A 72,089-nucleotide genomic window follows, 5' to 3' on the forward strand; every position below is an offset into this window, starting at 1 on the left:
TTACCTAGGAGCTATATCCTGAGTTATTTGAACAGAATGATGGATTAATGGATGTGAAGATGGAAATACAAATGGAAGAAATATCTGGAATGTGATGTGTGTCAAGATAATTGTAGTAGATATGTTATAAAAATATGCAAATCCAATAAATTAACCCAATAAAATTAAAGACAAAAATAAATATATAGAGAAATCCAAGTGATTATAAGAAGACAGTATTAGTCAGCTCATAAGGAGTCTAGTCACACAAGCTTTAAACAGATCACAATCTATGGAACATACATATATATATATATAGACATATACATATATATATACACTGTATTTATACACAGATGAAAAGGACACAAAATAAAGATGGCACAAACCACCCACCTTCCCCTGGCACACATACACGCTTCTTTATACTAGTTCAGAATGCCCCAATTCAACATCCCAGCTTGTAAAATACACAGATATATGGGTAAAAAGCAAGGGGGTTTTAGATATATTATTCTACTTACTAAGGTCTTAATTCAGGCTGAAATTTATTTTCTTACTCATTCTTTCAACAACAAAACTTCAGTTTTTCCTCTTCATCATTGCCAATGCTATTTTATACTGTTTGTTCTAAGAGTGTTAGTCCATCCTTAATTCAGATAAACGGACTAATTAAGCAAAGCTGTTCAGCTGCATTCCTCTGCTCCTGTTGTTCCTGTAAGGGGAAGAGCTCAACCCCACTCTGAGAGAAATGCTCACACTTCTGTGGCTGTTGGGAAAAATGGAAAAATTTCCTTGAACATTTTCCTATGAATATTTCTCTTTTGAAAAAAAAAAATCATATGAATTATATTCAATTTAAAGAACAAAAACCAGCATAAGATTCTGCCTTTTATTCAGTACTTTCAAAAGTTCTCTGATTCCAAACAAAGCAAAATTAGGCAAAAAAGCCCTATAAGAAATGGTTTGTGTTTTCTTTAGAAACATGATAAATTAATCCTGGTTTCATTCATAATACCTCTTATATTTCAGCATTAGTCTAGGGTAGGGATTTAGCCACTCTGAGATATAAATACAGATCTTTAAACTCACACAATCTAAAGAAATGCCCAAATTAGATTTTCAAAGAAAAATTATATCTCTGAGATATTTTCAATAATTTGTCATTTTAATTCTTTAGTATTCAAAGAGATTTCTATATGCATGAGTGTTGGTTTTAAAAAGTGATTACAGGACTAATGGCAGCCTCAGCAGTAAGTCAAAGGGACATGATAATGGATGATTTGGCATTTGCAGTGCTGCCTCTGCAATAACCTGCCAAGCTCTGGGTCCCTGGGGACGAGAGAGAGATGTGCAGATGGATGGAAGCTCAGGAGCTGCTCGGGGTATTGGATCATCCAGCGTAGAGGCAGAGTCTGAAGGAGTTCAGTCTGGAGAAACAGAGGCTTAGGAGTGAATTTAATTACTGTCTTCCACTTCATCAGGTAGGGGGAGGTGAGATAGGACATGAGCAAACTCTTCTTTGAAGCAGAAAGGGAAATTCTGGTTGTATATACAAAAAGATAATGTTCACAATGGATCATTTAAAGAGGCACCCAGAGAAGCTTCTGAGAAAACTGTTTTAGCATTGACGTTACTTCCACACTACTACTCCAGAAATCTGGCCTAGGTGAAGCCCAGAGGTCCCTTCCAATCTAAACTATTTCATGATTGTATGACAAAATAATTTTAATAGACATAGCCTTTGACAACATAAATTATACAAATTCCCTTAAGGAAATAAATTATACTACCAGAAGTGCTCTATAATTGGTGCACTTCACTTTATTTTTAGATCTTTTCCTGTGTATAAAGACCAAAAAAGCAGTCAGACTAATAAAACAAATGAAAACATTGTCATACTGACAGTTGCCTCCTGTAGTTCCAGTCCAAATCCCTAGTCAGTGGTCAGCATGAGGATAGCACAAGTGCAAATCTTAACTATTTCTTATTAAGCGTAGAAATCAAATCCAGTATTAAGGAAAGCACATTAACAGCCACAGAATATTTCAGGCTATTTGTCATTCCCCACTGGACTTTGAGCTGTTGGATTTCTGGCTAATACATACGCAAAGCTCACTGTCATAAGAACTTCATGGATTTGCAAGAAATTGTTCATTTGTTGTCAATTCCAAGATTTCATTCTTCAGACATATTCTGCCTATCGTACTTTGTTGGGTTTTTTTTCTGTCATACATGATGTGCCTAAAACAAATAGTCTTCTGGTGATATTTTCTTTTAATCTTGTTCTTTGCCAAGGCAAAATGAAAATTTTAGAACCGTTTTTTTAGCCACCATAGCCATCATCAAGTCTATAGTTTGAGGAGTTAGTTCTAGGCAACTCACAAAATCATTCTAGAAGTAATTGATTCAATCATATACGTAAATTACTAAGCTCTTTAAAATGTAGGAGATAAAGGATCAGGATGCATATTCCAAGTTGACATTAAATTACTTCCCATATAATTTAGTAATCTAAAATACAGAACTATCTGTTCATCTATTCATTAGACAGACCACAAAAATATAATTATCTGTCAACAAACTTCAGCTCAATTAGGTTTGAGCAAAAAGGGACTGAAGATTACAGTCACCAGTTTCTATACCTTTGACTGTGTTTGACATGTCTTTGATAAATTTTAAACACAACATGGATTCCATGACCTTAAGTAATGTTTGGTTTCTGCTCCATTTTGTAGCTTTGCTGCACTGCAGATAAAGCCAGTTATTGGTACAGTTTGTAAATATAGCCTGTGATAAAAGTTTAGAAATAGTCTGAATGTTGGAGTTAGATAACAATTATTAACACTTTTCATATTAAAATATATTTTGACTTTATAGATGATGAGATGGAGCAGCTCACAGAAAGTAAGCAAAGATCTTTTTCACCCTAATACTAGGGTATTAAATAGGCTAATACTAGCCTATTTATGGTTTATTCTCTTGTGATTATTTAGCTTACTCGATTGGAGTGTTATTTATCATTATCTTTTCTTTCCTGCTATTTGTGTTTTTAGTCTTCTCTGTTTAGTCCAGCTACATTTAATACTGCTTTCATGTGTTCACGTCCATCCTTCCGTGGAGCTGGGCACCAATATGTTACACATGCTTAGGAAGAGCCCGATCCACCGAGCCCCTGACCTTTCTAATATAGTATTAGCCAGCTGTCCTTCCCCCAATGGTCTTAAGGGTCTTTTCCACCCTACCTGATTCTGAGATAAGCAAGAAGCTGGGATGATGGCCCTCTTGGCTGCCCAATGTCCTCTGCTCAGTGAGGACTTTCATGGCTCTTTAATCTTTCTCACTTGAGTCTTAATTAACCATCTCCTCCTTCCTTCCCTCTTTACCCACAGGCAGATTTCTTACCTTCAAAAGTTCAGTTCCTTCTATTGCCATTCCCAAACTGCTCTGGAATTTGCAAATGCTAATTTCTACTCTGTTCTGCAGAGCAGCCGAGGTCCCTGGTGTCTCAGCTACCATCCAGCACTGCACTGTTCAGCCAGCAGCTTGCCAGCAGCAATATTTTGATTTTGTGCATAATGATGTAGAATTGAGGGGAGACTTCTCCCTCTGATAGAAATTAACCTATAGAAGACCCTCAAGTACCTTTTAAATTCAGCAAGTCTTCAGGCTGAGAGATTATGCATATATTATATGCTTGATTTACATATAATTTAAGTACGTGGATAATTTTACCGTTATCAACAAACCTTGTTTAGAGATGAGGAAACTGAGCCATAGCAATTGTCCACAATTCTGATATTCACTATCATGACATACTGCACAAAGACTAAGCAGACAGAGGTTTAAAGGCTATGAGCACTTACTGGCCTCTCCTGCCTTTCTAGTGTCAAAGTGTCTCTGCTGGGCACATAAAAAAAGACATTTAAGTTCAAATTCAAAAGCAGAGTTTCTCTCCCAAAAAGAAAAAAATAGTAAGATAGACTATGTGAAGAAAAGAGCAAAGTGAAGGCCAAAGGTGGAAATATGACCCTCAGATTAAGAAATAGGCTTTTGTTCAAACTTGAAGTATAAGCCAGAATAAATGCCTAGTATTCATTAAAGACCATCCCATACCTCTCTTTTGAGAAGAGTGTCAAGTGCAACTATAACAGCATGCCACGAACTCTTAAAATGTGAAAAAATAAACAACAGATTCTGAGTCCACATTTGGGCTCCTTTCAAATCCTGCTTCTCTGGTTTGTGTATGTTGGATTTCTTCTGATTTGTCAGAAAATAGCTTGGGAGGGTCACTTGAAGGCTCAGAGAATTGGTGTCTGTGCAGAGAAGGCTTAGAGTATTGGTGGCATCTAGAGAAATCCTTGGCATCCTTCCTTCGCCTCTTTGTGAACACACATTAATTTTCTTTGGTGCTGTCCGTGCCCATACGCTATTTTATTTCCTTTGTCTTCCTCTCAGAAAAGGGTGTCTCTATTTCATGAAGATCTGCTTTCTGCTCCAGGGAGAGATCTCCCAGCGTACTGTCCCTTCTCACACAGCATGCAGAGTAACATGTCTGATTTTTCCCTTAAGGGTAGAGGCAGAGTAGGAAAGCTGTGGAAGATTATGCCAGGAAACAATGTCTAGACTTCACACTCCTCTGTTTTCGGTCTGTGCAGGCTGCTTCCATCTATGAGTAAATCACAGTCATCCTTAACGTACTTCTGTGTCTTGCTTACATATGGAGCTTCTTCATTCTTTAAATTCACTTCTCATCCACACAGGCCAAGTGACCTATTTGTTGTGTTTAACAACCATGATTGAGAAGTGATAATTTCCCTTGATTATCTGCAGATGTGACTCATTGGATATTAGGGCACTTTGTAAGCACATTCGTCATGGTATTGACTTCCTTCTAGAACTGAGACTGTTTAGTCAGACTCAGCATTTGCAAAGACATAAGAAAACATGTTTACTAGAAATGGAACAGTTCTTATGTTGTTCTTAAGTCTTAGACAAGTCTAATAAAATATAGGCACAAGTTAACACAATTAGCAGGCTGGAAACACCTGCAGTTCCCTAAAGGCCAGGTGCTGTGGCTGTGGGCTGGCTGGGCTGCTTGCCTGGTGAACTCAGAGCTGACAGTGTTAGTGGTGCTTTCACTCACTTTCATGTCCAAAATGCACAGGAGAACAAGGGCCCAAGGAAACCACTCTCTCCCTTTTCCCTTCACTAGAAGATAAAGGTAGGGATTTGGAAGAAATTGCCCATAGAGAAGAGGCATTGATGTAGAAGAATAAGGACTGTCCATGCTCTCCTTCACCTCACCTATACCTTATAATTACATGGTAAAATACTCAATTACTCAGACTCAGAAGTTAATGTTGAATGTATCACTTACATTCCTGGGTGATCTTTTTCAATATGTATTATACTTTAGTCTTTAACTGTAAAATCATCTACTGCTTCAGTTCTACAGTACAGATATTCAGTCTCCCACCAGTCTTGACCTTGTATTAGTGGTCTTAATATGTCTTTATTCATAGGGCCTTTTGGCTTTATGAATCCCTGATCTTTAACATGTTACATTTTTATGAACGACAATTCTGGAAATGAAAATACCTGTAGATATGTATCATTTATCCATATTACCCAGGAACTTTCAAACACATCCAAAAATAAATTCTTGAACACCAGGAGGGGATTTTTTGCAAAATTTTTGGAGAATCACAGAACAGCCTGAGTTGGAAGGGACATCAGAAAATTGTCTGATTCAGCCTTTCATGAGAAAGGGAGCCCAGGTAAGATTGTCTAGCATCCTGTTCATTTGCACCTTGAAAACTTCCAGTGATGGGAACTCTACCACGTGGGGAGGTTGCTCCCATAATTGATTGTACTCACTATGAAAGATTTCTTATATGGAAACCTCCCCTGGAACAACTGGTATCCCTTGCCCCTTGTCTGTGTGGCTCCTTGAGAAGGGAGAACCTCTGCCCTCTCTGTAGCCATGCTGCAAAACCTGAAATTCTGTGGTAAAGCTCTTCCCTGAATCTTCTGTTTTCCAGGGAGAAAAGACCTAATTCCTTCAGTCTTTCCTCACAGGGCACATTTTCCAGCCCTTTGATCATCAAATGTATCACTTCAGAATTATAGTCACCATGCAAGCGAAACACAACCAATTTTGAGTCGAGGCTTGCTTGCTGTTGCTGCATAACAAGTATGACATAAACCTGTTTTGTATAAAGCTGGACTTCTATATAATGTATTTTTCTTCTGGTAACATTTTTCTAAACACAGCTATTAGTAGAGGAAATATTCTAGATTACAGATTAAGATACAAGGTATATGACTGATTGTTGCTTGTTGTGAGATCAACAGATATTGCCAGAACATAAAATATAATTAATATTATAAATCGCCCAATAGAACAGTCATGTAACAGACCTCAAGGAGAGACAAGTAGGAAATGACAACATTTGTACATTGAAATACATACAAAAAGAGTTACTGGTTTGTTTTTATAAAAATATTTGGGGCCATTTTATAGATAATAAAACAATAAACTTTGCTTGCAGTGTCATGACTTTCTTTTATATGAAATTCTTCCCTTTGACATCAACAACCATACACTCAAATTACACGAGCTTCTACTTCGTAAAAAGTGATTCTTCATTTGTACTTTTCCATGAGATAACAAATGCAGATTGCAACCAAAATGCATCTCCTGTTTCCATATTAAAACTGAGCACAGTCCTTCAGCTTTGGTGGAAGATACCAAGACTTTGCCTGAGAGTGTTTTGGGACTGGAACTTCATGGAGGCCACAGTTATCATCAAGGTCATTCTAAATAATGAATAATAGGCTTTCCTTCTAGATTTTGCAAATTACTGATTAATAAAGTGTCTAATTCATACTCACTGAGTTTTTATCAATTAAGGTCTGAAAAGATCATTTGTGGAATAGCCTGCAGGTTGTGAAAGTTTGGTACAGCTTTTTAGTATGTCAGATTCTCTAGACTTATAATTTTCTATGGCTTAATACATTCTTATATTTTGTATATGACAATAAATTACATATTTTAATATATAATTGTAAGCATGTGTTGCAAGGCCCATCAATATTAAAACATATAATTCACTTATCTATTACATTATATAATGCATTTTTATATTGCATTATATGTTACAATTTATTCTGGGAAATATTACTTCAGTTTTCATCTGCAGAATTTAAATTATTGGCTGAGTCCTACAGTTTCCTGCTAATTACTTTAACTTCATTTGACTCTAATAATATCATGATAGAAATGAAAGGGATTTAGGAACAGAGTTGACAATTTTTTTCAGCCTTATGGGATGGTGAAACATTTCTCCAAGTCAGGGAAAATAATGCAAGGAGATTACTGCTATGTCAGCTCTCCGGGTAACAATTTCAGTATTCTGGATGAACTTCCCAGCTGAATATTCCTTAAGAAGATACTACCACCAGCTCCTCAGAAAGTTCCAGGCCCCCCAGGCTGCAAGCACTTGTTTTACCAAATAACAATTCTGTCTCCAGTTTCTACCTGAGACACAAGAGTCCTTGAGCCAATTACCCATCCCAAGGTCTAGTAATAATCCCTCAAACCAACATAGTCCTCTTTAAAATCTGAATCTTCTCATTTACTGATGATCTTGGGTTCAGAGATGACTGATGTAAACAAGCAGATGAACAACTCTTTGGATGGAGTTTTAATTTTTTTTTTTATATAGGAACAAGAAAGTAAAGATCATTTAGAAATGGTCCCCTTTCCAAAATACAATGATCTTTCTGTTCACATCTGATTCCTTTTTAGAAGCCCAGAAAAGCCAGGACCCACTCCTTTATCAGGTTGCTGTAAGCACAGCTTAATTCTCTGCTGAACTTTTTTCTGGCTGAGAACCAAGCCCTCTTTATTATTTTTATTCTCTCTCAGCAAATTCTTCCTCTGGAAGATATACTCCTTTCTTTGTTAGCATCTACTTTCTTTGTCCATATCTTGTTCTATTGCACTAAGGCCTCTTCCAAGGGGAAAAATAATTTTTTTTCTGATTTATGCCAACTCCTGACAATTCAGGTACTTTGTTTGTCATTATGCAATTGTTAATATTTTTTTCCTGTAGTAGGAGTACTGTTTCACTATGACTGAGGCAGTGTCACTAAATGGGGCTTTTTTGGGTCTTGGGACTGAAGGAGAACTCAGAGAGAAGGGGGAAATAGAAATGTAAACAGATATTACTGCAAATCAAGTGGCAACAGTAGACTGCTCTAGGGACCAAGACAACAGTAATCTGTGAGATGCTTTGCCTGGCTCTGTATTCAAGTTCAGGATAGGAATATCCTTCCTAAGAACTGCTCTTCTTTTTCCCCAAATCCAATCTCTAGGCAAGGGAATGCAAAAAAGTTTTTCTAGTATAGTCAGTTCCCAGCTAATAGAACAGGCCACAGCACAAGAACTAGCTCTGGAGAATGAAGTTGTCATTTCTAATCACTTTTTGCTGCATGCAGACCCATGGACTTTTGGTGAAGAGCTGTCATCACCTCAGAGCACAATCTTTTAAAACCAAGTTCAGAAATGTGCTCATTTAACACTGTGTAAAGAAAATAATGTGGTGTGAATTCTCACAGCCCAACTTAAAAGAATATATGTAAAATTAAGTGCTTCTTAGTTGTGGAGTAACTCCTTATAGAGTTTCTAGGGCAGAAACTACACTCTAAATAGGAGGCAAGCCGCTGACATTGCTAGTTGTTCAGTTTTTAATAGGCTTCAATGTTCAAGTGTGTTCCTGAAGATTTGTAGCAATAAACTACCAAATAAATTGTTTAAGGAAAAAAGGAGCACTGCCCTTTATCTGCATTACAAATACACTTTAAGAGATGCTGCAGTCAGCAAAGGGCTCATAGGTGCACCCTGACACTGAACAAATAGGATCAAGTATTATTATTATCTGCATTAATAACAAAATTCTTCATCTTCTGTTTCAGCTGCTGAGTCCATTAGTCAGAATGATAATGTCAAGAATGCTTTACTGTGATGTTTTTGGAAGAAAGCCCAGCTTAAGAGATTAGAGCTTTCTACAAGCCTTGGCCACACAATTTCTCCCTGAAATGAAATTCTCTCCATTAATATATCTTCTTATCTCCTGACCTTCTTATACTAACAAGAAACCACTTCAGTGGTTTCTGATATCCTGAAGAGCACTCCAGTGACTGTGTTGTGGTCTGTCCTCTGCAAGCAAGGCAGAGAGAGTTACCTTCCTAATTTTCTCCTGGTTCTCAATGAAAGTTTAGTCCAAATGAACATATTTTCAGAAATTTTCGATTTAAAGAAAATCTATCAGTGTTCCTGCCAAATACTACCAAACAAATGAAGTAATCCAGAAAATTAAAATACGTCATATTTTTGGGGGTCAGTAGAGGGATAACAGATACCTGTGGTGAGCAGGTAGAATGAGTCTCTGAACATCGAAAATGAGGAAGAGCTTCTTTACTGTGAGTGCAGCTGAGCACAGGAACAGGCTGCCCAGAGTGATTGTGGAGTCTCCTTCCCTGGAGATGTTAAAAAGTTGTCTGGACACAATTCCGAGCAAAATTCCCCCTTCTTGAGCAGGGAGAATGGACTAGTGGTCCCTTCCAATCTTACCTATTCTGTGACTCAGGTCTACATCCATGTCTGCTACTTTCCTTGGGGCATTTCCATTGCATTACATGTCTTGAATTTCCTTCTTACACAGAGTAAATGACATAATTAGCAAACACAAACATTAAGGAAACAGAAAGCACCCACTCATTTTTCCAAGGAGTAATACAAAGACTACATATTAGTTTCAGGATACAACTGCCTAGGGAAGACATTTTTTTTACCTTATACAACTGTGAACCTCTCGTGGCTGTATAGCATGATGTCAAAATCCTCTGAGTGGCTTTGATCTATGAATTCTAATCCTACCAGCAAACAGATCTCATTTCATTCTCTTTTCTTGTTAAAGACACATCTGCTGATGCCAAAATGGCTGTGACAGCCAAGGGGCAGAGGCAGCGAGTCCCTGTCTAAATTATTACCCTTTTTTACCATTAGAGTATTTCAAAAATGCCAGAAAACACTGGAAACAAATAAAGTTTGTGACATTGTCTTAATCTGGTCTGAGACAGTCTTTTCTTACCAGGTATTTGGTATATAGTTAATGTCCACTTCAAGCTGTCTTATAAGGATAAACATTTTGAATGAAAGAGAAGAACACAGAATTACAATAAAGAGACCAGGCAAAATATAAAATTAGATGGTTTTTATTTATGAACAGGAAATACAAATCTTCTGAATTGCTCAAATGCTGCTGTTCAGCAAGGAGAAATTTCCATGAGTTCACATTTAGTTGACATTTGCATGCTTCACTGAGTCTAATTAGTGTAAATGAAAATTGCTGTTGAAATAGCAACAGTAAGGTTAAAAGAGGACAAATTTCAACATAATAACATGTTGGTGTGGGGCTGTCCATATACTCTGTCAAGATGAGGAGTATTCTCTAAGTGCACCAAGTGGCTGTTGTGACAGACACGGCATCAAAGAGGCTGAGCAGTAACAGGAGTAGGAAATTTCCACAGAATTGGCAGGTCAGATTTAGTCACAAGACCTCAAAAAGTGAGTGTTGCTGGACAGAAAGCATGGATAGTGAAGCTGGGAATAAAATAATTCCACATACAGTCTTTCAGTTAAACCCCTGTCGACTCATTAGTAAGGATTAAATCAAATACTCTCTGATGGGTTTTCCTGACTGCTCTCCAAGTGCCCTAAGACTCAGCTCTGCAATAAAATACCCGTGTCACAGCATTTGGCAGTTCAAATCCTGAGTTTGGTTTTATGTCTCTTGTTAATTAATTTGAACAATTTTCTAGAAAATGAGGGCTTTTGATATGTTTTACATTTCCAATTTACCTTTTAGAACAGGCTTTCTGTGGAGCATCATAGAATCATAGAATATCCTGATTTGGAAGTGACCCACAAATATCATCAAGTCCAGCTCCTGGCCCTGTACAGGACAACCTTGAAGCTTGATGCAACTTTCCTTTTTTACAAGAGAGAATATGGACAGAATGGTTGCATGTGCTGTGTGGCACTGATGTCTCCTGGGTACTCCTGTCACACAAAGCATACAAGTGACTTACTTTCAGCCTGCTTCTCCACCTTAGGCCAGCACTGAGCCATCGTGGGCTTTCTCCTTTTGGCACCCGTGGCAGCTCAGCTGTCCATGTTTAGCACTGCAATGCTCTGGGCAGACCTGCATCAAGGCACGAGAAGTACAGCATTTTATTTGTTACACACAGGCTCCAAAACAACTGGAGGTGGAGCCCTTTTTTTACCTTAAATGCATTTGTGAAAGTTGTTAAATATCCTGTAAATTTCCTAACAACAAAGAATGTACCTGGCTGTAAACATGGCCCCATCTGTCTCTTACAACTGAGTCACACAATATAGAGTTCTCTTCTAAGTAGATTTGTATCTTACATATAATTATGAAGTGCAGCTCTGGAGAGAGACAGATAGTGAACAGATCTTTTGCATCTGTGCAACATTGAAAACAGCAGGGCCTTGGGTTTATGAGTCTATGATTTATGATGAATAATGAACTGCCTATGAATGAAAATCAGACTACATATGAATCCTGGGCCTATTGAAACCAATGCATGTTTTTGTACTGGCATCAGTTACTTAACTTTGCATCTTTTCTCACATTTCAAACAAAATGCAGTCTTTCAGCTCAGTTTAAGAAGTGGTGGGAAAAGAACTGAATAAATTATCATTTTGGAGCTTTCTTTACCTGTTTTTTTTTTTTTTGTTAAAACCAGTTAAGTGGAACCTATTAAATTCAGGATGGTATAAACAATGATGAAAACATTACCAATGAGGTTTCCTGTTTAGGATTAGGATCAAAACTCCAAAACCCTTGGTGTTTGCCCTCCTGTCTCAAAAGGTTTAGCATTTGTGATGATTTGCACTGATTTTTGTTTAAAAAAGGAAAACAGAAAATGGAGTAGATATGCTTTAGTCATACCTAGGATATGGCCTCAGCAGTATCTAGCAGCTGCTGAATTGTTGAAGCAAAAACTCTGCAGTGGGTGTGATTCGTTTGCATGTCAAGTGGCCTGTCCCAAAACTTTGCATCTTGTTATGTAGCTTACTAGGGACAATCCTGGGTGGAACTCGGCAACAAGGAAAAATGTTTTAACATATTCATTTACTAAAAGATGTACAAGAATCCTAATTCTTACTTAATGATAGAAAGTCCAGTTTTTCATAACTGTATCTCTTACTCTCACATTTTCAGTTTAAGAGTTCATTACTGTTATGAGGAAAGCCATAATAGCGAATCAGGATGGGCTAAGGCTAACGTGACCTACATGCAAAGAGTACTTTTGTTGCAAAATCAATGACCCTTTTTAACCTATAACCTGGCTTGGCATTGCCAACACATATTTCACCTCAATGCTAGTCTTAACCTTGCTCTCCCATGGTTGCACCAACATGCTGCAGCTTTCCCTCACATCAGATTTCTGTTGCTGCTGGTTCACAGGTAAGACCTCAAAGTTGTGCTCTGCTGTTATGTTTTTGAAGCAGCTGAAAAACAAAGTGCACACTTGGACAAGGAACATGATTTGCTCTAGAGATACATTTTATGGTGTTATTTCTTGTTTTTGTTTTTATTAAGCTGTGTTAATAGCAGTGAGAGCAGGACTCCAAATAGCTTTTTAAAACTGTGTTAAACTACCTGGACTTGTAAGGAAAACAGGCTGATCTCTTGTGCAGTGGAAAACAGGCTGATCCCCTGTGCAGTGAATGGAGCATCAGGAACCAGCGAGCTGTCCTGTCCAGCTAGGTCACCAGACTGCAGAAGGAAGATCATGCTCTGATTCTGTTGGGAAAGGATTCTAATATTTAAGTCCTTTCTCAAGTTCAATATTCAAGGTGAATTGTGAGAAACATTTGAGAATCTAAGACATGGCAAACTGGGTTGAAATCTACAGCAGAACCCTAGAGTATGGTGAGGCTGGGGAAAGCTGTTGCATGCAGCAGCAAGGCTTTTAGAAGAAAAAATTCTTCCCTTTTTAATGAATAACATGTTCTCAGGCAGTACCCCTGTTACTTAAAAATTATTTCGATTGAGTTGCTGTTTGTTCATGGTTTTGATTTGGTCGCAGATGTTTTATGTTGAATGCTGTCATTAATTGAACTGGAACTAAGTAAAAACTGGGGAATTTTGGAATCATTGGAAAAGTAGTAATCTTTAAAAATTATCTTAGAAAAGAAAGAACAAACAGTATGGTAGGCTGTACTGCTATGAATCCCAAAAGGCAGTTCCCAGTCAGTGAATAGCTCTTTAAAGAAATTGGTAGATTCAGGAAGACCAATCTAGACCATGAGAGTCTTTGTCCATATTTCCAAAATTGTTTTCCCAAACAAAGGAATTGAAAATCTTTTAATGAACATAACTTTAAAAAGCAAATGGTAGTCCACAAAATGGGTAAATTATCTCTTTGGGATCTCAAACATACAATCTTGGAGTACACAGACTCCCAAGGTCAGCGCTGCTGAAATTATTAGACTTCCTCATAGACACTCAAAGAGTTTGTCTGGGGATGATGAAACCACAATTTTGCTGTTCAAAGAGCCAATGATGAAATTATAATAAAAATTCATGCATGAGCATCAGAAGGAAATATCTGTGTTGTTGTAATTATGTCAAGACATGATCTATTCACAGTCCTGGACAATTGGTTGTAGGAGGCCATGTTTGAGTCTGGGGTGTAGATAAGATGATCTCCAGAGGTCCCTTCCAACACCCACCACTCTATGATTCTCTAAAATTATTATACATATTAAAAGATAATTAAAAATTTTAAAATTCAAGTAGTTTTAATGGCTGTGATGAAATTACTGTGAAAAGAGCAGTAATCAAAACAAGTAAAATATTGCCTTTCTGTTTTTGCTTGATCAATGACTGTGTTGTTTCAGTATTTATGTCAGCATAACCCTACTGAAATCAGCTTTTTCTGACACCCTGAGGAATTCTACATCCAGCCATTTCCTTGTCTGGCAGTTTGCTACAAATTGAATCTCCTGTGATGTAAAAGTAGGTTCGTCCTTCATTCAGTGTTGATGTTTTCAAGAGGAAAAGATAGAATTATTCTATCATCAACCATTTTTCTTTATGGATGTTCAAAGAAAATCCATCTTTAGTCAACAAAAAACTTGCATATGTGTCTGCCAGGAAGGCATGTGACTTCTACATGGGTTCTTGAGTTCTGGGTGATAAAACATGCCAGATCTTCTCACTGTCTGGGACTCTAGTTCACATTTCTGTACAGGTATGTATTCTAAGCTGGAATCACCTTCTCCCTATATCAGTCAGAAAGGTTGCATGACACAGTTACAAGATATGGGAATTCTGCTAACCTGCAGAATTCTGCAAGGTTACCTGCTGTAACCTTCAGGTCTTAGGTAAAACCAACCCTTAGGTGAAACAACACTGTAGCAACTGTCAGTATGTGACATGTTGTTGACCTGTCCCAGTTAGCCCACGATGAGATGACAATAGCCCAGTCTCGAAGACAGCAGAGTGCAAGGAGGATTCGCAATAGGCATCATGGACAAAACTGTGTCAGGTTTGGCTCCTCCACCCCACACGATCCTCCAATGTTATCCCAGCAGACTTTGTACCCTCAGGCAGTTTCTGAAGGCATGCAACACACCCAGGTCATGTCACGTTATCAAACTATGCCCCTGATGGTTACAACACAGCACTTGTATAACTTCAGACTTGTTGAACTCATCAGAAAGTGTAATGCTCAGGAGAGGTACAAATCCAAGCACTGTGTGGTGTGGACATGAGCAAACTGTTCACATTTACCCTGCTTTATGTATGTGTGTATGCTTTATGCCAGTATGTAGCTGGCTCTGCTCGATTTTGCAGTCTGTATTCAACCATTGGCTCTTTGGCCTCCAGGCTTCTTGGTCCTGGTGGGAACAAGAAACATTTCTGCTGGGGCAGAGGGAGGGTTCAATTTTGTTAAACCATGGAATTATAGAATATTTTGAATTGGAAGGGTCCTGAAAGGATCATCAAATCCAACTCCTGGCACTGCACGGAATCACCCCAAAAGTCACACCACGTGTCTGAGACTATTGTTCTCTGTCAGGCCTGGTGCTGTGACTCCTTCCCTGGGAAGCTTGTTCCAGTGCCCAACCACCCTCTGGGTGAAGAACCTTTTCCTGATACCCAACCTAAACCTCCCCTGACACAATTTCAAGCCAATCCTTTGGATCCTTTCACTGGTCACTACAGAGAAGAGATCAGTGTCTGCCCCTGCTCTTCCCCTCACAAGGATGTCGTAACTGCAATGAAGTTTCCCCTCAGTCCCCTCTTCTCCAGGCTGAACAAACTAAGTGACCTCAGCTACTCCTAAGCACTAGACAATGGTGTAGTTTCATCACCTGAAAACTTAATATGTAACAAGCAAGACATTCCTGGGTGAAACTTAAATGCCTTTGATATGTATCAGGCCAAATTTGATGATCTAATAGTTCCTTGTGACCTTAACTTGGGTGAGATATGCTGCATAGGGAGGTGTCTCACTAGGGGGCACAGGATAGGCAATTACAGCCCACAGAAAAGTGGCCTGAATTGTTTCCTTTAGCAATTTTTTGGCATGATGCATTACCATCTTCTCGGATAATAAGTGACAGAGAAAGCTTTTTCTTGCCTAAGAAAAGAAATGACACAATTTACGAGGAAAAATAAAAGTACTATGAGAGCACTGTGTTAAATAAGGTAACAGGAACATAAGATCACGTCAAATATTCCTGTAAAATCTACTGGCATGCAGCAATGGTTGTAATGTAGGTGTTACCTTAGGTGTATTATATTGGTATGTGTTGCAAAAGAAACAGGGAAACTGTGATCATAGCAAACAGGAGATTGTTCCACTTTACAGCATGCAAATGAAAAAGTCTCTTCTAAAATCAAATAAACCTGACTCAATCATCAGGATGTCATCAGTTGCACTTGATGAATGGCCACTTACACCACACAGGATACAATTTTGGCACAGTACCACACTGGCAGAGTACCAATCCTGCCGTGCTCGTGAGGCAGGCGCGTGTGACTCAGCAGAGACATCCGTCGGTGTTGAGTGACTGTAGGCTCCTCTTCTACCAAAACCATTTGTAGTGAGACCTTTTGTGCTGTGAATGGGAGGTGGGCACAATGTCTGCACATCTCTAAAGGGCAATCTTCCAAAAATACTCATGATGTGGTTGCTGGTGGTCATTTGAGCTCTATTTCTCTTTTGAAAGGGCAAGTACTAATAATAAACAAGACAAATAATTGAGCAAAAGGAGGAGTTAAATGGACAAATAAATAGTGGAAACCAGTTATACATACCTTTAATAGCACAATGCACTGCACTAGCATACTGCTGGTCATGAAAAGGCATCATGTAATTATTTGATGTAACATGCATTGACCAGTAATAGACAAACCCATTAAAAAATACAGGAGGAAGATTTTAAGGTATCAAATTCTAGTTTTAAAAGAATTCAGTCCCAATCTACATACCAGTAAGTGCAGTGTAGTTATTACAGGGCTTGCCTAGATGGTAAAGAAGAAGGATTTTATGTTTGAAGAATTTTAAGCTAATTGACTTGGACCTAAAAGAGCAGCCAAAATATAAATTAGTTGATCTCTTTAACAGCCTATCTCTCTAAGATTGTAGGTTCCATGGAGAAATGAAATCACTGCGAATTGAATCAGCATCACTGTGGTTTATATATTAATCCCTCTTCCAAGTATAGCATTTTTATGGTGCCATCATTATTTAATAATGTAAAGCTTAATGATTTAAAGTTAATTTCACAACACAGTGCCAAAACAGACAGATATATTAATATTCAAAAATAGTATCTATTACATTTATCAGAACCTGGCGCCATTTAGAAAACCCCTCCTAGAAGATGTTATCTTTGACACTCGGGTTTACATTATCCAAACCACTTTCCCCTTCCTTAAGAATATACAGAAAGTTAAAAATATGTGGCTGAACTTGAATCAATTTTAGTGATTGGCACTCTTCCTTCCTAAAACCCAGTGTTGCACCATGGCAGCTTCAATTGTAATGAAAGTGTTCCATCGGTTAATACTTATAATAGCTTAGTGCCAAGGTGATAAAGAGGCTTGAAAGCAACAATACCTGGGAAAGCAACTCACCTTTCTGTAAATAATCACTCAAAGCCAGTCTTACATTTCTACACATCACCAGGTACAAGGAAGCGACGTCAAAAAAAGGATTTGACCATAAATGGGATATCTGGCTCACAGTGCTGGGTGGATGCTGCATTCCAGTAAACTCTCCAAGGATCTGGCAAAAACCACCAGCAAGACCACAGGATGTATTTTATCTCAGTCTTTCCTTTCATAAGCTGGGCAACTTCAGAGAAAAATGGAGAGGTCTCTGCTGACCATCTGTTACCTTATGGAAGAGAGTGCATTGATCAGGTCATTCAGAACCTGCTCCAAGAGAACAGGAAGAGATGGAATGACCTAAAGAATTTAAATTAAGTAGCTTCTGTCTCACAACAGCATTACCAAAGGTCTAGCAGGACTTGGTGACAACACTCTAAGACCCTCTGGGAACCAGTACCATCACATTGCAGCTAGTGAGTGGTGATGGGTGAGATCTTCTCTCAGTGCTCCACTGCTCAGAGGTCCACTGCTCTCTCAGTGGAGTACATGGGATGGGAGAGCAGACACATGGACATCCAGCCATACACCTGATCCAAGAGAGGAATAAAACATGGGTCTAGCCGCAATGCTTTAGAAACAGGCTTGATTTTCTTTTGGTCTAGAGGGCTGATCTTAGGGAGGTCCTCTTCAAAGATACAAAAAAAATATCTTCAAAAGCCATGATAGGGCTAGAATCTGGCAAAAAAGTAGCAGATTTTTATACTTTTAAGCATTGGAAGCCTTATCAAATGAAATTCAGCAACTTCTCAGAGAGGACAGAGCTATCTGGCTGGCTGAGCTAGATGTTTTCTCCTACATGCTATTAAAAATGCTCTTTTAGTCACTTGTCCATATCGGTGTGCCACTACATCTGTTCTCTGCAGGTGGGCCACCGTTGAGATGAAGTTAACTTCTTTAACTTTTTAACAGCTGAAATAGTAGAAGCTGATAGCAGTTGATAATACAGGTGTCCCCCAAGCTCCCAATGATTTTTTCTGGAGAAACAGAAGAGCCAGGTAAGATACACAGAACAGATCATACAAAACCTATATCCAATCCCACTTACTCTGACAGGAACCTAATTCAAAAATGCAACTGCCTGTGCTTCCTCCTTAAAATGAACATTTCTGGCTCATGGAAAGAGCTTTGACTCTTGATTATAACACAAATATGAACTATGGACTTTCAAATAAAGAAATGCTCTTCTTCTGGAAAAGGTGCAATGAAAAATATTTCAGAACAAATCCAGCCATCTCTACGCAGTCTCCTCTGTATGCATGGGAAAACTGTCTGCCTCTGTCCCCAGAAAAACTCCCTGCAGACACTGCTAGTCTCCCTGTGGGGCTCCCAGGCCATGTGCCCACCTCCAGCTGTCCCAGTGCCTCCACTGAGTCTGCCCAGCTCTGGTGAGGGCAGGCATAGCTTCCCATCCCATCTCCAGGGACCAGGGTGTCAGGGACCAAGTAGGGCCAGTTGGCAACCTTTGTCCTTGCTGTCGGTCCAGCTGCTGTGACAGCGAGCCTGGTTCACACCAGGCACACAACTGAAGCAGCCACATGGCACACAGTGCCATGTCCAGCTGTGCTCCCTTGGGCCTAACAAGACAACCCAACTCAGCTGAATTATGTTGTACCCAGGCCTTGGCCTCATTTCCTTTTTGATATTCCATAACCCGTTCCAGAGTGATAAGGTCACCCCTGAGCCTCCTCTTTTCCAGGCTAAACACCCTCAGTTCCCTCAGCTTCTCCTCATCAGACCTGTGCTCTGGACCCTTCACCAGCTTTGTTGCCCTTCTCTAGACTCACTACAGCAGCTCAATGTCCTTCCTGAACTGCTGGGTCCAGAACAGGTCACAGAACTAGAGGTGCTGAATACAGGGGGAGAGTCACTGTCCTGCTCTTGCTGGCCGTGATATTCCTGATCCAAGCCATGTGCCACTGGCCTTCTTGGCCACCTGGGCACACTCTGGCTCATGTTCAGCTGCTGTCAAAGAGCACTCCTAGGTCCTTTTCCACTGGGCAGCTTTCCAGCCTGTAGCACTGCCTGGAGTTGATGTGAGCCAAGGGCAGGACCCGGCATTTGGTCTTGTTGAATTTCTTGCCATTGGTCTTGGCCCATTGATCCAGCCTACTCAGATTCCTCTGCAGACAATGACTGGAGAGAGGGTGACTGGAATCACCAATAGTGGTGAGCCTCTTTCCACTGCCCTGCCAGAAATGCTTGTGTGAGAGGATGAAATTACATTATTATCAAGGAAGACTGCTGTGTGTGTACCCTCAGGCATAGCTGCATCACCAAAAAGCCTGGAGCAGCTATGCTGCTGGGTGACCTAAGACATGTCAGCACTGTCTTTTGGGTATCCCTGTGCTCCTCAAGCAATCTCCTGATAGCACATCCCTCATAGCCCTTGAGACCCTGCCCACACTGCCAGTGCAGGACTGGCTCTGCAGCTTGCTCAAACCTGTCAGCTGCACTAGGCTGCTGCAAAACCCAGCAGCACTCCCCTGCCAAGGAGTGTAATCTACCCACCTTGAAAGACCTTCCCTTCATATGAGTCCTTTGTTGACTCAGCTGGTCACTGAGCCTTGCACAGTCCAGCTGTGACGTTTTCGGTGCATTCATGGTTAGTTTCGGTGCATTCAGTTTCGGTGCAACTCTATTCATGGTTATCAGAATAGAGTCAGCAAAGCTCCAGGTCCAGATTTTCGTACAACTGATTTTGCTGCCTTGTTATAAACTGCTGCCAATCACTTTGTTACCCTAGACATTAAGAAATCAAATTGTGCTGACCACAATAAAGAGGAGTTGATTTAACTTGTTTTGTTGGTAAGTCATAGATGATCTGGTCACCTGACAAAGGCTCATTTGTCCATATTTTTTTACAGCATCAAAGCCATTATACAAACCTCCACTGTTTTCAGCTGTGAAGTTTTCCTAACTGATTAAGCACCAAAATGATTCCCTTAGTACTGTTCAACTCCTGTAGTGACCACTTTTACAAGTGCCAAACTTGTAAAAGTGGTCACTTTTACAAATGCACACATCTTTTTCCACCAGGTCCTCTGTCCTGCCTTGCAGATTGAAGACTCATCACCTTGTCTTTGATTCAAGTTAGAACAGATATCACTTTCTCTGCTCTTGTAAGGAAATACTGTCACAAAATTGCCCTTAAACGTAGGCATATAAATATAGTAAACATTTATTAATGCATATTTGACACGGCTTACCTTTTCATCTATTTATTTCAACGTGGTCTATCTAACAGGTGTCCCTGTCCACAGAGAGGAGGGATTGGTGATTTCTGAAGTCCCTTCCAACCTACATCATTCTAGGATTTTATGATTCGTTTTGCCTGCTTAAGTGGCCCTCAGTGGCCCTTTCCCATCCCTCTCAGTGGCCCTTTTCTATACAGTAAATGATAAAGAACGGCGTTCATCATTACGGTGCTACGCTGACGTGAGACGATGTAGCGGCTGGAAAACCCTCGCCAAACAGCCCTGCTCCCCTCGAGACACCGCTTTCTGCTGCGCGCCTCGCTGCCGGGCAGCTCTGGGCCGGGGGCGGCAGCAGGAGCGCAGAGCTGGCGCCGTGTGGGGCCCACACCCAACACGAGCAGGGCTGCCGGGCTCTGGGCTGCACGCTGCCGTCCCGCGCAGGGACAGACGAATCTTTTCCGAAACAGAAGTAACTTGGAAGAGTCGGTCTGCGCGGGACAATAGTAGGAAACGGAGTGGGAGACGCCGTCAGCAGTGCTGTTCTGCCACCTGGTGCTGGAGCACCGTCCCGGCGGGTCCCCGCGGCTGCCCGGCCGCCTCCCTCCGTCCCGCAGGTCACGCAGCCCTGGGGAGCGCCTGCCCGAGCGCCGCTCCCGCCAGCAGCGCCGGCAGCGCGGCCGGCAACCCGGGACACGCGTTCACCACGAACTGTAGGAGCGTTCTTTAACCTTGGATGATTTTTACTGCTAATAAATATTATTAGCAGTATTATTATCATTCCCCTTTGCACAGGACAGTGCTGGCGACTAAATTGCGTCCCAGAATGTGATAACTATTGGTTGCAAAGATGCAACTGCTACTTACCCATAATTGATAGGCACGTGGTGTGATACTTGGGGTTGTCCTGCGCAGGGCTGGGAGCTGGACTCTGATGATCCTTGTGGGTCCCTTTGAACTCAGAAATTCCAACTATATTCCCTGGTTCTATTTTTATTTTTTATGTCTAAGTCTAAAAAGTACCAAATATGTACATTTATGATCTGATCAGGTGTGTTCTTAACCCCTTCTTTACCTAACATTTTCCTTTTATATTTTAATATGGTGCAGGTGTTTCCATAGTTGCAAACTGAGGCATGGCTTAGTCTGCAGCATGCATTAAAGATTTGTGTTTTAACTGCTTGGAAATCAATTGTTCATGAAGATGATCAAAAATACTCAGCAGAATGGACTTTTTTCCACCTCCAAATAAGTGTTGTTGGGAAATCTGTCGATTAAAGACTGTGTTTAAAATACCTTATGCTTTAACTTACTTGGCTGCAGTTTCTTGTCCACAGTTTCCTGATCCTGGAGCCACTGCCCCTGCCTTGTGGGGTTGTATCCGAGTCTCTGCACTAAGATGATACTGAAACCCTTGAGGAGATCAGCAGCAAGCCAGTGCTGCTTCCCTGCAGGTCAGTGGGCATATGAAGGGCCTTCAAAGGCAACACACAGCAAGCCCCTGTGTTCTGTACAAGTCATGCACAGGCTGCAGGCTGCATACAGGCAACAGGGTCCAGGAAACAAATGTTAAATATGCCAACCCAGAAATCTGGCCTGCTTACAGAGCACTAGAATCCTGGCATAGACAGTTATCAATACTTATTTGGTCATAATATTGACACCTGGCTACCCTTAGAAGATTTCCCCCTTCCCATTTTAACACCTGCAAGCTTTATAGAGTAAAACAAATCAACAAGCAAACACTGAGGCCTGACTGACATATTAAGCAACTCTCAGGTAGTCAGATCATCTGACAGTGCAGCCTGAATGATGTTGATAAGCCAAGTTTTCAGGGGTTGCTAAATACAGGTGACTCCCTTGTAAATGTGGGACAGATTTGCTGGCAGTCACACAAACCAGGCAATTGGGAATGTCAAGCAGTTCTGGGTATCATAGAAGAAGCCTCTTTTGGTGTTAGGGATAAATTGGACTTCAAACTTCTTTCTCTGCAGGAAATCAGAACTGACTGATCTAACTCGGAGGTGGGCACAGGCTGGCTGCTCACAGAACAAGCTGGCTGGTCTGGGCCAGCAGCCCCACTGCTCCCAGCTCCACAGGCAGTACACTCAGCTGCCAGCTAACCTGCAGAGTGGGAAAAGGGAACAGCTAAGCCTGGCTCCCAGACTGAGTGTCTCTCAGGTTGGGTCAGAGAGCTAATGAACCATGATCTGCAGAACTTCATAAAGATACATCCCCATTACAGCTTCAGGACTGAACATTTCAGAAATAAAGTTCAGAATGATTTTAAAGTGAGGCTTATTCCTCAGATCTGATGTGCTTTCTGTAGGTCTCAAGCAACAAGACAACAAAACATAAATTTTCTTATGTTGTCTCTGTTTTAACACAGAAACAGAGCAGTGCTGTAGATATCTAGAACATACACAGTACAGCTTTTTTGCTTCAGTTTTTCAAGGAAAAATGGAGGTCTGTTCTTAAATGAGGGAAATAAACTGGCACAAGGTGATAGAAAAAGCTCAAGTACTCAACACTTTCTGACTTTGTTTTTCACAGACAGGCCTGCTCCCACGCCTCTGCCTGTGCCAGTGTGCTCTAGAGAGGCACAACCATCAGGAGGAAACAACATTAGGGTCTACCTAAAAATTAGATGTATTCAAGTCCATAGGGTGGTGATGGGACTCTCACAGAGCTGTAGAAGTGGTTGGCCTACATGGTTATGAGATAAAATATCATACATGAAACAAACAATGTTTATCATGAGAGGGCTCTGATCACAGGAAAAAGACCTCAACTCTGAATAAAAAGAAGACCCAAGGAACAGGGGCTTATTTGCTTCCACTGCAGTCTCCAGAGCAATGAAGGAATACTCCCCTTGGAGTTTAATCCTAAATACTTGCAGGACACAGGAATAACCAACATGGACTTGTTACAGGCAAATGAGGCTTGACCACTCGATAATTCTGCATCTCCCTGCTGACAGCAATGCTGAGGATGTGATGCAGCACATCTGGGCCTCAGACAACACCTCCCACAACAGCTTTCCTTAGGAGCTGGGATGTGTGGGCTGGAAGAAGTCAACAATTTAACATCCAGTTAGGGGCCAGCAGGTAACAGAGAAAATATTCTGGGGGAAAATACCAAGGGTATAGTGTTCAACCTTCTCCTGCTTGTAACAAATAATATAAATGTGTGGTCACACAATACAGCTTGGAGTCTTAGGCTGGATATTAGGAGAAACTTAAATGGAACAGATTATTCAAAGAGGCTGCATGATCTCCATCCTTTTCAGTTTCTTAAGACTTGATCAGAAAATGGAACAAAGCTGACCTGGTCTAGTATTGCCCATAACCTTACATCATACTTGAGGTCTTTTGGGTCCTTCCACCAACACATCCAGGAACTAGTGTAACAGACTTCATTCCTGTCAGTAAAAATATTGGTATTTCAAACAAACTGCCTTTAGTACGCAAAACACACACATTTATTCATTGCAGTCTGATGATTGTTGTGGGTCCCTTCCAAACTGAGATATTCTATGATTCTTTCCCTGCTCAGCTTCATTCCCAAGTCTCTCTGGGAAGCTTTGCACTTCCAGAACAAACAGCTGCTGTATATATGTGAACTTGTGACTTGCTCTCAGCCTAGCCACTTAACTGTATAATTCTGCTCCCAAGCCCACTGAAGGCACCTTTTTCTCCTCTGTATACTTTCATCACAGATATAGGCATGTTTACTGTCATAAATTTACTGTAGGGAACAGTTTTTATCAGCAAATCCTTTCTTGTGTCACAACCATGAAACAGTATCTGCAGTGACATACTGAGTACTCTGCTTAGACATGTACCTTCAAGAAAATATCAGTTCCAGGATAAGATTCTACAAAGGATTCTACATCTTTGGTATTTTGCTTCAGAAAAAAAACTCATGTAATTAAGATTTTGAGGCTGCTACTCTTGGTCTGAGGAATTCTAATCGCTAAGAGCAAAAGCATTTGGTTGAGGAACAGAGGTGTCAGAACACCTATCCATAATTCTATTGTGTCCAACAAAACAAACAACTTCCATCTCCAAATAGATCAGTGATGCCCTTTATTTTTCCCCTCTACCAATTGCCAATTAAAGAATTGCATTTAGGATTTGCTGATACTCCACACAACAGCTGCTGGTAAATTTTTGGCCGACTGTACAGAGCAGCTTCTTGGAAGGCCAATGTGCTGTACAAGCGTGGCAGAAATGGAACAGGCAGCCAGGATTAAATCACAGTTAAAGGGGGAGGGGAGAGGAATGCCTGCATTACAGCCTTGTGAGGAATTACTGGTCACGTTAATTCTCCAAACCTACCCCTGGCCTAATTAAGCTGCATTTTCACTGTAAAGCAGGCAAACTGCCAGTCATGGAGAAGTGAAATCAGCTTTCCAGTAACTGCATGGAGAAGCTCAAAAGCATGTTCATGTTTAAAACAGAAGCCTTCAGGAATAAGGGGGCTTGAGGAACTATGTTAGAACAGGGCTTGAACTAATATTAAAATACAACTCTTCAGATAGCAACATATAAGGTGCTTTTAAGTTTTGGTAAGGTATGGGAGGTGGTTTTTTTTTTTTTTTAATTTGCATCCTCTGAGCCTGATTTCATATTCATGTCAAGTATCACCATTCCCTTTTGAAGTCACTACAATCTGTACAGACCATCCTGTCTTATTTTCCTGCTTCTCTGTTTGAGGGCAGGCCAAGGGATTTGAGTTTAGCACAAGACATTTGCAGTCTGGGGCAAACACAACTAATGTAGGGGCCTGATTCAGAGCAGTACAGCCAGACTCCTTAAATAAGTTTGACTGGATCAACAATGAACCTGTGTTAAGACATTTGGTTCAAGAGCAGAATATATTTTCAGTTTTCTAGTCAGGATTTGCTAGCCAACTACAAAGACCATATTAGCTCTTAAGGAATTAGAAGCTTAGGCCATATGCCAATAAACAAATCCAGTGGAAGCTGAAGCACGAGCAGCCACTCTCACTGCCATGCAAACACACAACTCAATGCAGGGTTTCCAGCTAACGGGCATTTGGCAGGAGCAGTACTACAAGGTCTTCAAGGAATCAAAAAATAGCTCATCCTACACATCACCTTTCAGGCATAGGGCACAAGCTCTGATAACTGCTTAACTCCTCCTCTCTTCCTCCTTATAACTACTTAAATGACAGGAATTCAACTAGCACAGGAACCCACTGAGCAGATTCAATAGCAACTCTTCTAGATCAGACTCAGGAACAATGGATGAATTGCTTGCTGTGCCAGTCCCTATGCAACAGCAGAACAAGTTTTAGGGGTTTAACACTGAGAAAAGCTTGCTCATTTGGATCTTAAACCAAATATCAAACACACCCTTTTCCAAAACCTGTCCTTGTGTTGTTAGTAAGAATAACATGCAAAACTGCTAATAGAGAGACACAAACACAAAGAAACTATGGTGAAAAATATCCCACTTCTTAGAAGAAAAAAATAAAACTCTATGTCAACTGTTCCACTGGAGATGTTGGTTTGCAGGCTGGGAGACATTTGGATCACCACTCCTAAAAAGAAATCAATTTTTTCCTTTTCAAAAGATGTTTCACCAACATTTCATATTTGTACGGCATTTTTTTTCAACACATGAGCAATAGGCCACAGTATGAGAAGCAGCAAAAGCATTTTATTTGCTGTATAATTAGTGTCATTAGAAATATGATTGGTAAAAAAAAAAAAAAACACGCGAGTCCACACAGAAAGGAAAGCTTAATAAAATCCAAAGACAACTGGAAAGGTGGTGGTGGTGATAGGGACTTAGCAGAGAAAATTTTTTAAGTCTTCCAAGGTTCTAGACAGCAACAGATCTTTTTGGCCATCAGAGATGGTAACAAATCTTCCTACTACTTTGCATCAGAGTGTCCTCCTCCACTCTTGTTGGACTGCTAGATTCAAATCACTAAAACCTATTGTGGAGTGTGAGAAGGGAACTAAACACAACATCAGGATCTGTTCGCATGAGGTCACGCTTTCATGCAACTGTTCTGCACATGCAAAGGCATAAAACTTACTGAGCAAACACCATCTTCTCAAAAATCACTTTAAGTCATAACAACACTTCACTTTGTTTAATTCCTGTATTTTCCAAAAGGTGGTAGAAGTACTGCATTTTTTAAACAATAACATGCTTCTCCTTCAAACAGAAAATATCTTTAATCTTTAAAACAGAATGATTTCTTTTCTCTGACACTGAAATGATGAGACAGTTGTAATTCACGGAAGTAACAATTGTGTTTCTGAAGCAACAAGTTGCCACAATGATTATTTGTAAACATTATACCCACAACAGTAAGTACATTAAAATCCCACACTTCCACCTTAAAATAAACCACAAAGATTTGACATGAAATACATAAAAAGTTTATTATGTATGTACCCCATCTTCTTATCTGGAGGAGAAAATCTGAGGCAACAGTTTGGTGCAGTATAGAGAAGCAAAGCAATATACAGTAGCTGCACACAGCTTGATTGGTTTCAGACCACAACTAAATACTCTTACTATGACTGTTAGTACAGAAATGTTCTGTAATTAGAAAAAATGAGAAGTATTACTCTCATGCTGTACAGTCTTATGTTTCTTGGTTACAAAAGAACAACTGGTTGAGTTTGAATCTTTCGCGCCTGAACCTTGCACACCAACTTGTTTGGCTGTTGCCTCTGGAATGTTCAGCACAAAGGTTAAGCTCCAGACATAATTTAAGTGCTTTTCATGTGCAAACTGTTATTCGCTAAAGCTTTCAAAGTACATTTAATTACAGATATGAACACCCTGTAAAGATATGAGGATATGACAGCAGACCCAGAGGCCAATACAGATTTTTTAAAAGAAATGCTATGTTCCACTGCAGTAGTTCTAGTCCCTGATTAGGTCCTTCCAAAGAGGGGGCTTATTTCAGTTGTAGGAGATAGACCACTCTTTAACAGAAGCATCATGGGATGTTGTTACCAGAGTATGTTCATCCAACCACGCCAAGCCGCTTACATGATGTAGTCTGTGAGCATCTGTATCACAGTGCAAAGTAACAGAAGAGTTAGGGAGGCTGGGTTGACAAGGTAACTTCAGCACATTCCAAATATGATTTTTAGCTGCATTAAATACTAGTACTGGATTTTAAACGCAACTACAAAAATAACAGAAGAATTCCAGCTAGTGTGGCTAGATAGAGAGTAACATAAAGGCTAAATTACTTTGGGAACATTCAAAGCCTGCTTACCATTAGTCTACAAAACAGCATTGGATTTCAAGAACTACTAACAACTTTCAAAAGCAGCATGTTGAAGAAAACATACCTGGTATCTTGACTCTGGTCTCTGGATCACTCACAGTCCAAACATACACCATCATGTCCATGCCTCCAGAAGCAAAGTGTTCATTGTCTGGTGACCATGCAATGCAAACAACTTTTGCATGGTGTCCATAAAAGACATTATGCTCCTATTTGAAAATCAGAGAGACAAGGGTTATTCCAATAGTTAAAGCTGCTTCAGGAAATCACTAGCTTTCAACGTGCAGTAGCAGAACAAGCCACTGCAAGACTCCAGACAATGTACATTTCAGATAAAGATGGATGCACTAAGTAAACCAAGTCGTGGCTTCATTTTATGTAATTTATTTAAATACTTAGTAGGCCAATAAAATACAAACCCCCTTTGTAAAAAAAAAAAAAAAAACAAACCACTAAGACATTTTTCTATGAAAGCTTGATATGTTAAGGGCATATGCAATTTAGAGACTTCTAAAATAATCCCACAGATGTTTCAAAAGGCAAAATTATTTCAACTTTTACTTGGAAAATGAAATGTTTTTTGTGGAATGCCATCCTGTTTTTACTTCAGTGTTATTTTAGTCAAAGTTTAAGGAGTTTACAGGCTGATACGCATTGACTGCTTGGGCTGAAAAGTGGGAATTGCCCATTTTTTAGGTTTTAGTTAAAAGTCAGTAGATTGGCAGATAAAACAAGATTCCCTGTCCTAGCTTATCCCTTGCATATCTTAGTCCTTCCCATGGAACTGTGTGCCAGAGCCAGCAGAATTTTATTGGCAAGTCTGCTTTATTTACATAATTGAATTTTATTGTGTTGCATGATTCTTATCAAACTGAGCCGACATTCTTGTCCATTTTACAAAAATGTACACAAGTTCTCTAACAGACATGGCATATATTTTGTTATTTCCTTTGAAAATCCCAAACTAACAAAACTAGTGGTTCGGCAGACCCAAAGGAACTTTTTGTATTTAACTTTGGCTAGTCTGTGGAAATCCAGCTCCTTCCCTGTTTTAACTATGCATTTGTTATTAGATGGGTTTCAGTGTTTTCTCAGCAGCCAACCCATGCTGCACATTTCCTCAACTATTCATACGGTCTGGGGGGTTCACATAGGCTGCTGTAAATACCAGGAGTAGTCCAAAATAGCAGGCAAACAGTCACAGAAACATCAAATTTACATCAAGTATTTACAATTAAGCCTCAGCAGCTACAACAGATTTAGACATGAGCTGTCAGTCTGTTTTTAAACAAAGAAAACTCTCATTACAACAGTTCTTACCGCATAGCCATCAGCAACACTAAAGACAGTGACAACTTTGTTTGCATCACAGACTGCAAGAAAGGCACCATCGTGAGAATACGCCAGGTCAGTAACAGGACCTTTAGCTTCCAAAGTCTTATCATCACTTTTCAAAGACGTTCCTTGGATTGAATACAAATGGACATTTCCATCCTGCAATTAATAGCAAAGAAGGAGAAAAGGTAGAAAAGTCATTTTACAATAGAAAGAGGAGTTCCTGAAACATTTTGCATTAATTCTCTCTGGTAGCGCTTATGTTAAGAAAAGGTTTAGATAACCAATCATTTATGCTGGCTGCAATCCACCAATTGGATTGCACCAATCAAATCCAAATGGAAAAAACTCCATTTTCCTATAATTTGCCAGCTTCAAGAAAACCCTGGATAAAAACAATTTGGCAATTTCAAAACAGCAAATACAGGAAAAAAGATTCAATTCAAAAAGAAGTGAAATAGACTTTAGGTCACAATTGTGGCAGAACCTAGGGAACGAAAGCCCAAGAACACCAAAGACCACACACTTAAACAATACAGATGTTGTTACAAATTATCACCTACCATTTCTCAACACAACACACCCACTATTATTAAATACTTCTGTTACTTGCTCCAGTGTTCAAAGTAGTACAGTTTTAGGAAGTGCAACCTTACCGCTCCTCCTACTGCTGCTGTACTTCCTGTGGGGTGAATGGCTACAGCTTCTGGCTCATAGCCAAGGTCATCAATTGCAAAACATTTTTTCTTATCTTTCATCAAGACAACCTGTAAGTAGAAAACCAGAAACTAAGACCCCTCTTCAAAGTACCTAATATAAAACTATTACTTTACTCACAAATACAAATTCCCTCTAGTTGCTCAGATGTTTGTTGTATTCTTATCTTAAGGGAACAGATTCATTAAAAAAAAAAAAAATAAAAGAAGAAATGCCTACATGTGGTGACTAATCTGCTGTACTGCAGTACTTGTGTTTTCTAAAATACAGTGCAGGGCATTCTCCATTGCCTTCAGCTTTGCTTCACTCGGTTTGAACATGAAATAAATATGGACAAACCAGTATTTTTAGCATTGCTTACTCCCTTCCTGGTTCATTGTTAAAGGGAGGGAGGCAAGACCAAATTAGTAGCAAGTTAATGCTGCAGTCTTAAACCTTAAAGGCTATTTCCTATCCAGTTCTATGCTATGGTTAAGTGGGATTAACTCACATGAAAACAGGTTTGGACAACACTATCAAATGTCCCAAACACAAAACCAGCACCCATGCAGAAAGCATAAACCATTAGAAGTTAATAATGTTTTGATACAAGAGAGCCTCAGAGCAAAGTCTCCAGTTTTCTGTGATCTGCATACTAGTGGCAAGTGAGCTAGAACTGCTTATGCTGTACAACAGCACTAGTTAATTGGTTAGTTGGATTAATTCCAATAAAATAAAATGCAGGAGAAAAATATCCTTTTGCCAAAAATGTGTCACTGAACAGATCTGGCAAGAATGTGATTCTGAGGTTTAACCTTCCAGCACAAAGCTGTATTGATAACAAGTACAGAAACATCCACACAAAGGACTTTCTGAAATTTAAATCTATACACAAATGTGAAATTGGTACAGGATGCAGAAAAACAAGGGTTATCAAGTATCCTGCTGAATTATGTTCCCTATAGGTCTTATAAGGAAATTCTGTAGATGTGCAAGGTAATCCCACACTAAATAGTTAAGTGTTACCATACATGGCATTATTAACACAGCAATAGTTGATAATCTACATGCTAATACTTACTTGTCCAATGCATAAAACTACAGTATAACCACCAGGACCCACAGCTAAACATTTTGGCTGAACATCCATTTTCACAGCATCCTGGCCACTGGACGAGGAGGTGACAAGGTGGAGAAGCAGGAAGGACAAAGCAGGAATAAATTATTCTGTGTCTACCGTTATTTTAAATTGCCCATTCAAATAATCGCCCACGAATCATCAAGAACATGCAATAACTTAATTTTCTTATCTACTAATCGGCAAAGTTTCCTATTGTTTTGTGTTTAAAGCTTTACTACTTTGATCAGGTAGCATACTTTTGAAATGAAAGTCAATGTTACCATACTACAGTTCAATTTTTAAAATAACTAGATTATCTTAACAGGATTCTTTAAATTCTGGCTTCCATGAAGAAACAGCTGTGTCCTCCTCCTCCTAACCATGTTTATCTTCCCTATCCCTGAGTACTTATGAATGACAAAGAAGATACCCTTCCAAAGCCTCTAAGTCACCCAACACAATAAAGTCTCCATCTTAGCCATGGAAGGGATAAAACAAATTGAAAAGCCTGGGATGCATTTCTCATTGTCAGAAAAAAGCACAAGGTTGGAACAGTAATCCTTTCTACATTTTCCATGGAAACATAAAACTTAAATAAACTCCAGCATTTATGTTTACCATATAAATACAACAACACTCTTGCTGTAAAACAATTACACTGCAATAAAAGGCAACATTTCAACTAACCTGTAATCTCTCTTGCTAAGGTTGGTGTAGCGCACAGTGTCATCCATACTGCAGGTGACCAGCTGGTCCATTTCATCCACTGCCATTCTAGAAACCTGGTTTGTGTGGCCTTTCCCAGAAAAGCCATCATTCTCTCCAGTTTCAGAATCCCAATAATGTGCATAATAGAATTAAGGAACATTTGAAGATACTGGTACAGTCAGATTCCACACCATAAAATATTAAATAATTGAGAGAACAGCTAAGGTTAGAAGGGACCTCTTGAGATTTAGTCTAACCTGCTGCTCAGATTGGTGTCGGCTACAACAGGCTGCAGGGTTCTGTAAGGTTTTGAGTATCTCTAGGGATGGAGACTCTACAAGCTCCATGGGCAACTTAATAAATATTATAAAGTGAAACTCTGATGTTCTGTAGTGAGCTAAATGACCTACCACAAACGATAGCAAATACTGGAATAATTAGCATTAGGTCTGAGATTAGAAACTATTTTTAAAAGAATTTTAGACAGAAGCCCTTGTAACATTGGCTTTCCCTCATTTTACATGGTAACATCATGTGAACTACTCACACTGTATTACAGGTCTGTAAGCTTCAGAATGCTGGAAATATAACTTTCTGTGTGTTTTATCATAAGTGGAAAATATGTTTTGCTGTTTCTTGATGTTACAAGAGGCTAATTTATATATTTACTTGCTTCTCCATACTATCGAGCTACCTATCATGAAGAAGCAACAACTGAGAATTAAGAGTTGGCTTATATTTAGCAAGAAAGTGTGAGGGCAGCTATTAAAACAGGTATTAGTGGAAAACAAAATAAACTTTAGACAAAATATTCACTTGTGTCCAATAAACTTAGTCTTTGGCAAAGCTTTTTTTTTTACCTCTCCTAATGAGTTCTCATATCAGACTAAGACTAGAACAAGTACCACTATCATTCAAAGGATATTAATATGACCATCATTACTTCCAGAGTAAATATAGGACTTTCCACCATTTTTGTGCACCGTAAGACACTGAATTGATTTACTATGACCCTGTGAATGGGACATAAATAATTACTGATGAACAATTTTTAACACATACACACACCTATTTGAAAAGAATGATAGGTTATTCAGAAAATAACATGTTATTCACAAGCATTAAAAGTCACCCAGTGTAAAAAACATTATTTTACAGTCATTTAACTGTTATAGCACTGCTATTGCTATGTCCTTGATGAGAAACAATAAGCACCATGGATGTCCTTATTAGCTTGATGAACCCAAATAGTTTGGTAGCTTTTTCATCACTGCTTTTCAGGCACTTTATGACTCAAGGAAGAGGACTAAATATGGTCATGTACCCACACCAACTTCCAGAATTATAGCAGTGATGGCAAAAATCTGGGACACTGTTTCTAGTTCATGTAAAAATGTAAGTTCCCAAGAGAGAGAGTCTAGTGTCAGTGAACTCTTTAAATCCTAAAATTAAAGTTTGATTGCATGGTAACCCTAATCACCTTGTCCACAATACACTAGCTCTGGGAGAATGAGACATCTCTGGTAGTTTTCTATCTATGCTGTATTTCTTTTCTCATCTTAAGAATGCTTAAAAGCTGCAATAAAAGATAAGTCAATAACATTAATTAAAATGAAATAATCAGTCTGGTGTTTGCACAAAGCACAGTCTCACCCATGTAAAGAGTAACTTCTTAATTCAAGAAACACATAGCTCATTTGGCAACGCTAATTTAACAAAGCTATTTTTCCACAGCTACTCTTCCATCTTTACAACTTCAATCACTGAGTCATTTATTGCAGAAACTCACGCAGTAACAGAACTTTAACCTACCTTTATGACACGTAAAGGCTTATTTGGATTGTTCTTGTCCAAATAGTTGATATAGCCAGACAGGGAGATAGTCAGTAAATGGTCTTTCTGCCACAAGCAACCCAGCTGCTGATCCAACACGTTTGATCCCATGTTAAAAGTATTTACAATAGAATTAGCACCGACATCCCAGATTTTAGCAGTTTTATCTCCAGAAGCAGAAAGCAACTGACTACTGTCAGGGCTCCAACTAATCTGTAAAAACAAATGTCACCACAAGACAGTAAATGCATTTATTAATCCAAGACTTTGCAGTTCATTAACTGGGTAATGAAACACTATGGATCATCTGCACAAATGAAGTGATACTTACAGCATAAATACCTCCATCATGTGCTTTGCCTCCACCAAGAGCACACACTTTCTCTCCAGTCTTCCCATCATAGACAAAAATCTTAAAAGAGCACAAGGACATACAACTTAAAGGGAAAAGCAGTACTAGAAAAAACCCCAAGATAGTATCTGATACTTTGAAACACTATAGCTCTTTTTTAGGAGAGACACAAGCTATGCTGCATTGAATAATTAAGACTAAATTATTGAGATGAAAATTGTAATCACAGCAAGTCCCCTGTACTTTGGATCCAGACACTTGAAATTCTGGAAAATGTTACAGTTTTGTCTCCTGCTGTGATAGCAGCTGCTTAGCACTGCTGTCATGGGAGTCTACCCACTGAGAAGGACAAGCTACCTATGGTAAAAGAATCATTGTCAACCTGCCCTTATCAGTAGGGAATATACATGGAGCTGGGCTGCTATCTATGAATTCACTATTTCAGCTAGACCTCTCAGGATCACAACATACATATTCCAAAAGTCCAACATGTTCCTGCCAAAATAACCTTTAAAGGGATGCTAGGGAGATGGAATGGGGAATAATTCTTGAGTAAGAATAGTATGGTTATTATTCTGAGTAAGAATAGTATGGTTATTACCACTTATCAGTTATTACAGATTTACAGGAGGACAGTCAAAAATTTAAACTTGTGGCATAAAAAAGCAGCAACATGGATTTTACAATACTAATCCTATTCTCAAAATGCACAAGAAAATCTTCTCATGCTAAAATCAATATTAAAAGAGTTCCTTGTCTTTTACCTGCCCATCTGCACTAGCTGTAGCAAATCTGTTCCCATCAGGAGAAAACCTCACACAGTTCACAAACCGTGTATGGTCCTGTAGAAAAAAAAAGTAAGAATCAGCAAACAAAAAAAGAACAGACTGTTTTACATAGAAGACAATCTAGTAACAATGAAGTTCTCTTACATGTGAACCATAAATTAGCTGTGTAGGAGATGCCTGCTGTAGAGAATTGCTATGAGGCAAGTTTAGCCTCTATCTGAAGAGAATCATGGGGCCAAGAACAGTCCAGGGAAGACACTGTGACATCATGACCAATGTAGTTAAAACAACTCAGTGCATACCAGAAGAATGATTACCCAGTTTCAGGGATAAGTAGTAAAAAAAGCCAGATGCAGCCTACATTCAAACATGAGATTCTTCCCCAGTGGTGACTAACTTCTTCTGCAACATTCTCCAGATTTCAACTCTTGCTTCATTTTGCAGTGAGTTTTACACACACAAGAGTATTTTATCCTTCTTATTGCAAAAGAAAAAAAAAAGCACAGGCATGAGGAATAAGTTACTATTTTACTAAAATTCCATTCCTGGGAGACTGCATTAGTGGTAGTTCTGTGAAGTAATGAGGCAAGACTGATGTATGCTCCCCAAATAGACGATTCACAAGTAGGAGACTATTCAAACCATGCAAACTAGAAAACACACGTTAAATAGGGAAGCACCACAATGAGGCCAAAGCTCCCATGCAGAGAAATTTGGAAGACTATTTTTAGTAATATGGAAGGCAGGTTCTAACCTACTTTCATCAACTCTACTTTTTTTCCCCGATGATACTGCAGGTTTTAACCTAAACCATATAACAGAATCCCATATATCAATCCAAATATCACTTTAAAAGGAAGAACTGCATCACATACCAGTCTAAGCAGCACTGGTAAGCAATTTGGACTTTAGAATTCCAAAAGAACCAGCTTAACAAAATGCATGTATCAGCTTAAGTTCAGAAATATATTAGGCAACTACATCATTTCATTGGATCGTAGAGCTCAAAACAATTCCTTTTCTAGAACTGGAATGGGATCCTTACTAAAGTCAGCATATGAGGACTACTCAAGGCTCACGTGTAAAAAAATAAAAGGCCTACTATGCTGTTTTTAAAACTAAAATACAAACTAAACATTTTGAATCTACTACTGGAATAACATCCAGTATCTTTGCAATAGTTTTTTTGAGGCAAGAGATCTTCTGCCATCAAAACAGCTGCAGAAGCTTATGGCTTTTTATTTTCTTTGGCCTTAAGCAACAATGAATACCTTCCCTGTGGTAGTTCCAGCCTTTGTTTCATGTAAGAGATTGTAACAAGTAGAAGAAACAAAGTTAAAAAGAACGTAGAAACAGAAAACTGACAACACAAGTCACATACCCATTCATGAAAAGAGAAATCAGGTTATGGCTTCAAACATCTACACTCACCCTTTAAAAGTGGCCCTAGGATTTCAGATTTGAGCACTCTTTATCAGATTGGAAAATTACATTAAAAATCACCACATTTTTTGAATCATGCACCTTGGAAAGCTTCAAGAAATTCTACACACATTTCTGCATTGGGAAACAGAGCTCTGAAAGCATCAATAGAGTCAATAAAACAGCCTGCTTCATCCCTTCCATAGATTAGTGACAATGAAAAAAGAATATTGGAAAAAGTGCTTCAGGTTCTCTTTAACAAACCATTTCTTTTGGTTTTCTTGGCCTGAGACGAACATTTAGTTATACATAATTTTAAGAAAACCACTTGACACCAGCTATGCTTCAAAGGGGGGAACTGAGAACTTCTGTTGTAACAGCTAGTTGTGATAAGAACTGCAAGCTTGCTGGAAACAGCACAGTTTAACAGAACCACATCTAAACTTCAACTCACGCTTAGTGTAAACTTGAACTTGAATGGCGGTCCCTCAAAGAAAGCAGCACAGTTGTCATCACTGCCAGTTACCAGCCGATATGGTCTCGTTTGTTTAATGTCCACACTGTTGATCACTTTATTGTGCCCAGTAATCTCACCAACAGAAGAGCCACTATCCCATAGGAACACTGCTCCAAATCTAGATAGAAAAGCACACAATAACTACAATTCATAAAAGTTACACATAGATTAACTCCTTGAACATCTGCAAACTGAAGATTTGAGTGCACTCAAAGAAAAGAAATTAGGTCATCTCATTAATCTCATGCAAGCGCATCATAGTTCCCTGAAGGCTATTTAAGATCTTGCTGGTGAGAGATTCTAATCTTCAATAGCAGATGTTTGCTGAAGGGGACAAACAATCAGGTTTTACATATAAAGGTTCTAAAATTCAGAGATCCAATGTATATTCCTCACTAAGAGTGTTGGTTTGTAAGATAAAGCAGTAAATTACTCCATCTGCCTAGCCACAGCACAGACTGCAGAAAGCTAGGATAACAATGACATTGGATCACAGTTATCTGGCTATTTAGACTAGATTGGGTACCATCACTTTTACAAATATTATTACTTAAAGGTTTAAGGAAGAAGAGTTTTAAAAGCTTTTTTGACAGTTCTTACTCTAAATCACCTTAAAAAAAAAAAAAACAGTATAATCAATACCAAGGCACTAAACTGCCAGAGCATTGCTATTTGAAAAGTCTTCTTTAGAATCCCTTCAACAATATTCTAGACTGAAAGTGCATCCACCTAATAGGAAGCTGGCCACGTTTATGAAGAAGGAGAGCAAACACACATTGTATCTACCGAGGAGGAGATGGGGCAGAAGGAGCAATGGAGGACAGAGAGTCTTTTTCAAGGACATAGTATATGACAGGGATTGAAAAACAGTGCAGGGGACTAGGGAACAGCACCACACGATGCTTTTCAGCCTTTCAGGCATGAGACTACCTGGTCTGGACTCTGCTTTAAAAGTCTTTGAACATTAAATGGGGGACACAAACCTAAATCAGCATATCATTTAGTCAGGTAAAGGACAATTAATTGTTGTTCTTTCATTAAACTACCATAATAAGACCTAAAAATACGGACATGTTACCAAAGGAGAAAATTCAGATACACTTTTTTTTTAATTCTTATTCAATCAATTGAATAAAACCATGAATCCAGTAAGTGAAGGAAGAGGGTAAAAAAATCTTGTTTTCCTCTTCCTACCCTATCAGAATTTGACAAAAAAAAATCACCAAACAGCTATCCTTAAATGTAATACCCCCCTACCTCTAAGAAACAAGTCCCATACCATTTTTAAACTAAGCAATTGTAACAGAACTGTATTTTCCAACTAATTTACAGCTGCCAAACACTGCATAGAAAATTTTGCTGCAGAACAGCACAACTTGAAGTCAAGACGGGGAAAAAGCAATGACTTCATTCCATTGAAGAATTAAAAGCTTTCTCCAAGGAACTTGCTTTGTTGGGATGCAGAGGTTTACAGTAAATGCACGTATGTATGTATAAGCACACACACAAACACAAAAGAATTACTCACTTTTCCCTTCCTTCTCCAACCACAGCAATTCTCTTGCTGTCTTCAGTCCATGCAAGGTCCTTTATTTTTCCTGCAAATGGCTGATATTCATACTTCAGTAGGTGTTCCTTCTGTGTAGTATCCCAAATTCTCAGCTTTCCAGAGACATCTGCCATAATAAAATAGAATATAACTATTGTTCCAGCATGACTCAGTCACATGACTCATCAATCTGCCAGAGTACAGATTTTTAGCCACACTGAAGACTTGTACTAGGGACCTACTACCTTAGCCTATTACAGCTACTACAAATGTCTTATTTAGGAATGCTGAAGACTATATCCATTTCAATAAATTAGGTTTTTAACTTAATGTTTCAAGGCACGCAGCACCAGATACAAGAGACTGAGATAGCATTTGCAGACGTGAAAAAACTGCACAGTAAGAGAGTAGGAACTCTAATGTTATCAGCTGGTATGTGTTAAGTATCTGTTACACAAAGAACAAGCCAGCCCAGCCCCCCTGCCCAGCAGCTACAAGACAGCTCCCTGACCCTTCACTGGGAAGTAAGCCACCCTACACCAAGAAGGGAGCAGTCCAGTGGACAGTGGTTGATGCACTACAATTTGTACCTTCAAAGGAGGTACATGCATGCAAATACCAGGTATATGGAATGTACAAAAAGATTTCTGTCCACAGAACTCAATTCATGCACATCAGTGTACTTTTTCATACAGAAGCATGTACACACTTAATAATGTGGATGCCTGCACTATCTGGAATACTAGACAGGAATGCAACAGAATATTCAGGAACTGTAATGTTAAAAGCAGCAGACATGGCACAAGCAGTTAACAATTTAAGACTTAAGATAATGAAAGCTCCCTGGCTCACTGTTTCCACTGAGTATTGTAAAACCCAAGAGCTACTCAGAGCAATTACTGTGGTGCAGGATTGTAACCAGAGGAATTGTTCTATACACAGACAAATTTACACATCCCTAAAGAAACCCACACAGCAAAGTATGTGTGTATTTTACCCTTCATAAAAACCACTGTTTTAGAATAAACCACATGGTAAAATATGCATCTTTCACCTCAGCAGAAAGCTTAAATTCACCACTTACTGGTGAATCTTTACAATTCAATTTAAACATAGAGCCACCCCACATCTTTCAGACCTGGTCATAGACTGATCTTCTTCACTTCGCTAAAAGGACAGTCAGAATTTTATAGAGAGAATTGTTATTGAAGCAGAATTTTAATGTGGACTCTCCATCTATTAACAGATAAGACACAGAGCTGTAACTTTGCAGTATATCCTGTTATTACATCTGCTATGACTGCAATAAGAGAAATTACCATAAAAGCCAAAAGCATAATGCCAAAGGTCTGTCTCATGAAGCACACGAAGTATTAATGCAGGTTGCATGGCTAATGCAGATTTATAGACAGAGAAATTAATCTTACATGTTATACTTAGAAACAGCTTAAACAGCCTGGTCATCTGTCTTCAGACCCCATGCTCAGCAGTATCACAAAACTATTTATAAATGACATACAGAAGACACTTTTTAAGGGAAATACTGCAACCTAAACTCTTTCACTTGGGTACGACAAAAATCAACCAAATACTTCCCTAGCAGAGTATCTATCACTGTTCTTTTACAAAGGACTGGAAATCTAAAAGACTACAAGAAAAAATTAGATAGTTATTCTGAGTATTAAGTTCTGCACAAACCTAGTGCACCAAGTCTGTAGAATACAGAATGCAAACTGGATTTTAAGAGGGTATTCAATTTGACACATGGTCCACACGCAAGACGGAGCCAAGAAAATCCTGGCTGTGGTCCCTTTCAGACAAGAATGTGAGAAAAAGGAGGGGAAAAAAAAAAAAAAAAAGCTCTGCTATCAGTGTTCTTAAAGGTTCTCCAGTACTCCAAAAATAATTATTCTAATATAGCTTTCTGTTATGAAGGAAACCAAGAAGGACAGGACATTTTACACTTAAAAAAATACAGTTCCCTTGAAATTGCTGAAAGGGAAACTCCCATTCTACTAAGATCTTTGCAGGAATCTGTGCTTCTCTTCTAAGGGGTTCATATTCAGAATGTTTTATTTTAGATATATTAGTTAGAAAATATATCTATTTGGGCACATTACTTTCTTCTGAAGCACTTCTAATTGACAATAGCAAGCTTTTTTTAGAAAACCTATATATTAATTGCAAATCTTTGTAAGAAACACAAGTTATAGTATTGTATTTATCAATATTCTGTGTACCAGTTCTGAAAAAAAATCAATTATTTGATGCAAGATTCTATTAAAAAGGGTTTGTTTATTTCTTTGGTAGTGAAAAACTCCTATAATACAGGAAATTTACACTAAAAATTCACGTTACACATCCTCGGACTATTGATACATATGCATTACATGGAAACTGAGACTCAGCCTCTTTCTCTGCTAACTTGCCAAGGAAAGCTATTTTAATTCAGGCTAAAAAGTAACAAAAGTTATAAATGTTATGTTGCCAAGTTTGGTCAGAAAGAAGGGAGAAGGGAAAAGAAAGGAGTACACACTGTTTTAGAATCCCTCCCCTGCCTATAAAGTATCAAAGTTTATTAACATCACAAACAATAGTCCTGTATTTCAGAAATAACTTTTCACTCTGGTGCATTTACACAAGTCTTCATCACACCAAGTATTTAGGGTTCATTTTCCAGGTTCTTTCTTTATTGAAATACTACATTTTAAAAAGACCAAGAATGTCACTAAGCTCACTGCCTGAGAAAGAGGTTAAAGGAACAAGGACAGAAATCATTCCTCCTTCAGAGACGTGTATGTAAGTCCACTGAAGCACATCCCATTGTCTGCATATTCCACACACACACACACACACACAAAGTGTTACTACTGTTTTGCCAGTAACTTTAACAGCTCTGTCCACACATCTCGCACACATGGATACTTTACCTCCAGATGCTATGTAGAACCCACTAGGAGCATACTTGGCAACTACAACCTGGTGGGCATGCTCAGTGTAGATGTCAGCAATTGCAGGATTCTATTTTAAAGGGAAAAATAAAAGTTACAAAGTTGTACACACTCATTTTCAAAGGAATAAAATCAGAAATTCAACAATAAAATTCATAATTTCTCCCTGCACTCCTTTCTATCAAACCCTGCCTTCCAGCTTAAATTGAGCAACTGTGTGAAAGTGAGAAGTGCAGTACACATTGCAGAACACTGCTGGTACCACTGAAGCAACACACTACTTTCTAACAACTGACACAAGAAAGGATTTCCTCTTAAGGAAACCTGAAGTGCTGGGACCCTTTCTTCTCCAATGCCTGCTGAACAGTAGAAAAACACTCTCCAAAATAACAGGCCAAGCATCAGGCTTTCTTTTTTTTAGAGCTAGCCCAGTCACCCAAGCAGAATACTAAATACAATCTGATTTGCAGCACACACCTAAAATTCTACTGTAGTCAAGTATAAAACTTAAGCCTACAGTCAACTATAACACATGGCTGTTAATCTTCACCATCTACCCAAAATCACTCAATAACCAATGAGATGTGCTAGGCTTGCTCTTTTTTTCTTGATAATTGCAATCTGCTTAAAAAGCCAGTAGACCTGGTATCAAGAGTTGTGGAGGAATTCTGAAAGAAATTCACTGCCACTCCATCATCATTTTAGCTCTTCAGTCTAAATTATGTTTTCAGATATTTCAGGTTGGACAATAAAATGAACTCTGTGTCTCAGCGAAGTAGTGCTATACAATAGAGGCACCACACAAATCAAAAAAAGGATGACATCAAAGCAAAAAACTGCTTTCAAATTTGTAAAAAAAAGTAATTCTGCACTTCTCTTAGTTGCAGTGTATATATGCTGCAATAGTAATACACTACTCTTTAGAAATATTTTCTACCATTTAACAGGCTTGCTCCAGCTCCAGAAACTTGACTCATATGATCAAAACAAAATTCCATTTTAACTCCTGAAATTAATACAGATTTATTCAATTGAACCAGAAAACCACCTGATGTTATGGTATGACTCAGCCATCCAATCAGGAAAAACTAAAACACCTGCTCTGTGTTAGAAAGCAGTCTCCTGCTCACAAGAGTTCTTGCTCTTGCAGTACTGTTCCATCTCAGGAGACAGAATTCAGCTTGCTCATGCAAAAAAGAACTCTTTTTCATTCCTGCTTTTATGCATTGCTTGAGTGCATTATAGCTCTACTTAAGTCACAACCATCTGCACTTACAGCATGCACATCCCTCTTCACTTTGTGCCCAACTGGATTTCATCTGAGCAAGACAAGATAATCTTTTCCCCTATTCTATATCTGCATCACCTACATGGTCAGGGAGCTCAAATCCCCCTGCATGTTGTTATTAATGGCATGTAGGTCCTATTTTACAGCAAGACTCTCCAAGAGTCCAGGAAACTAAGCTAAGAGATTAACTTAAAGGGTTACATGAAAAATAAAGACTCAAAATCAAGATATGGTAGACAGATTCCAGAAACCAGGTAGTAAGTTAAGGCTGTCAAAAGTCAGTTTTCTAACTTGCATGTTTTTTGTATTAAAAACCACTTCCAAAAAGATATTTAAGGAGAAAATTATAGTGTGAGCTGGGACAAATGTAGTACCTAGATTAAACCAGCAGCGAGCTTATGTGGCTTATGTCAAACACTGAAACCAGAGCCACATATGAAAGTGAGCAGTTTCAGTTCCAAGCTTCAAAGTAGTCTTAGACTCACTAAGATAAAATATTAATGCAGTATGAAACCTTAAAAATATCACTAGTCTTTCTCACAGAGCTTTTCCAGCATTGCTCCAGAACTACTTCTTGTTAAAAGAAGTCTCTAGATCATGCTCAGAGATCAAGCATTAACCCTGAATGCTATATTCATCTGATTAGCTAATGCTAGATAGCTTTAGACTTAAAGAGAAAGGTGATCACTGCATTTTGATGACCCTTTTTTTTTAATTAGAGAACAACCACTCCATTGGAGAATTGTTCATAGTGGGATTACACACAGACCTCCCCCCAGCATTTCATTTCGTTGTTGCAAACTATTAGAGAGGCTTCTATATGGTGCAAAGAAGGCACAGCTCTTAACTATGAGCAGACACACTTGCAAGTCAGGTTACAAACTGCAACATTCTCCAACAGGCGTTGGTTAGTTTCTGCGTTACTGCTACAATATATTCTGTAGCCATCTGTCAATTATTAACAGTAGCAAACTCCCCTCCTCAGTTGGGTAAATCTGTCTATCAGCATGAACTGCACCATAAAACTGAAGGATTCGTGATTTCCATTCTCGCCTTCCCTTGAGAGTTTAAGCAGTTTGAGTTTGAATTGCCACAATCCCACCTCGCCTGTTCTCAGGTCACTGTGTCCCCTACACCCCCAGCTCGCACTGGGGCTCTCATTTGGACTGGGCTAATCTTCAGTGAGCTGATTCAGGTAAAGCAAATTGCTGCCTTTCAATTTAACCTCCAAAATAGGGTCAGAAGAGCGTTAATGACAGTACAAGGGAGAAGGTCAGCATTCACGACTTGGTCAGAAACTGTAACGTAAGCAGAGTGGCTTTTCCCTCTTCTCTCATCACGCTGTGTGCCATTACAGGGTTTAACTGGGGCTTCTGGTTTCAGAAACTTGAACTTTTCTTGATACCAAAAGCAAAACACTATTACAAAGACATTATACCGACACACTGAAACCAGAGTGTGAGCTTCCTTTTGGTTTTAAGCGGATGAATTTAAAACTGATAGCAATCGAGAAATCTGCAAGGAATTAAGTTATTAGCAGCACTTATCCATTATGACATGACATGACAGTGAAGAAATGTCTGAATTTAGTGGGCATGAAGAGATAAAACAGGGAAACAGCTCAGTTTACAAAGGTGATTTACAGAAGCAGCCATAAACAAATCCATTGTTGTGGAGACCTAAAAATTCCAGAGGTATGCCCTGCCCCTCCCCCTGCAGCAGGCCAAATCTGCAATAGGAAAGTAAACCTAGGGGAGAATTTGATGTCTAAACAACAAGCGATCACTTGGAAGAAATTTATTTGTTAAAAACCAGTGGCAAGACAGTGGCCTAAACATGCAACATTTCCTCCATGCTTTTCAATGGGATGCAATCTTTGAAATAATTCAAATAACTCTCTTAACATTTCTCTAGTTAGCACCAGAGAGGAAAAAAAAAAAAAAAAAAAACAAACCCAAACCTCCACAACACTGAAAACATTAACTGGGGCATTCTAACATTTAATCGATGAGCAAAATTCCCTGTGAGCAGGGCTGAGAACTTGCACTCAGTTTGTCATGCAGTCCAGAAACTCATAACTGTTTTGATTCCTGGAGTTGGGGCTGGGTGGGGGGAAAGAAGCTGAAGAAAAACGCATTTAAAGATACAGGTTTGCAAGTATTTACATGCTTCTCTGGCAGGGTAAGGGCCCCAAACAGCAAAAAGGGAAGAGTTCATTTATTAGGCAAACACAGCACTCAACGTCATAATAGTAATACCTAAGAAGATAAACAGGGCCAACCAGAATATACCAGTCTCTTATCTCTTAAATCCTATGTGAAGAGGGAAATAATTGCACATTTTACCGAGATTTTCTACATGTTTTTACAGTCGCTGCCTATGATTTTATGCCTGAGTCATGCACTCTACTTATTCCCCAGCTGCTGATCACGGATGTGTGACCTCGATTGAAATGGCCAAGACTGAATGAAGCACAGGCTGTTAAAGGAGGGGGAGGGAGACGAAATGAAACTTAGCGAAAGCTTCACACTAGAAAACAAAATAAATCAAGATACATTACATCAATGTTTCTGATGACGACACATTTTCCATTGGTATACAGAAAATTGTTGCCCTTAGGATCACCTCCAATAATTTTGGAAACGCCTCGTTCAACCTGTGGAAGGCTGGCGAACACTTTTTCTATGGAAAAATAAAAGGCAAAAGGGGATTAAAAAATAAATAATATAAATAATTAAAAAAAAAAATCAAAATAAAAGGAAGGCGCTTAATGCCTCCCCGCCACCGGCACACGCCCTGCCCTGCCGGCAGCCGCCGCCACTTGTTGCTGCCAGCGGGCTGCGGGGCACCGCCGGCTCCGCGCCTCCCGCGGGGCCGCGCCAGGGGCCGCAGCCCGCGGGGCTCTGCGCGGCTCCGCGGGGCTCCCCGTCCCCGCCCGGCACCTCGCCGCCCCGGCGCCCCCGCCAGCTTACTGATCTCGTACGGCATCTTCGCCCACTTGTTACGGCGGCAGGCTCGGGCAGGGAAGGGCGGCGGGCGCGGCCGGGCCGGGCTCCGTGGCTCCGCTGCCGCCGCTCAGCCCCGCTCGGCCCCGCGGCGCGAACCAGGAAGCGCCCGCGCCGCGCGCCGCTCTCCGCTGCCTTTGACCATATATAGTCAACTCTGCTCGCGCCGCGCCGCTCCCCGCCAGCCCGCGCCGCGCGCCCTCCCCCGGAAATGCCGTGGGCTCGGCCGGGCCCGGCGGGGCCGCGCTGGGGCGGCCTCGGAGGCGGCTCCGCCCCGCGGGGAGCTGCGCGCAGGGCGGGCCGGGCCGGGCCGGGGCCACTCGGCGCCTCTGACCGGCCTCGGCCTCGGCCTCGGCCGCGCCGCGCGTGCGCGGGGGCCGCACCTCGCCGCGGCGCTCCCGGGCGGTGCGCGCGCGTGCGCGGCGGCGGGGCCGCCTCGGGCGGGGCTGCGCGCGCCGGCACCGCCCTGTCCCGGGAACGCCCGGCGGGCACGGAGCGGGAGCCCGCGGGGATCGCGGGAATGCCGAACGGGCACGGAGCGGGAACCCGCGGGGATCGCGGGAATGCCGAACGGGCCCGGAGCGGGAACCCGCGGGGATCGCGGGAATGCCGAACGGGCACGGAGGGGGAATCCGTGGGGATCGCGGGAATGCCGAACGGGCCCGGAGCGGGAGCCCGCGGGGATCGCGGGAATGCCGAACGGGCCCGGAGCGGGAACCCGCGGGGATCGCGGGAATGCCGAACGGGCCCGGAGCGGGAACCCGCGGGGATCGCGGGAATGCCGAACGGGCCCGGAGCGGGAACGCGCGGGGATCGCGGGAATGCCGAACGGGCCCGGAGCGGGAACGCGCGGGGATCGCGGGAATGCCGAACGGGCCCGGAGCGGGAACCCGCGGGGATCGCGGGAATGCCGAACGGGCCCGGAGCGGGAACGCGTGGGGATCGCGGGGATGCCGAACGGGCCCGGAGCGGGAACGCGTGGGGATCGCGGGGATGCCGAACGGGCCCGGAGCGGGAACGCGTGGGGATCGCGGGAATGCCGAACGGGCCCGGAGCGGGAATCCGCGGGGATGGCGGGAACGCCCGGCGGGACGGGACGGGCGCGGCAGCGGGGGCAGGGGCAGGCTCGGGGGCTCCGCAGTGCGCGGAGGAACAGCGCGGGGTGAGCCCCTCCGCCCCCGCTGTCGGCCCTTTCCCGGCGCCGCTCTTCACCGTGCGGCAGCAGCCGCTGGCTCCCGCGGCATCCCTAAAGGCGGCTCTGTGCGGGCTGTGCCCCTGCGGTCACTGTTGGGATACCGGGATTGTGCCCTACGCTACTGCGGCGACAGAGCTTTGGTTTCGGTGGGCACCATCGTCCTTGTCAGCAGGGACTCAGTCGCCGTAGTCATCTGCGGGAGAGGCTATGCGGGTCTCCGAGTTCCTCCTCTTACAGACCTCTTGGGAAGGCAATTCCTGTCCATAGTCAGCATTTCCTTTAAGATCAGTCTTATTTTCATGTCTTATATATTTACAATTATAATATCCTATAGTTTTATGCCATTCAACTCCAGATGCTGCTGAGGTGCTCCACAAACTGCTCATTTATCACCTGAGTTATCCCCTGAGGCCAAGTTGGAGGACTGTTTAAATTAAGCTGAACCATGTACAGCCATTCATTTTTCCTATATAACTTTGGATAAATTGAATTCTTCTATCCCTCCAATATTAATATAAATATATCTATTAATATTAATCACATGTACGATCAGCTCATTTGTAAAGTGAGTGAGTTTTCTCCTACAGAACAGGAAAAAATCATCAGGATAGATGGGTATGACAGGACTGCCTTGCCCAGCATGTGAATACAGAATAAAAAAAGAGCAAAGCTTTTGGTGTGTTCTTGGCCCACTGACCTGTAAAACAGGCATGGCGCAGGCCTGTGAGATTCTCCTTTGGGGCCTGGGAGCACAGGTTGGGGAAGGGAAAAGCTTTGGGTTCCAAAATGCAGGAAGAATCAGTATTGCAATGCAGGGGTGTGGAGCCTTTCATGCAGAAGGGGTAAGCACTTCAGGATGAAGGGATGCTGAAATTTCTCAAGAACCTGTCCTGAGTCAGCTTATGCAGCCATTCTGCTCAAGGAGCAGTGAATGCTGCACTCAACTACACTAGGATTGTTACAAGAGATTTTTATATTTTTCACTTCTGTGCTAAATGTATTTGGATTTTCGCTTATTTGGTGTTCAAAGAGCTGTATTTTCCTTGAATAATTACCATATGTCCAATAAAAATCAAGTAATCCATATGAAACCAGCTTTTTCTTTTTTCTTCACCTCCTTGGATCTTGTAGAAATACATGAATCTCTATGCATTTATTATGTCAATATTTCATGCTAAAGACAAAGCAGAGTCTATATTGGCCATAAGGGGTTGTTTTTCGTGCCCCAAAGTTGTATTATCTCTTCTTACCTGCCCAGAATCATGTCTACATTTTTGCAACTACATTAGCCCATTGAAGATACTTTCCTTCCTTGTAAGGGTTGCCTTTGTAGTTTCTTAAAGCACTGACCTCTGCTCACATCCTAAGACTTTTAATATAGATTTGATATTTACTTGAAATTATGTAGCTGATGCATTATAAATGTTATATGTAACAGGTATAATTCGCGCCATTTTCTTGCATTATATATATATATATATAATATTAAATAGTTGTTAGGATGTACCTTTTGGCATTAGAAGCCCCCTTCTCAGGCAAAACTAGGTGTGTGTTGAAACCTGATTTACAAGCAAGGGGATGTGGCTCGCCAGGAGATGGGCCTTATCTGAGGCGATATGGAGACACCCAGGCGCTGATCATCGCGTGAACGACCCGAGATGGACATCAGGAACATCCCCCGGGCCGGTACATGTGAACACTCTGTTCCCATAAATTTCATCAAGAGTTTCCACTACACCAGACTTTGAATTTCTCTGCCTTGTCGCCGAGAAAGAAATCTCATCGACTTATGGGACTTTGAATGAAACAAAGGACTGAATGCCGAAATCCTGGCTTCAGGCAAAGTCTTCCCTATAAAAATCGCTTGTACCAGGATGGTGGTGTGGAGGCACAGAGTGAAACCTCTGCTGAGGCTGATCTCTGTGTCTTGCACCCAGCGCCGATCCCGGGCTCGGCACTGTCCTTTTCCGTGTGGCTGGCTAAGTTAGATCTCTATTGCTAAAATAAATTATTTTTATTTATTTTTTTTTAATTTGGCTGGATCATTTTTCATTTATAACATAAATATCCTATTCATTAGGTTCTCATAAATAGCCAAATAATGGCTGTGGCTTGCAATGAGCAAGTGTGCCTCTAGGAACTCCTGTAAAAAATCCCAAGTCAGTTTCAGAAGCTTTTTTTTTTCTTTTTTTATAGGTGCCCCAAGTATTTAAGAGATGATAAATCCAAAACTGGATCTTCTCAATAAAACTGACGGTACTCTTGAAGTTTCCATTCTTCAGACCACAGAAGGGAATTGAATCTACAAATTGTTACTTTTCCCTTTGTAAATATTTGATTTAGTTTTTAATCACTCGATTAGCAAGTCTTAGCAGTTTTTTTCTTGTTTCCACAGTTGTCCTTGTACTTTAGGTCTTGGGTTTTTTTTGAACAGGGATCTTCAGCAAGCTCAAGTTGCAAGTGCTCACCTTCTTGTGGAACCACAGCCAGCTCGTACTTGGCTGCAGATTTATTAGTAATAGTTGGAGAAGTTACTGCTCCCAGATGTCCTACAGCTCTTCTCTTGAAGGACTGAGTTGGGATATCTCTGCAATGCCACTTGGCATTGCCGTACCTGAGGAGATGAAGAAATCTGCTATCCTTGGTCTGGCACTGGGCATGCGTAAAGACATTTATCAGTCATTTGGAAAACCTGGTTTCTCTACATCTTTTTCAAGAGTGCTTCATCTTCATAGCAGTAATTACGTAGTGATGTCCTGGGCATCATACAGAGGTTGCTTCAGAGAACGCTCAAATGTTATTGTTTACTTATTATTTACCTGGTGGATCGCAGATACATACATGGCTTGTGAAACATGTGGTGATTGATTTCTGTTCCAGAAGGGTCCCTTCTCCAGGCCTGTAGGTATTGACCATTAGACAGTGATATCAAAGACGCTCACATATTGAGTTGAATACTAATGCTATGCCTAAGGCTCTGGGCCAGAAAAAATGGAAGTTTCTGTGAGGGAGGTGTGTGGACTTACAGCTGCAATTCAGAGCAGTAGCTAAGAAAGTGATTAAAAATCAAAGTTTATGCTGTTGCATTGCTCAGCACATAGAATTTCTAAATTCATAGCAACTTTTCATGGTTTTTTACCTTTTACCCTTCTTTGCTGACTAAGAGGTGACTTGAATACTGATGAAAACACACCCCTTAAATTTGGAACTCAGCAGTATAGCCTGAGGCATGTGTTAACAGCTCCTTAGAAAGTATTTCACAGTCTTTTGGTATTTCCACATCACTTAGAATAGCATTGCATTTATATACAAGTTTTGTCTGATGCTGAGTAGCCATCAGCTTTTCTAAAAGGAATTTAAGCTGTGGTTTTTTGTTTTGGTTTTTTTTTCCTCCCAGGCTGCAGCTTTTGTTTCTCCCTGTTTTGAAGTCTAAGTCGTGAAATCTGCCGCCAGATAGTCAAACAGAAATGGTACGAGGAGGTTGAAATGAGAATTAATCTTGCACATCCATAGATGCTGCTATTATGGCATTTCAAAATGCACCAATTGTGAATATGTAGGTTATTTAGGAATTAAATATATTTAATAAAATATTTGGGATTTTTTTGAAAATATCTATAAATATACTATTTCTTGAAAATATCAAGAATAAAAATACTCTTTTTTAAAACCTAACACTTAATTTTAATTCTAACCAGGTTTGTGTGGAGTCAGTGTTGGAATGCTGATCATCAATTCAATTATAAAAGATAAACTGTGATTAATATTTTCTGACCCTGGTATACTGAAATACACATAAGCTAAAACATACAATAGCTTGAGTTACTATCTTCATAAAATACTATGACAACATAATAATTTAATATACAAAAATGCAAACATACTAAGAATTAGTACGAAATTCTGTTTCCACCGACCTTTGTAGGATCAGAATTTGTTCCAGATGGTGAAGATCAAATTCCCTCCAGTTTAAAATAATGTAATTCTGGGCTGCTGTAATCCTGCACTCGTTTCCCTAGGCTACCCCTTATTCCACCATCCCTTGCCCAGATACTGGCATTCCTGTGTTCCTATTCCTAGATCTGAGACCTGAACTGGGCCAAACCAAATGAATGAGTTGCCAAATTGGTTTTCAGTTAAATGAATATTGGCCTGTTTCACAGGACCGTTGAATGAGTGCAAGGTTGCAAAATCAGCAATACAGTTTTAAGTTAGCTTCAGCTGTTACAGAGCTAAACCTTGGTTATTTCTCATTTTTACAGGTTCTTAGCCTTGTCAGAGAGACAAGGGGAAATCTGAGGCAAAACTTGGATTAAGACAATTGGAATAGTAACCACACATGCACTTCACATGCCCCAGCAATAAGGAATGGTCGCAGAATCCCTCTCTCTGACCTCTGTGTTTTGGAAAGAACCGTGGGAGCCCTAAAAAGCCAATACCAAGTAAAGACTGTTGACACTTTAGGCTGAGGAGCAAATATAGACCTTTAATTTCTGTACTCTTCTCCAAGATGTATAATGTTATTCCCAGATGGGCTGAAACACTGCGTTTAACAGATGTCAAAATACCGTTGTTAGTCCCTCTTCTCCAGAAGCTACATCCCTTTTTATGTTTGAATTTTATGTTTGGAGCCAGTAGTAATGCAAGGATTTGATGGTATTAAACTAAATCCTGCTTTTGCAAAGGTAGTTCTTGTCAGTACATTGGAAAAATTTGTTTTTCTAGTACCCTCAGTGCAAAGAGGAAAGGAAAATTGTATGTAAATTTTGCGGGGGGGAGGGGGGAACCAACAAAGAAAAAACCCTGTTGTATCAGCCCGGTCTGCACTTATACCAGTAATACAGCATTCTGTTTAGGACATCTTGTCAGGAAATGTATAAGAAATAATCTGAGGCGATGACAAAATAATTAACAAGTGGGAGGAAGGAAGAAATTTTGATCCAGTTAAATTGCAAATACAGCACAGGCTCATAAAAGTGAATTTCGCAGGGATAGGCAGTAACAAGTGGTCCACAGGGAGGTAATTAGATCCTTCTCACCCTCTTAAGGGGACAGACATTGAAATCAAGAGGCAATTGATTTAGAAGAGATAGAAGGAATGTTGCATAATTAACCCATGGAATTCTTTGCCTCAGGCTAACTTCCAGTCGAATTCCTTCGCTGAATTCAGTCACTTACACAGATAACACTTAAGATGTTATATACGTTAGAATACTCTCTATAATTGCCTTAACTAAGAAGAAAAGCAATTGTTTTCCTGGTTAAAGACAGAAGATATACTCTACCTGGAAGGACATGTAAACTTCCCCATGTGAAACATTACCTGAACACGGTGTCTTTGAGCACAGAGCTTTGACTGCTGTCTGCGGCGTTATATGGGTTATGGATTACTCCACTTTATTCTATTGAAAATGATCCTGCATGAAACGGGTGTAATGGAATCTTGGGAAACCATATATACTTATACCTCCCATTTCACAACAGCCTAAACCAAATTAAATGAGGCAACTTGCAATTACCAAAACTATTGAACAGTTAAAGCTTAAGGGGCATCTAAAAGGACCTTTACCCTATGTGGGATTGCAAAACAAAAGTTGTCATGTACCAGAACACGTGCATTTGTTACAAGGACTGCTGTGCTGCAGACACTCTGCTGTCAGCAATGTTCCCACGTCTGCTGCCACGCACAGGAGAAGCCATACCTGTGTTGCTTCCAACAACAAAAGGAATACAAAGCTTCTAAACCGGGAAAGCTTTTGTTTTTCAGAGGCAGATTATACACTGTCTTTTAGTCAGACACAGCTACGAACAAAACATATTCCTTTCTAAATGCTTAATGTTGATTTGGTCTGTCAAGAAAGGCTGTATTATTTGGTTACAGTGCTGTTATCAACACGAGGAGAAATGTGAGAGTATGCTGGAGACAGATAAAAATGAAGTTTCTCATCATACAAAGATTTTAGCTATTAAAAAAAAAAAAAGAATAAAATTAAGAGCATTATGACCAAACAAACCTTTAAAAAATTCAATTACTCCAGGTGTCACTCATATACCTGGGATACCCCTGAGGGTTAAACATTATCCTTCATTTAATGAAGCTCTTGATGCCTTATATTGGAGATGTTGATTTTTGACATCAGCATTTTATTTTGGGTCCTGGTGCTCTTTCCTACATGCTGTTTTTGCAGCCGATAATCAGCCACTCCATTTATAGCTGTCACGTTTTGCTGGTTACCCAGCCTCTGCTCCCTGTAGCATACCACTAATGCCACTGCTAAGAGCCAGAATAATTTTGACTGCCATGTGACCTGCACACGGGAGGATACAGCTCCCTGGGATGCAGTAGCTTTCCCATGCCACTCCTGTGCTTGCTTGGATTCGCTGTGCTCTGGTTTCTAACAGCTTGAATCCAAACTAAACTTGTCAAAGCTGAGCATGCTAAGGCCTCAAAACAAGGTTGTCTCATTTTCAGCTGTTGTGAACACATGCACATTTCCTCACCCCCATTAAGGGAGGGTATGGTGTACATGGGGCTTCACCATAAAAATCAGACCTACAATAGGAACAGCTTAAAGTAATTACCTCGAGGCATCCACACGTGAAAGTGTTGATCTTCTGCCTTCTAATGGTAACTTATATACAGTTAAAGTTCCTATAACAGAATTAAGAGCATAGGGAATATTTCTTATGTCTTGGGGCATGAGAAGTTTCTTCCTTCTGATATTAATATTAATCCTGTGCTGGAGAATATATTACTTTCTAAGAATTAAAATCATAACACAGTTTCTCCATTCTACATTAACAAGCTCTTTAGAAGTTAGATTTTGTTCTCATTAGTGGAGCAGAACATACTCTTAATTAAGCAAATGAGGCACACAAAGACTAACACATGCAAATTAAAAAGAAGCATGGTAGGCAAGAGGAACAAAAAAGAGGAAAAAGACTTCAAAAAAGCAGTAATGCCAGAGAATAATTCATCTAACTACAGGGAACTTCTGAAAAGGTGAAGAAGGATTTGCATCAGAAGATGTGACTATGTATCCATAAAACGTAATCCCAAAGCTTTACTCTGGAAGAGGGACTGTCTCATTTCCACTGTGTAAACCACCAAAATGTTCATTTACATGGGAGATTGCTCAGTCTAGCAAAGGGAACTCTCAGTTGTGCAACATTTATGAGGACAGACTTGAATTGAGCTGTAGACAGGTTAGTATCATTTTCCACGCAGTGAAAATCTGATTCCAAACTGTTTAAGTAGCCTTCACAGACCTTTGTTTTCCGTGCTTCTCTGAGCTTGATTTTAAGTAGAGTCTGCCAAAATAACCCCACTGAAAGGGGAATCAGAGCTTCTTAACAGAGAAGCTCCTTAAGTGAGATTAGATTAATTCCATTTGTAACCAATTTATTAAATTACTGCAGTCGGGCTATTCAATGTGTTAAGTGTCGAGAAACTCTTCCTGTTGAATAGGAAATAGTTCTAATTCCAATGGTTCTAAAGCCCAGTAAGAGTATTTTCCACAACTTTAGGTCCATTAAGTTCAAAGATCTACCAATTTAGTAGTTGCTAGGCAGGACAAAAATAACTTTACCCCCCCTCCCTATTTCAGAATGCTTTAATGTATATGTAAAAAATGCAATACAAAGTGGCAGAACAAAAAACAAATCCTGGCAGGAAATTTCATATGGGCTTCTTTTGTCTGTGTGCAGACATTATGATAGAATTGTATTTCCAATGGTGGAGTTATTTATGCTTTGGAAGTGGATTGCTAAATATAGTTGATAATGATCCAAAATTATCCTATGATTTCTGCATCATATATAATGACTAGTTTTTTCAGAGCCTAAAGAACCAAAAGCTAAAATCATCAGCACTGAACTGTCAGGAAAACGATGGTGATCTATCTACTATAGAAAGACAAAGGCTTACATCTTTAAGGGAATTAATGTCTAAATCCTGTTTAAATTGCCTTCTTTCCACTGAAATAACTGAGAATCAGGTCTTTAAATAGAACTTAAAACCTAAATGTCTGTGGTGTTGCACCAGCATCATCATCTGCAATATCTGTGTATATAATGGAAACATCATAAGGAGATATTAAACTGGTTTATCAAGTCATCTCTTGACTGTTGTACAATCTGTGGACATCTTTGGGCTACATAATAATTTTAAATCGAGATAAATGACTTTTGAAACAGTTTACCTGTGAGGTAACATATCTGTGAATTACTGTAGGCATACACATTTTTTGATCACTCATGTTAGCATACAAAAAAAGAACTTTTAATTTTTAGAAAGAGAACTTCCTGATTTTGCTGATGATTTTCTCATGACTGTTAATGATAACTGGTTGTCCGGCCTGTCCTTAGACAGGAGGCTTAACAACATTTACTGGTGTGGACATTAGAGGGGGGCCTGTTTGTTAGATGACAATTAAGTGACAGTCCATATTAAAAAGGCAAAATTCTAAAAATATTTGAATTTGTGACACAGAGCACTTCCTGTTCTCAGTCACTTCACTTCTGTCCTAAAAGAACCACACAGAACCACACTTGTTGCAGAAAGAAATGCTCTTTAATAATGGTAACAATTATTTTAAGCCAGCATTAATAAAAAACTGGTCTGCTGATTTCAAGAGTTAATTCAATGAATTAAATATATTAACAAAGGAGGTACATCTGCCAGTAATGCCTCCTCACATGCTTATGCTTAAGTATCCTCTAAAAAACACAGTAGATTGAACTGTACTTCCTTTGTAGGGGTTGGGTTTCTTTTTTCCCTACAAGTTTAACTAATTCTTCAGAGAAAAAATGCTTTGGGTTTTACCCTTTGGTTCTTGCTTGATCCCTGCTTTAGGAAATCTAGGTAGTGAGTGTTGTTTCTTGGCCCATATGAATACCATTTACTCTGCTCCTGACAACTTCCTCTAGAGGAAAAGCAGACAGAAATTCACACATTCATTCCATTTAAAATCCTGCTGATGAGAGGCAGTTAGGTGAGACATACTTATTAAAAACGAAATAGCTTTGACTACCAAGTAAAATAGGGGAGTCAGAACATGAAATCTGTTTTTATATAAACAGACTATTAAAAATATCTATCACTGTACAGCTCTGTGAGATCCACTGATGAAAGGCTTTTCCTAAATGCAGAGAATTATAATATAAAGTAAGCTGTCAAGAAATATTGTCATGCTGTAGAGATCACAAGCAGCCTGTGAAAGAAGGCAGTGTCATGTGTCATTCAGAAGCCTTTATGAACCTGGAGTGACTCTTGCTGGGCTGGCAGAGCTTACCTGGGCTGGCAGAGAGTGTCAGCAGTGGGCTGCAATTGCCCCAAATACACAAGTGCATCAAGGATTTCCATGGTACTGACTGAGGGCCTGATCTGTATGCTTCTCTGACTTCCAATAGCTATTTGATAATAAAAAGGTTTGCATGTTGGATGAAAACATGATTAAGTGACCTTTGGAGATGGTCTGGTTCCATCCTCCCTGGTCAGTACAGGGTCAGAGACTACAGCTCTAGTTAAGCCACCACAAACATTTCAGGAATTTAGAGTAAATTCTCTCTTCTTGCTTTAATAGCACGATTAAATTGTCCAGAGGATGGATTTTCACCTTGCTTTGCATCACTGTTAATTTTGTCTGGAAACCTGCATTCTTGCATCCTTATGCACTACCCAGCTTTTACACACATAAAGGAAAGCAGCTAGGAGTGCATTATTCCCCCTCCTCTTCAATCCAAATTACTCTAGCAGCTCATCCAAATTTAATGTAACACTCTTAATCTAAGGCAACCAGTCCTGATTTTAAAATCTTTTAAAATCACTCACTTTATGAGCCCCAAGATACCACAGTAAATTATGTGCTAAAAGCTTTGGGTTTGTGGTGTTTGTTTGTTTGTCTGTTTTTCTGTTGCTATTTCAGGAATGTTGAGGTTTTATGGTCTAAAAACATTTCTGGCAGATGAAATTGTTAAATCATTCAGATGCTGGTTCTCTTGATATAGGAACAGCCATGACCTCCAGTGCATAAAAGCCATTATTTAGCACATCAAACTTTGCAGGACTCAGCACCAGGAAGACAGTGACAACCCTGCCAAGGCCAAATATACTGCTGTATTGTGTCTGTAAAGAACCAGATACTATCACAGGAGAGTAGAAGTGTGCTTAACAGAGAGGATTTTGCTAGCCAGAGCTTTCACATGTTCTGTGAACCTCTAGAATCACAATGACCAATATTTTTGAGTTTCTTGTTAAAATTTGCAAAGAGTAGAGCTGTAGAATATATGTAATATTGAGCAAACAGTTCTATGAGCCACCATCTGTCCCCTTCAGGATGTTCAGCTCATGAATTTTTCATTTATATTTTCACAGGATTTCACTAGCCTTTAGATTTCCTGTCCCTTTTCTCATGCCTATTATTTACCTGATCAAAAACAAGCACATCAGGTGAGGAGTACCAAGGGCCCTCTAAGATTGGTGGTTGTACTGTTCCAGTGGGTGAGTGACTCAGCCAAGGAAGGCTTTCCATGATAATGGATGTCTGGATGTCTTCCAGACAGGGGCTTCGCTAAAACTGATGTAGCATCATTTGTGCTGATGAGAAATTTATTGACAGATCACTAAGTGCTAATACCTTAATGTCCAGAGGCAGGTTTAGAGTTGAGTCAAGAGAAGATGACTGCTCTGCTGCATCGAGAAGATCAGCAGAATTTGAAAGCTCTAGGGAGAGGCTGCAGATGTTATACCTCATCTTTGACTGTGGTCTGTGTCTTGGAGGTGTACTCTAGAACTGTACCCAGCACCAACAGAGGCTTTCAATCCACCTTTTTGGTCTGAGTGACTCTTCTGAAAGCAGAAAATAGAATTTGGGCACCATTTTTTAGACTGCTTTTTTTTTAGGTGTCTGATCCAGTGAGTCTATTCTATTGATTTTGGGAAGAATTGACTGTGGGAGTCCTTTTTTCTGCCCCACTGCATCATACAACAAGGGAATATAGGACTGGAAGTGATCCTGCATCAGTTATCGTCCTTTACTGTTATAGACATGGTGCAACGAGTGACTTTCAAACCCCAATTTAGTAACAGCTACGTTGAGGCTTTTCTTTTCACAGGAGCCCTGGGAGGGGGGTAACAAGAGGCCTGATAGTCCCTTCTCAGCCCCTTGGGGACCCTTCCCACACTGCCCAGGATGCCATTTCAGCCCCTATTTAGGAATGTCCATCCCAGCCCCAGCGATGCTGGGTCCAGCGTTCTTTGCCCAGCCACGGGATCCCCTGAGTGAGGCTCCACCACGGGCTGAAGGCTTGGCCTGATCTTGGGCTGTTCCCATCCCCAGGGAGGTGCCAGATGCCCAGGGCTGAGGCTGGCCTGGTGCCTCCAGCTGCTCTTGGGAGCCCTGATGAACTCCCTGGGAATCTCTCACCTGGCCTTTCTGTATCCTGATATCATTTTTGTATCCTCTATTGCATCTGGAAGACTGTTTCACAAGCTCAGTTTGCTTCTTATTCAGACCTTTTTCCCCCCCTAATTTTCTACCCTAAAGCTGTTTATTATGAGCCTATAATTAGTAGTGACAAATTTTTCTCTCACTTTGGCAGAATTTTCTTTTCATAACAATGCAATGACGTATTTGTAATCAATGATCATATAAAATTATCAGTTCTGCTTGGATGGATTAAATAAGTTAAGCCACCCATATGTGATGGAGTCTCCAAATTCAGGGTCATCCTGGCCATTTTTCAGTTTATGTCTCAAGTGTGAGTGATTGGAATGAGATGCATTACCACAGAGAAGAAATGCTTCGCACAAGAACATGGATATTTTCCTGTTTCTGCTTGTAACACAGCAGTTAAAACATCCAAGAACCATCTTTGTGTTTTTCAAAGTTTCATTATCAGTCTGAGGTACCTTGTTAGCACATCTGAATCCTCTTGCCTCCAAACTGAGATTCCAGCTTAAACATCAGTCGGTGTTGTAGGAGCCCAAGGACACAATCATCTGTTGTGTACCTGTTGTCTCCTCTGCTCCCTTATGCTGGCAAGAAATGGGACAAGGAAGAAAGTGAGGAGCACAGACAGCAAATTCCCAGAGTTCAGGAAAGTGACACAACACCCTAGGGAAGACTGAGCTATAATTTTGTACTGTGCTTTGTAAAAAATATCAAGATAGTTTAAACAGAATGTTTCTGATCTCAGGGAAGTCTGTAACTGTCTGGAGACCACCTGTGGGCCACTGCTGCAGGCTGTGGAGACACACTGATTTCTGTACAAGTGACATTTCACATTACTCAGTGCATGAATAAGCACTGACTAATAAGCACATCTTCCTGAGCTTTGCAAGCCTCCTTCTTTTTGCTTCTTTTTTCTTTATTTTTTTTCCCATAAATGTAGTTTCATAACTGGCATCTTAGTAATTTCAAAAAACATCCTAATGGTTCCTTGTGAAACTCTGTGTACAGGATTGCTGCTGCTCTTTCACAGCAGTGCAGAAGCAGGAACCTGTAATCATCACACAACTTTGATCTGGGTACAAAATGCTTTATGTACACGCATAAGAAATACTTTAGATAAACACATATTAAATTATCCTTTTCTTTTAATGTGTACCAAAGGACCTTTGAAATTTGGATTTGCAATTGTTTGCCAAAAGTTCTACAGCAACACTCCTGTGCCTATTAGTAACATCAGTACAGAGTTCAGTATTTGAATATTGCAAGGAATGAAGCAAGGCTCACTTTAGACAAGCTTGTTCATCTGTCATGTTCTTTTTATCTGCTTTTACCTGAGGCATTGCAGCTCAGACAACACAAGTACAGACCCCTTTCTAATACTGAAGTGGAAATTCTGACATTAAATTTTCCTTAAATGGCAAAATTGAGGTCCTAGCCTCTTTAGGGAAAAGAAGACATACTTTATACATTAAAGTCTTGGCAGAAAAACTTATTACACTAATGATGGAACTAATAACACCTGAGTTCTAAAGCCTTGTGTACTCTTTCTATACTCTTCTCACTACATTTTGTCAGCATTTTCCTGTTCTGTCCCCTGTAATACTCTTGCACCAGTAATGCCTCCAGTAACCCTCACTTAATAGCTAAACATCACTTTCACACCAAGTCTCCTTTCCACTGCCTAAGAAAGGAGCTGTGTTGATGCTGTTTGGTTTTGGCAGGCCAACAGAAGGCTGTTGAGTTTATACTGGGGCCTTTCCCTGAGGGACACTAATTCTGGTTGCTTTTCAAATTGTGCATGGACACTGTGTAGTTGTGACAGTTACCAGTGCTGTGGTTTGCCAGAGGAGAAAGAGCCTTGAGAGAAGAAGAGAGAGTCTTGAAAAGAAAGGGGGAAGAAACAGATTTCCTGTGGGTCCTCAGTGCTCATGTGAGTGCTCTGTGTATCTGCTATCTGTGTGTCTGGGCATGAATATAAGCAAATATATCACATATGTGTGCTCTGCATGCATGCACCAATGGGAACACATCTGAGCCTCACTGCTGGGTGGGCAGGAGACACAGATGGTGCAGCCTCCCCTCCTGGGCTGTTAGATCCAGCATGGAATTCTCCCTTCTAACAGTGATCCTTAGCCTACAGATGATACTGCTTCCAAATGAGAGAGCTGGTCCGTACCTGGTGAAATATACTGAAGACAGGGTATGTTGGAGCAATGCCTCAGCACTTTGAAAGGCTTCTAAGCATAACAACCTTTATTTAATAGATGCTAAGTTTCCTAAGTGAAGGAAAACAGCAGGTTTTTTATTTTCAAAGAAAGATAAGTCATTGTTAAAGGAGCATTTATAAAAAGTATGTTCTGACTGTGAAGGCAAAAATTTTTAGGCAGAATTATTGCAAAAGGACACCAAAACAAAACACCTCTACGTGCTGTGTAGCAACATTATTTGGTCTTTGATTTAGACAGACACCATCTGATAAGCCTCCCACATATCAGAAAGCCTGACTTCTCAGGGGGAGTGGGCAGAGGCGATGCTGACAGGCAAGCAAGCGTCAGGGAGAAGCAGCTCTTCTGACATTGGTTTCATCTTACTTCCAGGGCATTTCTACCAGAGATACAGAGTTCTTTTAATTTTTAAGAACTGTTTTCCTCACAGATCTGTGAGATTAATGGCAAGTGTCAGTTGATGCAGAAATGAGTCCAGGATCATCTGAAACTGTGCCATAGTCTAAAAATAAAAGGAGAAAGGAGGGTTTTTTCTTTTTTTTTTTCTTTTTTTTTCCCCTTCAGAAAGCAGTCATGCAATATTAACTTCAGCCCAGCAGAACTGTCTGCATGTGAGCAAGGGGACTGAGAAATGCAGATGATTCAAGAACATGAAGTGTGTCTGAACCAGGCAAGTGCCAAGAACACAGAACTGAGTGAGCAGTTTGGGAAGCAGAAATTCTGCCACGAGGTCAGTATTAATTTGAGGGAACAGGTTTTCCCTCAGTGTTCTGGGCTAGGGCTTTTTTGCAGGAGCCATGGCTTCTGTAGGCACTCCTGAGTAGGCATGTAGCTATCTTGCTGCTGTGCTCCTGGCAGCAAAGCACAGCAGGCTGGAAACACAAGATTTCTTGCTGGTGTTCAAGTCAGGTCAGTCATGTTCCCTGCAGTCATCCTGCAGCATTGCAGGGGCTGAGTGTTCCACACTCAGAAACCACACCTGAAGTGCAGGAAGTGCAGCAAATGCAGGAAGTGCAGCAAATGCAGCCTGTTGGCTTGTATGGAAGGTGAATTATTTGGCCTCTCTGAAGAAAGCAGAAGAAAGCTCACAATGGTTCTTGTTTAGGGCTGGGGGAAATATGAGTGTTTGTTTAACTGTGTTACCATGACATTTTGTTCTGGCAAACCAGAATATCTACAGCAAATCAGATAGAGTATATGAAAACAAATCCTGTTGGTTAAGCTGATTCATTCCTGTAAAGAAAGAAGTCCCCACGATGATTGCTCTTGTACATTTCTGGAAATAGGTAGTGAGGCAGGAGAGGAGATGTTTACTAGATCCCTTTACTTAGCTACAGAAATGAGTGAAGAAGACTGCCAGTACTTCAGATCTGGCAAAGTTAATATAATCCATCCTTATATGGGTCAACATCATGGGTTTGCATCGTTGAACCAAAAGGAAAAAAAATCCTTTTTAGGAAATATTTAATGTTACAGAAAAAGGTACACTATGGCATAAGGATTATTTTGAGAATAAAAATAAACATCATGCAACTAAAGATATAGTTAGACATGCTGCCAAAATTCTGTTCTGCTGTGCTGCTTGTGGATCAAGGAGCATTAATAAATTAGTAAAAGAAGGAGTCCTTCTGAAAAATCAGCAAGAGCATAATGAGATTGTCACAATTTTCGAGAAAACTATCCAGAGGCAAAATGGAAAAATCCACCATTACAGCTGAAGAATGCCTCCTTTATGTCTCTATACAATTTTTTTGAAAATGGAGATGTCTGGCAGATTATACCTGTTAAGCAGAGGATAAACAACTTGGAATTTTTCTTACAAGTGGTGCAGTGGTCCCTGAGAACAATAGCTTCTGGTGACATCTTGATTTATGAAAAGCCTTAGCCTTGAAAACAGCTAAAACTGCAGCTAAAAACTGCAGATGGCAGCCCTGAACCTCTGAAACCACTCATGGAGATTTAACTGAGCACTCCAATGATTTTGACTATCTATCTGTGTCATCGCTGTGAGGAGAAACCCTGATCAGCAGCTTTAGATACCACACACACCGACAGTGAGAGGCTCAGACAGAGAGACACAGAGACAAAAGTGAAAAAAGGAGTGGTGTTCTTCCCTGTTCACAGAGGGATAAAGGCACAGGGGAACTAAGGACTTGTGGCACTCTATTCCTGTGCTAGCAGAAGTGTGTGCCAGGCTATTCAGAAAGTAAGGCAGACACGAGCTTGGAGCTGGATCTAGAACACCTTGTGAATATGAAAGTTGCTGTCAGCATCCCCTCCCCTCCCCTCCCCCGACCTCCCTTGAAGCCATCTCTTGCTCCCTCGCCCTTAGGAAAGGTGCTCCAGCTTCAGATGTCCTTGGTGATCCTCCTTTGGGATGCCTCATCTATCTTTCTAGTAGTAGGTGACTCAAAATTGGACACAGTAAAATAACTTCCAGACTCTTTGGATTCAGAAAATGCACCACTCAGTTAAAAAAAAAATTAAAAACTACTTCTTCTGAAGTATTATTGGTGGGTGAGAACTGCAGTATGAAACTATGAACTTCAGTGTTTGCAGGGCACAAAAATCTAGTTAATCAAATCTTGGAGTTACTTGCTTTTAAGAATCATTAAATACCTCAAGAGACTTGTTTTGTAAGACCAGAGTTTCTAAATATATAAATTCTCTGTATTGGAGTAAATTACAACTTCTGGTTCTTGAGGATTCAATGCAAATATTTCCTGGAGATAGCAATTCTCTATTCATCTACAGCATCACCTTTTTCTACCTTCTTAGAAAAACATTATTGAGAAAGCACTAGGTAAATGGGATACTCATTAATTTAATTTTTTCCCTCTCTTTAACCTTCACCCACCTGCCAGCTGTGTAGGACTGTTTTTCTGGTTTTTATCACCAATGTTTTATATTTATCACCAGTGTTCTTGATGATGTAACCTTAATACACTATTTCCAATCCCCCTGGCTACATCTGGGTCAACGTGAAAGAAGACAGGGGAATTTCCTTTGCACCTTGCTGGAGCTCGATAAAGGTGTGACCCTGCATGTGACCAAAATGCTGCTGTGACTGAAGGAAGCCTTTCATCACTCTCAGAGAAAAATGCAAGGCATGCTGAGTGTGAGGGGGATGCTGCCTTGTGGTTCTGCAACAGGAGCAATGGGAGCCCCTTCCCTGCCAGTGATGTGAACAGGCAGAGATACCTGCCCACACGCACCTTGTAGATATATATATATATATATATATATATATATATATATATATAAACATAATGCAAGGGCAGAATTGCAGCATGTTATCCCTTCTGGCTGTTGGTAACTTGCTCAAAGAATTGAGCCTCCCTCCATGACCGACCCTCTCTCTTTAGGCATCAGTGTGCATCTGAAACAATAGTACTAAAAACAGGCTGAAGGAAAGAGCAGAAGCATTAACAGCAACGAGAAGGAAAGGTTTCTATTCCTAAGCATTGCAAGAGAGAAGCCCCTGCCAGCCAGGCCCCAAGGCAGCCAGGAGGTGCAGTGCCAATGACACCTAGTGTCAGGAGCTCGGATAGAGCCTTCAGACCAGGAGCTGCCCTGCCCGGCTTTCTGCACGAAGCCTATTTATTGTATTTAGCCTTGTTTTCTAGATAGTATCACACTTCAGTCCCGCTGCCCCCCTGGGTCACCTCCTCCCTGTCATAATCCTTTTGAAACTCATTTTCTATTGGATATTGGATTTGTGGCTGCAGCCTCCATAGTCCATGGCAAGGCTCTTAACTGATGCTTCAGCTCTATTCATTAACCACCTGCCCGGGAGTGCCTGGGACAGAGATGGGACACGCAGCATGTCCCCAGCTGCAGTTACAAGGAAAAGAGTCAGCCTTGTTCAGTAACCAACTTGCTGATGACATATTCTCTCTTTTACTTGGTTATAGAAATTATGGCCAGCTGACAATCTTGCTGGTCTCTGCTACCTATTTTATTGTTGTTCTTATATATTTAATCTGTCACAAGCTAGGGAGACAAAACTCATGTTTCCCAGCATTTAGAGTGTCAGGGTCGACCACATGCAGGATGAGGAGGGAGAGCTTTGTCTCTAGAATTGGAGAAAGAAATTTTCCAGTGGCAGAACTACCACACAAGACAAGAGAGTGCTGAGAACCCATAGCCTCTGTAACCTGATATATCTACCTTAAAATGTCTAAGCAGTAACGTCTTTTTACTGTATGCTCAGCAGAAACCTGATACTTCCTGTGGGATTCCATGCTTATCTTGCTTGCCAAGGGAGGAAATGTCTCCAGCACAAGAGTTTCTGCTTGAAGTATGATAACTTTCCTTCCTTCACTTCTGGAGATGGACAGTGCCCAGTCAGACTGACTCGATCTGCTAACAAAAGTATATGGATTTCTTGGGAGTTTTACTTTATAGGGATTATGCCTAAAAATAGTAAAAATAAAAACTTTTAAAATGTGAAAAGAGCAGTTGGACAACATACTATACTTCTGCTTATACCTACTTGACACAAATTTAAATGAAGTATAAGCTTGAATATCAGCTTGAGTCATGTTATCTGTGACCCTTTGCCAGAGACCCTAATTTCAAATGCTTATCCCTAAGAGTGACCTTGAAGGCTTTTTGCTGCGATCAGTGTTTCAGAACTCACCATCATCCATGCTTTGGACCACGTTAAGTCAGTGAAGACATGGAAGGAGTTTGTCAGTAATTTATAAATATTCCTAGACAATGGAAATTATCCAGCTGTGGGAATCTCTCTCTAAAACACATTAAAGTCTGACTCAGCCTCTTGATGAGGATATATTTTAGTCTCATTAATAGAGTACCACTGTGATACATTGATAATGAGATTAGGTAAAAATATGGGGACTGTAAATAGAAGCATAAATGGCAATGGCAAAGACATACAGTTCTCCAGGGGGCATAGAGTTTTCTTCATGTATGATCAGAGTAACCACTTCCACTTAAAAAAAATTTCTTGCTCAAAATCACAATTTTTTTTCCAAATGCTTTGTCAATGTACCACAAGAAAACACGAAAAATATCAGCCAGTTATGGTCTCAAGTCTTCTCTTGCAAGCAAATGTGACAATGAAAGTGAGGTCAGTGAACTGGGAAGGACACATAAATTCAGTTTAAAATGTTCCTGAAGTCTGAAGGTCTCTGTGGCTCAAATTTCAGAGGATGGTATCATTAATCAGTGCCTGTCTGCAGGGACAGTCCTTGTTCAGAATGACAAGATTCAGCAATCACTGCAATCACTGTTAAAATGTAGAGCCAATTACATATAAAATATTTATAGTCTTTGTCTGTATCCCTTTTTACTGAGACATGGAGACATTCCAGTAGATTTGATTTTTTTTAGCTGATGCTCATTCACTTGCCAATCTCATCCCTGCTTGTGTTGTCTCCTGGGATCCTAGGCTGAGTTTTAGGATTCTTTTGCCCTTGTTACCAAGCAAAACTGGTGAGTTCGTATGTCTGTGACACTGTTCCCAGGGGTGTTCCTGGTATCCCCAGGAGTGTACACCTGGTTTCCAGGAGGTAAGAAGTAGCAGAGATGTCCTCTGAAACAATTTCTCAATAACTGCTGTTAACTATTCTTCCTTGCAGAACATACAGGCAATACAGACAGTTTTTACTGTGTTTATAAGTAGTTGGCCTTCTCTACTAAGCTGACTGCATTTTAAAATTTCTGTTATTAGAATGACTTTATATTCTGTTATTGGTTAGTGGGCTTTTTGCAGCCTTTGTGGAAATGGCAGCTCCAGATTTGCTTGAAGAGGTTTTTGTTGCAGCTGCTAATCTAAATGCAAAGTATGAGGCTGCCTGCTCCATGCTGGGTAGGGACACTGCCTGGTAGCTGGTGTTCCACTCTTCCTAGTAGGACAAAAAAGACATGGGTATTCATCTGACACTATTCTCCCTGTCTGGCATTATCCTCATTTTCAACACATCTCTCTTTCTGGCACAGGAATTAAAATCTGCTACACTTTTATGTAAATTGCTGACATAAACATTTTAACTCCTAATGCAATTAGAAGGTCATGAGAACTCTTGTGATGGGTGCTGTTTGCAGGTAGGTATGAGATTGCTCCCCTCAATAAAGACTGTTGCTGCCAGCCATTAACTTCTGGGTGGCTGATATTTGGAGAGTTGAATGGGAGAAGTGTCAGTTTAGCCTTTGTTCATAATGAAGGGAATAATGACAGCTCTATCAAACGTGTTTCCCTATGTAATACTGCTTGTTAGTTCTAAATTAATTCAGGTTTCCAAGTTATTCTGAAAAGAATAGGACAATTTTATTTTTTAAGCCTTATTGTGGGGACAAATATTAGAATTATATTGACTAATGGCTAGTTATATGCTGCATGTCTTAAAAGCACTCCTCCATAAGGCAGATTAAGACATGGAAATATTGCTAATTGTATTTCTCTGAATGAACAAGTTTGCTTAATTTTTTTCTGACTATTTGATTCTGTTTATTTATCAATTTTTAACAAATTATTTCTTTTTAGTTATTAGCTAATAAAACATGCCTTATTGGAATATCCTATAATAAAATTTCCTACTATATGCATTCCAATTTTTAAAATAGGCTCAGGAGCTTTGTTGTAACTCACACTTTCTCAGTATTTAATATAAAATATGTGGTGCAGGTAGCTTGTTTTCCTATATAACTGTTGAGTGTCTGATCCATTTTCAATTATAAGGAAAATAAAAGACTCATATTAGGAAACAAAATCCATCTTGCTTATGTTAGAGACCCTAGGTGAAAATAAACCAGGAAAAGTGGGAGTTGGATCACAGCAAAATTATTAACATTATTCTTGGTATATTTTTTGAAAAAAGCTTTTGTGTTCCTTAGACTGAAATTCAATTAATACAAAAACACAGGTCAAAATAGTCTTGAGGTGACAACATTCATGTTAATTTTGCAAAATCGAAAACTGTAAGAGAAGCCACTGGTAGATCAAATATGCTGAAGCTGTAAGGAGTGACAAGGCTTTAAAGGCTCAAAAATCTTAGATACAGGAGTCTAACATAGAGCAAGCTCCATTTTCCTGGTCAATAGTGAAGACCTTGCACACATGAATGCTTTAAATATAAACTGCAGAAACTGTTTTAGACTCTAAAAAAGGATGCTTGCCAGAGGTGATAGAAAACTGAAGGTACTTGGGAAGAATCCAGGCAGCTCACAGAGCTGGTCCACAGCATGGGCCAAAGAGAGCAAATGTTCTGAAGGAAAGCAAGGAGCTTGTGGCATAGAGCTCAACTCACTTCTTGAGAATTTCTCAAGCTGTTCCAGTAATTCATTTTTCACTGGGGAATCATGAATCCACTCCTGTCCTTGTGCTGTGCGTCCAGTGCTGTGATGCAGAACGTCCCTGGCATGGCAGTAAATGGCCCTGGTAGCTCAGGTGTAACACACTAGTGCCACCAGGCTTCTTATTTCTTGCCCTTAATCCTCCCGCTGCTGCCTTTAATCTGTTGCTGTTGACAACTGCTCCATCCTGTCACTCAGACTCCTGACTGAAGGAAGCTCCTCCTTGCTCTACATTCTGACTTGCTATGAAAGTCTTTCTGCTCCTTCCCTCCTCTCACTTAAATACAGTTTAACCATACCCACAGTCCTTTGGATGTCTTTCCTCCCTTGATATAACTTCTTTCCTTGCAGTCTCACTGGGAACTGTCTCTCTTCACTCCCCCTCACTCAAAACACAACACTCTCCAGCATCTGCCACTGTTTCTCCTTTTCCCTTGTTTCCTCACTCACTTGAAAAGTCTCATCTTTGTCTTGAAGGTCTTTGTAGCTCCATCTCGTTCAGCAGTCTGACCTCCTCTCTTACCTTGCTCCCCTTGCTCCAGTAATGGCTCCAGTCTTTTCTTCAATTGTTTTCTTCCTTTATTCCTCTCTGCAGGACTTTTTCCACATTGTATTTTTAGAGCCAGACCTGCCATCAGAGGTTCAAAGCTTTCATAGAGGGTATCATATTTCATAACATATTTCTGGGAAGCTGTCAGACACTGTATAAACTTCACACAATACCACTTCTTTATCAAGGGGCTGGTATAAAGCTTGAATCTCTGATTGGCATCTCCCTGTCTTATGGCCACCTGTAGGATTGAAAGCTTGTCAGGGCTGGCTCTGACTCTGACTCTGGTCCCTTTTATGAGCCTAACTGCCAGGCTTCAAGATACTTTCTGAGAAATCTGGTTACATATTGCTATAGTTTTTAAGATAAAGGATACAATTATTTTTTAATTACACTGTATACCCCAGCAACCCTTTTTATATATAGGGTGACATATCTTGCTCTGTTGATATAGCAGTTGGGAATGCAAGTGCAGATGTTAAGAACAAATTTCAGAATAAATATCCTACAGCACAGTTGTTGCTTTGATAATATTTTTTAATCACAAGTTTGATTTTTTTTTCAATTAGTGTTTCAGAAAAGGAGCTGAGAGATCTTTCTCTCCCCTGTATTTAAAATACCTCTAAGTTTATGTGAAGTCCTTTGGTGTCTCTTGTCCATTAATTCCATTGTACCTGTGTTGTTGATGTCAGTGAACCCCATGGGAAGGATGATGATTTCTAACTCCAGTTCAGAAGGCTGAATGATTTCTTTATTATAATTATGCTATAATATATTAATATACTATATAAAAGAGGATACTAAAAACTACATGCTACTTTCTCTAACTATCATATCTAACTCCTCACAATTTGTGACCCTGTTCTCGAGAGTCCAGACACAGGTGGATCTGACTGGCCATCAGGCCCAAACAATCCACACATTCGCTCTAGGTAAACAATTCTCCAAACACATTCCACAAGAGAAAAACAAGGAGCAGAAATAGAAATTGTTTTCTCTTTCATTTCTCTCTGTGCACCTCAATAAAAAATCCTGAGAGAGAGAGAAATGTGCTTGCCATATACCTGGATCTCATAGCTGATGACACAGACTTATTAAGGGAGATGATGGTCCTCACTTGCAGCATGAATGATGTATTTTTAATTTGTTAAAATAATATCTTTCTTCACTTTTCCTACCAGCTGAATGTGAGATCATACATGGATGGTGGAGCCTGGTGACAACTGAAGTACAATATCCAGTTGTGTTCTGCAGTCTCAGAAAGCATTAATGTGCTCATCTGTTCTCACTTCCCTTGTAGTGGTTTGCCTACCACATAATAATAAAATGCTGGTAATCCCCAGCAAAACACAGACTGAATGTTTATTCCTGTTCTTATCATGTTCAAACAGACTTGCATATGGTTCTTACTTTGCCATCGCAAATTGAATTAATACACTCTGATTTAGCTGCAGCATTCTCATGTTACCTGCAATGTGCCTCATAAATCAGCACTTAATGAAAATTAAATTGGATGAAAACTATTATATTTGTATGTTTTATTTAGAAACAAATAGGAATTTTATCAACAGGTGTGAAAGTCAACATTGTACACAGCTATGAATGTGGAAGAGCCCAAATCCAATATACATATGTACATATAATACATTGATTATAAATAAAGAGTTTATCATATTATATTAGTGTTATGTCTACTAAAGAAGTAAATATGCAATGAAATATTTTCTTTGCTAGTTGCTGTAACATAATTATAAAATCCTGTCTTTCCCAGCCTGATGAGGGGCATTCCCAGAGCAGTATGTGCTGTTTGCTAGATGATAGTAATTGTGAACAAGAAGTCTGACTTTGTAGTGTGTAAAATAGGGAGCTCACTCTCAGTTAGGAGTATGCAGCTTCAATTCAGAACAATTGTATGAATTGGGATGTATTTAACATCTCCACATTTCTCCATTCCAGAATTATTTTTAAAGCTTTTTTCTCATTATATAAATGCAGAAAACATAAGGTACTTAGTGTATTCTCTTACTGCTGTGAAAAATCAAACCATCTATAAACATAAACTCTGTGTGTATGAGAGAATATGTATGTATTGTGCTTCTCCTACCAGCCCAGTGGGTCATTATTTTGGTCTGATCAGACAGACAGTGTTCTGTGTGGGATTATAGCATGGGTTTGTGAGCAAAAGTGGGACAGAGGGACAGAAGGACAGAGCTATGTAAACAATTTAAACTCATTTATTATATAAACAAGCATCTTGTCTTGATCCAGATGGATTTTCCTTATGGACAGGTGGTGGCGTGGCCTTCCTTTTGCACAGATGGGGTTATCAGGCTGATCAGGGTTTTGAAAATATGAGAATTAGGCTTGGAACCGTGTTCTTTTATTCGTCTGGATTTGGCTTTCTGTTCTTAGAGGAGTGTGCACACAGCGACTGATGAGCCCCAGCAGCCCTGCCTCGCTCCACACCGGCACCAGCCAGTTCCCACCACTGCACTGAGCTCCTATTGCAGGGACCAGCAAAGCTGAGGCACTCTAAACACAACACTGCTCCATGGCAAAGACATGGAGTCTGTTTGGCTTAAAGTGTTCAAAAGCCAGGTCCTGTAGGTAGACTCCACTCTTTGATAGACTATTTGCTTGTTGCTCCTTTTAGACCAAACCAGGCTTTTTAACATGAAGACATTTTGCTGTTAATGGTGATGTACAATCTCATACAGCAGGGGAATCATACAACAATGGCACCATGTAATTCAAATTATGGCTTATCTCACCCAAGATTAATTCTCCCCAGTGTGCACATCAGGTTTCTCCATCCTTCCACTTTGGGGAGAAATGCCACATTCTCAGAGGTGAAAACTGTTCCAGGCACTTACCCACATTCTCCCATGCACCTTGCTACCCATAACCATACTGCTTCAGGACATGTTCCTGTGTGAAATTCCTAAGTAGGTGTATTTTGGAAAAGTCAGAACAGGTTCTTGAGACACACTAGTATGCGCATTCTGTTTACCCAAGAATGCTGGAGGGAGTGAGGAGCCATTGTAACAAGGCAGAAAGCAGAAGGGGAAGGTGCCATTCTTCATCTTGACTATAAATTAACTCACAAATTAAAAAAGGGAAAAGGTTTAGTTTTTTATTGGTTTCATGAGATGGTGCCCCAGGTACAGGGTGACTGCAGGGCTAGGCCCAAATACCAGATTACTCTCATAACCAGTGAACAAATGATACACAGCATAGCAAACTGCAAAAGACAAAACCAGCCTTCCACACACTGTCAAATTTGATGTACAGCAAGACATGGAGTGTGGCATGGAGCAGGTACGGGAACAAACAAGTCAGTGTCAAGAACAAGTAAGTCAATATTGCAATGAACAACTGCTAAACAGATATAGAATTATGTTCCTCTACCATGCTCTGATCAAATCTGTTATTCTTCTTGTCACCCTGATTTCCCAGGATTTTCTAAAGCCTTCTGAGTTTACATTCTTGTAGAGAACTTTCTCACACAACTTTCTGTAAACAACCTATTGTTTTACATTCTTTCATAGAGGTGGAGAAATTTGATGGACTGGTAGTTTGTCCAGTGTCATTGGAGAGGTGGCACGTTCACCCTCCGATCCACTGGCACCTTTTGAGAACTATAAATGATTGGAGTCAGAAGAAATCAATTAGTCTCTTCATTGTGACCATATCTGTGGTGCATCATTTTTCCTTGTGTCCTCTGGTGACATCTTCTGAACACTTAGTGCCCTGTGTTGGATGCCAGGAAGGACTGTGATGGGCTCACTCTGGATGTCAGCTCAGCCTCACAGAGCTGCTTGCTCACAACTGCCAGTGGAATAGAAGAAAGGACTGGCATGGCAGAAATGAGTAAAGTCTTGCTTTGAGATAAACTACATATAATAAGTAAAGGGTTTAAAAAAATTATTAAAAAAAAAAGGCAAAACCAAACCAAATAACCCAAAGAGATGCAAAAGCCATCACCTCTTACCATGTGACTGCTGCTGATGCAGCCCCTGAGCAACAACCCCTCA

The 72,089-nt window shown here is 40.2% G+C and overlaps 1 protein-coding gene and 1 long non-coding RNA gene across 3 annotated transcripts; both read right to left on the reverse strand.

The window, feature by feature from the left end:
- Positions 1-11,067: 11,067 nt before the first annotated feature.
- Positions 11,068-14,883, reverse strand: LOC137473033 (uncharacterized). 2 transcript variants are annotated; one of them, XR_010998570.1, is made up of 5 exons: positions 14,458-14,883; positions 12,787-12,857; positions 12,472-12,608; positions 11,397-11,500; positions 11,068-11,252 (listed from the first exon to the last, which is right to left on the reverse strand). It is a non-coding gene; the product is annotated as an uncharacterized lncRNA (long non-coding RNA). The 2 variants fall into 2 exon arrangements; XR_010998569.1 differs by having other exon boundaries at positions 12,787-12,884.
- Positions 14,884-26,128: 11,245 nt separating this feature from the next.
- WDR1 (WD repeat domain 1) lies at positions 26,129-45,596 on the reverse strand. The gene is made up of 15 exons (XM_068188685.1): positions 45,280-45,596; positions 44,868-44,989; positions 40,999-41,089; positions 38,048-38,195; positions 36,457-36,637; positions 34,557-34,634; positions 33,772-33,852; positions 33,420-33,653; positions 32,531-32,620; positions 31,587-31,741; positions 30,861-30,948; positions 29,740-29,850; positions 29,069-29,242; positions 27,813-27,957; positions 26,129-27,524 (listed from the first exon to the last, which is right to left on the reverse strand). Exons 1-15 carry the CDS (start codon positions 45,293-45,295, stop codon positions 27,415-27,417), a joined length of 1,824 nt encoding a protein of 607 aa, XP_068044786.1. The 5' UTR covers positions 45,296-45,596; the 3' UTR covers positions 26,129-27,414.
- Between the last annotated feature and the right edge of the window lie 26,493 nt (positions 45,597-72,089).

Source organism: Anomalospiza imberbis, chromosome 4 (genome assembly GCF_031753505.1).
Source record: "Anomalospiza imberbis isolate Cuckoo-Finch-1a 21T00152 chromosome 4, ASM3175350v1, whole genome shotgun sequence".
Lineage (NCBI taxonomy): Eukaryota > Metazoa > Chordata > Aves > Passeriformes > Viduidae > Anomalospiza > Anomalospiza imberbis.

What these genes read in the sequence shown, in the direction of transcription:
- WDR1 (XM_068188685.1), bottom strand. An exon ending in CAGCTAGTGCAGATGGGCAG is followed by an intron (nt 33,853 to 34,556) that starts GTAAAAGACAAG and finishes TGCTCTTTTAAG; the next exon opens with ATTTTTGTCTATGATGGGAA. An exon ending in AGCCTTTACGTGTCATAAAG is followed by an intron (nt 32,621 to 33,419) that starts GTAGGTTAAAGT and finishes TCCCATTCACAG; the next exon opens with GGTCATAGTAAATCAATTCA.